Genomic DNA, 72089 nt, shown 5'->3' with positions numbered 1-72089 from the left:
CGCTATATAAAAAAAAAATTGATTGATTGATAGCAAAAACATTAGCTTTGATAATTATCTGCTATCGGATTAGCTGAACTGTGCCCACCACTGCAGAATACAATGATTTGCAAATCATCTTCAACCTATATTCAATTGAATACACCACAAAGACAAGATATTTAATGTTCAAACTGATAAACTTTGTGATTTTTGTGCAAATATTTGATTATTTTGATTCCTGCAACACAGTTCAAAATAGTTGAGATAGGGCAACAAAAGACTGGAAAAGTTGATGATTGCTCAAAGAACACCTAATTGGAAGGAAAACACTTGAGTGTCATGATTTATGCCTCATGGCATTCCAGAGAAAATATGAGGATATTATTATTATTATTATTATTATTATTATAAGGTGGTATTAAGTTAGCAAAGATTTATTAACAAAGACATCAAGTTATATTGTGATTTATATCATAAACAAATTAGCAATGAAACAGTGAAAGAGTCTCTCCTCACACTGTGTGTGCATGTGTGTGTGTGTAAATGTGTTCATGGAACCACCTTTTTTCATTAGTATTACAACAAAATGGGCCTCCCTCGTTGTGTGTGTGTGTGTGTGAATACTCAAACTGCAGTTTCATCTAAATAATTTACTACGAGAACAGCAAAATGGTTTCTTTTCTGTTTTCATAACATTGCATCCTTTAATCCAAATTGTTATTAAGCAAACCGGTGAATTGGTTTCTCCACATACTGTGTGTGTGTGCGTGTGTGTTTTCATGGAACCACCTTTTTTCATTAGTATAAGTAAAATGGTCCCCCCGTGTGTGTGCGTGTGAATACTCAAATTGCCGTTCATCCAATTAATTTCCAATGGGAACAGCAAAATGGTTCCATTTTTGTTTTAAATAACACGGCGTCCTTTGATCCAATTTCTTCATGAAGCAAACAATGAAGCTTTCTCCACATACTGTGTGTGTTTTCATGGAACCACATTTGTTCTTTAGTATAACAGCCAAATGGTTCCCCCTCTGTTTCTTTCTTTTTCTGTGTGTGTGTGTGTGTGTGTATATATATATATATATATACTCAAATTGCTGTTTCATCCAATTAATTTCCAATGAGAACAGAAAAATGGTTCCATTTCAGTTTTCGATAACATTGCGTTCTTTGATCCAACTTTTTTATGCTCTCTCTCTCTCGCTCTCTCTCTGTGTGCACGTGTGTTTTCATGGAACCACCTTTTTTCATTAGTATAACATCAAAATGCCCCCCGCCCCCCTCTGTCGGTGTGTGTGAATACTCAAATTGCCATTTCATCCAATTAATTTCCAATGAGAACAGTAAAATGGTTCTTTTTTTTTTCCCAATAACACTGCGTCCTTTGATCCAACTTTTTCATGAAGCTCTCTCTCTCTCTGTTGGTGTGTGTGTGTGAGAATGCTCAAATTGCAGTTTCATCGACATAATTTACTATGAGAACAGCAAAATGGTTTCTTTTATGTTTTGATAACACTTCATCCTTTGATCCAAAATTTCATGTAGCAAACCGTGAAATGGTTTCTCCACATACTGTGTGTATGTTAATGTATTAATGGAACCACCTTTTTTCATTGGTATAATAGCAAAATGGTTTCCCCTCTCCCTCTGTCTCTCTCTGTCAGTGTGTGTGTTTGTGTGTATTCCTATGAATACTCAAATTGCCGTTTCAACCAAATAATTTCCAAAGAGAACAGCAAAATGGTTTCTTTTCTGTTTTGATAAGACTGCGTCATTTGATCCAATTTTTTCATGATGCAAATGGTTTAAACCCCACCCCGTTGTGTGTGTGTGTGTGTGTGTGTGTGTGTGTGTGTGTGTGTGTGTGTGTGTGTGTGTGTGTGTGTGTGTGTGTGTGTGTGTGTGTGTGTGTGTGTGTGAATACTCAAATTGCCGTTTCAACCAAATAATTTTTATATTTAAATTTATATAATATTTCAATATATAGGAATTGTACCTATCACTATAAATGCAGCTGTATGGCCACTCAGAGCGAGTGGAACACCGGTGCGCTGTCAGATGCTTTTGTCCAAGGACTTGCCGATGAAGTTAAGGATCAGCCGATTGCTGTTGATCTCCTGGATGATCTCAACACATTAATCGCTCGCGCCATAATGATCGACAGACGGCTGACTGGCCGGCGCCGCGATTGGGCTCATCCTCACAATCAACGCACTCAAATCCCCGGCTGAACATCAGAATCATCGCTTCCAGCATGACCAAGTGATGCAGCTCCTTCCGGATCAAGAAAGAAGGAAAAAGAACCTATGCAGCTGGGACACACCCATCTGTCAGCAGAAAAGCGCCACCTACGTCAACTTGAGAGACGCTGTTTCTACTGCGGTCAACACAGGCATCAGATCACCTGTTGCCAGGTCAGGGGTGCTCCACAAAATAAGCCAGCAGTCCAGGTGAGTCAAAACCAGATTTTTTTTCTCCTTCAGAAAACTCTGTTCAAGCCACACTTTTTGGTAATGGTCATTCAGTTGTGTTCCCAGTTTTTGTGGATTCTGGTTCAGATGCTAATTTACTCCACACCTCTTTCGTCAGAGATCTGAACCTGGGAACACGCATTCTCTGGCCCTGCTAGAGTTCAAAGCAGTGGATGGCAGTATTTTGGGAAAAATCATTCACAGAACTCAGTTGGTGCAATTGACTTTTTCTGATGACCATAATGAAACCATCAGTTTTCATGTTTTCAATAATATGACTCACCAGACTATATTGGGGCACCCCTGGCTTATACAACACAGCCCCACATTTGACTGGGGCAATGACCATATCGTTTCTTGGAGTCCACATTGTAGCAAGACATCTTTAACAAACCGCCAATACCTGCCTGCCACTTCAGATCCAAATCTTATTGGAGTCCCACCGTGCTATCACGATTTGGCTAATGTGTTTAGCAAAGCTAAAGCTAAGTCTCTTCCACCGCATCGCAGGGGAAAATTGTTTTCCTTGTCAGACCTGGAGCATAAAGCTATGGAAGAATATATTCAAGAATCCCTCGCAGTGGCTCTGATCCGTTCTTCATCTTGTGGAATCATGGAATGAATTAGAATGAATTCGTGCTGCCGTGACGAAAATGAGGCACTTTTTGTCACAATATCACAAACCAATAGATTAATGTATATTTCGTGCTGCTAAATCACGACTTGCTGTGAGACTGGGTTAGATCTACATGACGTCTCCATGTCTGCTCTCCCACATCCACCTCGTACATCAGGGGTCCATTTCTTGTCACGATCCGTCCAGGTGTCCACTTGTTTTCTCGATAGTCATGTGTCAGAACTTGCTGTTCCACATCAAAGCTCCTTGCAGCTTCACTTGGTAATGTGTTGAACTGTTTGTTCTGCACTTCGCTCCACAGATTGGGTTATAGGAGATCAATGTGTGACCTCAAAGGCCTGCTCATAAACAGCATTGCTGGACTTTGATTTGTTGTCAAATGGACAGAGTTCCAATACACAAGGAGAAAATTGTCCACTTTATGCTAAAGGGTGATGTTTTTCCTTTCCCTTGGCTTTGATTGACTTCTTAAAGGTTTGAACAAACCGTTCCGCCAAGCCATTCGTTGCAGGATAGTGTGGAGCAGACTTGAAATGCTTGATGCCATTCTTCTTCATGAAAAGTGCAAACTCATCTGAAGTAAACTGTGGACCATTATCACTCACAATTTGTTCTGTTAGGCCATTTCTGGAAAAGATGTTCCTCAGTTCAGTCCTTTCTGACGTTGTGGATTTCATTTGAATCAGATCTGGCCATTTTGAGTGGGCGTCCACAGCTACTAAGAACATAGAGTTCATGAATGGCCCATTGAAATCAATATGTACTCTCTGCCATGGTGCAGATGACCACTCCCATGGGTGTAAGGGTGCCGGTGGGGATGCATTTTGGACATTGTGGCATCCTGTCCAGGTCTTGGTGATATCCTCAATCTGTTTATCAATTCCCGGCCACTATATGTAGCTACGGGCGAGGCTTTTCATTTTAACAGTGCCAAGGTGACCTTAATGTATATTTTCCAATACTCTGGTACGAAGTTTGGAAGGCACTATGACACGTGATCCACACATCAGAGTTCCCTGGCAAACAGAGAGATCACGTTTCCCACAAAATTCAGGAAACATGTCATTTCCATGTGCTGGCCAACCTTGTACTGTTATGGCATACACTTTTGATAGTGTAGGATCGTTTCTTGTTTCTCTTTGAATTTCAGCGTTTGTCACCGGCAGCTGTTCCACCAGTGTTGAATGGAACACTTCTGCTGGATCTTCAACTGTAGGCTTTTCCTCTTCAGTTGTCAACAATGGGAGGCGTGACAAGCCGCCAGCATTAATCAATCAATCAATCAATTTTTTTATATAGCGCCAAATCACAACAAACAGTTGCCCCAAGGCGCTTTATATTGTAAGGCAAGGCCATACAATAATTATGTAAAACCCCAACGGTCAAAACGACCCCCTGTGAGCAAGCACTTGGCTACAGTGGGAAGGAAAAACTCGCTTTTATCAGGAAGAAACCTCCAGCAGAACCAGGCTCAGGGAGGGGCAGTCTTCTGCTGGGACTGGTTGGGGCTGAGGGAGAGAACCAGGAAAAAGACATACTGTGGAGGGGAGCAGAGATCGATCACTAATGATTAAATGCAGAGTGGTGCATACAGAGCAAAAAGAGAAAGAAACAATGCATCATGGGAACCCCCCTGTTGTGTGGGCCGCTGAAGAGGAGGTACTGCTGGCTCACCACCACCGGATGGCGCCCTGCTTGGAGTGCGGGCTTCAAGCACAAGAGGGCGCCAGAACCACTGGGAGTGACAGCCGTCAATCATCCTCAACACCAGCTGTCACTCATCTCATCATCACCATCACCATAAAGGCCGGGTGGCGACTCCACCTCCTCGCCGAGAAATCTCCTACGATACAAGGTAATCTCTCTGCTGACTTATACGTCAAATAATAATCTGATCTGTTTTGCAGCTGTTTTTTCCTGGTGGTATTTCCTTGACTGGATTTTCGGAGCTGCACGTGTGTATGATTGGAGGTGGAGGCTCTCCCTCCACAAGAATCAATAATCAAGGTTGCTGGGTGTGAGGATTCACACTCACTACCTTCTGTTTTTTCTGCCAGCAGTACCAGGGCCGACAACGGAGGACAGAGACCACCTGGGGACTCGGGGCTTGGCGGCTTCAGTGTTCTTCAGGCCGTTGGTGGTAGAAGCGGTGTGGGTCCCGGCTCTTCGTTCATCTGAGGTCTCCTATCTTCGAGCCTGCCCGCAATCCTCTTGTGTGTGATTGGCAGTACCTTTGTTTATTTTACGTTGTGTTCTTGTGCAACATTAAATTGTTACTCCTTCCCTTATCCATTGTCCGTTCATTAGCGCCCCCTGTTGTGGGTCCGTGTTACGACACCTTCCCAACAGGATTTCTCGGCCATTCGTCATGGATCCCGAGGGGCGTCAACCACAGCTTGAACAGCCAATGGGAGAACAGGGAGCGCAGGCGTCAGCAGGAGGCGTGGTAAGTGATCTGCAGCAAATCCTTACCGCTTTCACTGCTCAGTTACAGCTGGTAACTGAGCAAAATGCAAGCCTCAATCAGAGGATGGAGGCTCTCACCGCCAGAGTGGAAGCACGCGAGTCAAGCGTCGCTGCAGTGTCTCCTCCTGCTGGTCCGGGGCCTAATGTAGATGTTCCACTGGCCGTTCAACTACCCCCCCCACCGTCCCCTGAAGCTTACATAAGTCCTCCTGAACCGTACGGAGGCTGTGTGGAGACGTGCGCAGACTTCTTGATGCAGTGTTCGCTCGTTTTTGCACAGCGTCCAGTCATGTACGCGGCAGACGCCACCCGGGTGGCTTATGTAATTAATCTGCTTCGAGGTGAGGCACGCGCTTGGGCTACAGCGCTCTGGGAACAGCAGTCATGGCTTCTGACGTCATACGCTGGGTTTATACGGGAATTCAAACAGGTGTTTGATCATCCCAACAGAGGCGAGACCGCCTCGACCGTGCTGCTGTCACTGAGACAGGGGCGTCGGAGCGCGGCCGATTACGCTGTCGACTTCCGCATCGCGGCTGCGAGGTCGGGTTGGAATGACGTCGCGCTCCGCGCCGCCTTCATAAGCGGACTGTCTCCAGTACTGAAGGAGCATTTACTGGCTAAGGACGAACCGCAGACTTTCGACGGGCTTGTCACTCTGGTTATACGCTTAGACAACCGTTTGAATGAACACCGTCGGGAGCAGGCCGGGGGGCGTGGCCGGGCACAAGCCGTCCCTCTCTCTTCCGGGTCTGACGGGGTGACGTCGTCCTCACGCTCCATTGCCGGTGGGCTCCGTGTGGCAACAGCTCCCCCTGCTGACGAAGATATGGACACGAGCAGGGCTAAAGTGAGATCAGATATTAAACAAAGGAGACTGGCCCGCGGGGAATGTTTTTACTGTGGCTCATGTGAGCACCTGTTAAAAGACTGCCCCAAACGGTCAAACACCAACGCCCGTCCTTAGACACTGGGCTAAGGGTGGGCCATAACATGTGCACGGGAAGTTCCCGCAAATCAGCACGAATCCCAGTGGTAATCCTGAGTGGGGATTTAACCCTTCACGCCCCAGCACTGGTGGACACGGGGTCCGAAGGGAATCTGTTGGATAGCAGATGGGCAAAGGAAGTGGGGCTCCCCCTAGTGGCTCTGCCTTCGCCCTTGAAGGTACGGGCACTAGATGGCACTCTACTCCCGCTAATCACACACCGGACCCAGCCTGTGACCTTGGTTGTGTCTGGGAATCACCGGGAGGAGATAGTGTTTTACGTGACATCTTCTACCTCCCGAGTGATTTTGGGTTTTCCTTGGATGGTGAAGCACAATCCCCGGATCGATTGGCCGTCTGGGGTCGTGGTGCAGTGGAGCGAAACCTGCCACCGGGAGTGTTTAGGATCCTCGGTTCCCCCCGGAATGACGGCTAAGGAGGAGGTTAAAACCCCTCCCAATCTGACGGCGGTGCCAGGGGAGTACCATGATCTGGCTGACGTCTTCAGCACAGATCTGGCGCTCGCCCTTCCACCACACCGACCGTACGATTGTGCCATCGATTTGGTTCCGGGCAGTGAGTTCCCGTCCAGTAGGCTGTACAATCTCTCACGTCCGGAACGCGAATCAATGGAAACCTACATCCGGGACTCCTTGGCCGCCGGGTTGATCCGGAACTCCACCTCCCCGATGGGTGCTGGTTTCTTTTTTGTGGGCAAGAAAGACGGCGGACTTCGTCCATGCATCGATTACAGGGGATTGAACGAGATCACGGTTCGCAATCGATACCCATTGCCCCTCTTGGATTCGGTGTTCACACCCCTGCATGGAGCCAAAATATTCACCAAACTCGATCTTAGGAATGCGTACCATCTAGTTCGGATCCGGAAGGGAGATGAATGGAAGACGGCATTTAACACCCCGTTGGGTCATTTTGAGTACCTGGTCATGCCGTTCGGTCTCACTAACGCCCCCGCGACGTTCCAAGCCTTGGTTAATGACGTCCTGCGGGACTTCCTGCACCGGTTTGTCTTCGTGTATCTGGATGATATACTCATCTTTTCCCCGGATCCTGAGACCCATGTCCGGCATGTACGTCAGGTCCTACAGCGGTTGTTAGAAAACCGGCTGTTTGTGAAGGGCGAGAAGTGTGAGTTTCACCGCACATCTCTGTCCTTCTTGGGGTTTATCATCTCCTCCAACTCCGTCGCCCCGGATCCGGCCAAGGTTGCGGCGGTGAGGGATTGGCCCCAACCAACGAGCCGTAGGAAGCTGCAACAGTTCCTCGGCTTCGCAAACTTCTACAGGAGGTTCATTAAGGGTTACAGTCAGGTCGTTAGCCCCCTGACCGCCCTGACCTCCACCAAAGTCCCCTTCACCTGGTCGGACCGGTGCGAGGCCGCGTTTAGGGAGTTGAAACGCCGGTTTTCATCTGCTCCAGTTCTGGTGCAGCCTGATCCTACTCGCCAGTTTGTAGTAGAGGTGGACGCCTCAGACTCAGGAATAGGAGCCGTGCTGTCCCAGAGCGGGGAGTCCGATAAGGTTCTCCATCCTTGTGCCTACTTTTCCCGCAGGTTGACCCCCGCTGAACGGAACTATGACGTGGGCAATCGAGAACTCCTCGCGGTGAAGGAGGCTCTAGAAGAGTGGAGACACCTGTTGGAGGGGGCTACGGGGCCTTTCACGGTTTTTACGGACCACCGGAACCTGGAGTACATCCGGACCGCCAAGCGGCTGAACCCTAGGCAAGCCCGCTGGTCCCTGTTCTTCGCACGCTTTGACTTCCGGATCACCTACCGCCCCGGGACCAAAAATCAACGATCTGATGCATTGTCCCGGGTGCACGAAGAGGAAGCCAAGGTCGGGTTGTCGGACCCCATCGACACCATCCTTCCCGAGTCCACTGTCGTGGCTACCCTCACCTGGGACGTGGAGGAGATCGTCCGGGAGGCCCAGACTAAGAACCCGGACCCGGGAAACGGTCCGAAGAATAGACTCTACGTTCCACCAGAGGCTAGGGCTGCCGTCTTGGACTTCTGCCACGGATCCAAGCTCTCCTGTCATCCTGGAGTGCGTAGGACCGTGGCAGTAGTCCAGCAGCGCTTCTGGTGGGCGTCACTGGAAGCCGACGTCCGGGACTACGTCCAGGCCTGCACCACCTGTGCCAGGGGCAAGGCGGACCATCGCAAGACCAGGGGTCTCCTCCAACCCCTGCCTGTGCCTCATCGCCCCTGGTCCCACATCGGTCTGGACTTCGTCACGGGCCTCCCGCCGTCCCAGGGCAACACCGCCATACTGACGATAGTGGACCGGTTCTCCAAGGCGGCCCACTTCGTGGCCCTCCCGAAGCTCCCAACGGCCCAGGAGACGGCAGACCTCCTGGTTCACCACGTCGTGCGTCTGCATGGGATACCGTCGGACATCGTCTCGGATCGTGGTCCCCAGTTTTCCTCGCAGGTCTGGAGGAGTTTTTGTAAGGAACTGGGGGCCACCGTGCGTCTCTCGTCCGGGTACCACCCACAGACGAACGGCCAGGCAGAGCGGGCGAACCAGGAACTTGAACAGGCTCTTCGTTGTGTCACCTCCGCTCACCCGGCGGCCTGGAGTAACCATCTGGCCTGGATCGAGTACGCTCACAACAGCCAAGTATCCTCTGCCACCGGCCTCTCCCCCTTTGAAGCGTGTCTGGGCTACCAGCCCCCGTTGTTCCCACTTGTGGAGGGAGAGGTCGGGGTACCCTCGGTCCAGGCCCACCTGCGGAGGTGCCGCCGGGTGTGGCGGGCCGCCCGCTCTGCCCTGTTGCAGGCCCGGACGAGGGCCAAGGCCCATGCAGACCGCCGGCGTTCCCCGGCCCCTACATACCAACCAGGGCAGGAGGTGTGGCTATCCACCAAAGATATCCCGCTCCAGGTGACCTCCCACAAACTCAAGGACCGCTTCATCGGGCCGTTCCCCATCGCCAAGATCCTCAGTCCGGCCGCAGTGAAGCTAACTCTCCCGGCTTCACTGCGGATCCATACGGTTTTTCATGTTTCCAAACTCAAGCCATACCACACCTCACCGCTCTGTTCCCCCGGACCCGACCCACCTCCTGCCCGGATCATCGACGGGGAGCCGGCATGGACCGTTCGTCGGCTCCTGGACGTCCGTCGGATGGGTCGGGGCTTTCAGTACTTGGTGGACTGGGAGGGTTACGGACCCGAGGAACGCTCCTGGGTGAAGAGGAGCTTCATCCTGGACCCGGCCCTTTTGGTCGATTTCTACCACCGACACCCAGACAAGCCTGGTCGGGCGCCAGGAGGCGCCCGTTGAGGGGGGGGTCCTGTTGTGTGGGCCGCTGAAGAGGAGGTACTGCTGGCTCACCACCACCGGATGGCGCCCTGCTTGGAGTGCGGGCTTCAAGCACAAGAGGGCGCCAGAACCACTGGGAGTGACAGCCGTCAATCATCCTCAACACCAGCTGTCACTCATCTCATCATCACCATCACCATAAAGGCCGGGTGGCGACTCCACCTCCTCGCCGAGAAATCTCCTACGATACAAGGTAATCTCTCTGCTGACTTATACGTCAAATAATAATCTGATCTGTTTTGCAGCTGTTTTTTCCTGGTGGTATTTCCTTGACTGGATTTTCGGAGCTGCACGTGTGTATGATTGGAGGTGGAGGCTCTCCCTCCACAAGAATCAATAATCAAGGTTGCTGGGTGTGAGGATTCACACTCACTACCTTCTGTTTTTTCTGCCAGCAGTACCAGGGCCGACAACGGAGGACAGAGACCACCTGGGGACTCGGGGCTTGGCGGCTTCAGTGTTCTTCAGGCCGTTGGTGGTAGAAGCGGTGTGGGTCCCGGCTCTTCGTTCATCTGAGGTCTCCTATCTTCGAGCCTGCCCGCAATCCTCTTGTGTGTGATTGGCAGTACCTTTGTTTATTTTACGTTGTGTTCTTGTGCAACATTAAATTGTTACTCCTTCCCTTATCCATTGTCCGTTCATTAGCGCCCCCTGTTGTGGGTCCGTGTTACGACACCTTCCCAACACCCCCAGCAGTCTACGTCTATAGCAGCATAACTAAGGGATGGTTCAGGGTCACCTGATCCAGCCCTAACTATAAGCTTTAGCAAAAAGGAAAGTTTTAAGCCTAATCTTAAAAGTAGAGAGGGTGTCTGTCTCCCTGATCTGAATTGGGAGCTGGTTCCACAGGAGAGGAGCCTGAAAGCTGAAGGCTCTGCCTCCCATTCTACTCTTACAAACCCTAGGAACTACAAGTAAGCCTGCAGTCTGAGAGCAAAGCGCTCTATTGGGGTGATATGGTACTACGAGGTCCCTAAGATAAGATGGGACCTGATTATTCAAAACCTTCTAAGTAAGAAGAAGAATTTTAAATTCTATTCTAGAATTAACAGGAAGCCAATGAAGAGAGGCCAATATGGGTGAGATATGCTCTCTCCTTGTAGTCCCCGCCAGTACTCTAGCTGCAGCATTTTGAATTAACTGAAGGCTTTTTAGGGAACTTTTAGGACAACCTGATAATAATGACTTACAATAGTCCAGCCTAGAGGAAATAAATGCATGAATTAGCTTTTCAGCATCACTCTGAGACAAGACCTTTCTGATTTTAGAGATATTGCGTAAATGCAAAAAAGCAGTCCTACATATTTGTTTAATATGCGCTTTGAATGACATATATCCTGATCAAAAATGACTCCAAGATTTCTCACAGTATTACTAGAGGTCAGGGTAATGCCATCCACAGTAAGGATCTGGTTAGACACCATGTTTCTAAGATTTGTGGGGCCAAGTACAATAACTTCAGTTTTATCTGAGTTTAAAAGCAGGAAATTAGAGGTCATCCATGTCCTTATGTCTGTAAGACAATCCTGCAGTTTAGCTAATTGGTGTGTGTCCTCTGGCTTCATGGATAGATAAAGCTGGGTATCATCTGCGTAACAATGAAAATTTAAGCAATACCGTCTAATAATACTGCCTAAGGGAAGCATGTATAAAGTGAATAAAATTGGTCCTAGCACAGAACCTTGTGGAACTCCATAATTAACTTTAGTCTGTGAAGAAGATTCCCCATTTACATGAACAAATTGTAATCTATTAGACAAATATGATTCAAACCACCGCAGCGCAGTGCCTTTAATACCTATGGCATGCTCTAATCTATCTATGGCATTACAGTGTTGCTTTGTCATCCAATTCAATCTTTGCTTTTAGGGGTCGAAATAGTATGTGCATGTGCTAGTTTATGCACATATTATTCAAGCAGTGCACATAATTTTATACTGCACTAGCACTGGTGCAAGTAACTTTATCCGTGTTTTATCAACTATAAGCACCAGTAGAATGAACCAATAAAGGAATAAATAAGGAAAAAATTTCCAGTGTGTTGTATGTCGTTCCTGCGTTTTATGACTCTCACACATGGAGCGAGTTGCTGCGCTCTATTTGTTGTGTTCGCGCGCGCACATGTAAACAAAGAAAAGAAAAAAAACTGGCTGTCGCTGCGGTTCCCCTCTCTCTCTGCCCTCAAACTCTTGTCATCATTGTGTTATAAACCAGTCACCATTTGTTTTATTATACATCTGTAGTTAATAAAATTATCTTCACTTACAAGTAGTTCGCGCACGCGCATGTTGAAAAAAAACTGGCTGCCACTGCGGTTCCTTTACGGAACCCAGAACAGGTCACTTAACCCTCTGGGGTCAACGCCGTTGTATACGATGGCTAAGACCAAGCTTTACTAAATTATAAATAACTTTTGAATGATGTGAGATAGAAACTTACTTTTTTGCTGAAAAGTTAACTCCGGGGACTTTCGAGCCATCTATCGGCTATCTTTTAACTCCTCATAGAAGCTGTGTGATGACGTGCGCAATGTGAGTGTCCAATCGGAATTGGTTCACCGTCACATGGTTTTCCAAAATCCAATCGTAGGGCAGATTTATGTCTCGTGAAAAGCCAAAGATCATTTTCAGGAGTGATATGTTACTAGTTGGCCCGTTTGAATAGGCCCCTGGGTGCTCCAATGAGTACATACTACAACCCCTGGCAAAAATTATGGAATCACCGGCCTCGGAGGATGTTCATTCAGTTGTTTAATTTTGTAGAAAAAAAGCAGATCACAGACATGACACAAAACTAAAGTCATTTCAAATGGCAACTTTCTGGCTTTAAGAAACACTATAAGAAATCAGGAAAAAAATTGTGGCAGTCAGTAACAGTTACTTTTTTAGACCAAGCAGAGGGGAAAAAATATGTAATCACTCAATTCTGAGGAATAAATTATGGAATCACCCTGTAAATTTTCATCCCCAAAACTAACACCTGCATCAAATCAGATCTGCTCATTAGTCTGCATCTAAAAAGGAGTGATCACACCTTGGAGAGCTGTTGCACCAAGTGGACTGACATGAATCATGGCTCCAACATGAGAGATGTCAACTGAAACAAAGGAGAGGATTATCAAACTCTTAAAAGAGGGTAAATCATCACGCAATGTTGCAAAAGATATTGGTTGTTCACAGTCAGCTGTGTCTAAACTCTGGACCAAATACAAACAACATGGGAAGGTTGTTAAAGGCAAACATACTGGTAGACCAAGGAAGACATCAAAGCGTCAAGACAGAAAACTTAAAGCAATAGGTCTCAAAAATCGAAAATGCACAACAAAACAAATGAGGAACGAATGGAAGGAAACTGGAGTCAACGTCTGTGACAAACTGTAAGAAACCGCCTAAAGGAAATTGGATTTACATACAGAAAAGCTAAACGAAAGCCATCATTAACACCTAAACAGAAAAACACAAGGTTACAATGGGCTAAGGAAAAGCAATCGTGGACTGTGGATGACTGGATGAAAGTCATATTCAGTGATGAATCTCGAATCTGCATTGGGCAAGGTGATGATGCTGGAACTTTTGTTTGGTGCCGTTCCAATGAGATTTATAAAGATGACTGCCTGAAGAGAACATGTAAATTTCCACAGTCATTGATGATATGGGGCTGCAAGTCAGGTAAAGGCACTGGGGAGATGGCTGTCATTACATCATCAATAAATGCACAAGTTTACGTTGATATTTTGGACACTTTTCTTATCCCATCAATTGAAAGGATGTTTGGGATGATGAATTCATTTTTCAAGATGATAATGCATCTTGCCATAGAGCAAAAACTGACTGTGAAAACATTCCTTGCAAAAAGACACATAGGGTCAATGTCATGGCCTGCACATAGTCCGGATCTTAATCCAATTGAAAATCTTTGGTGGAAGTTGAAGAAAATGGTCCATGACAAGGCTCCAACCTGCAAAGCTGATCTGGCAACAGCAATCAGAGAAAGTTGGAGCCAGATTGATGAAGAGTACTGTTTGTCACTCATTAAGTCCATGCCTCAAAGACTGCAAGCTGTTATAAAAGCCAGAGGTGGTGCAACAAAATACTACTGATGTGTTGGAGCGTTCTTTTGTTTTTCATGATTCCATAATTTTTTCCTCAGAATTGAGTGATTCCATATTTTTTTTCCTTCTGCTTGGTCTAAAAAAGTAACCGTTACTGACTGCCACAATTTTTTTTTCCTGATTTCTTATAGTGTTTCTTAAAGCCAGAAAGTTGCCATTTGAAATGACTTTAGTTTTGTGTCATGTCTGTGATCTGCTTTTCTTCTACAAAATTAAACAACTGACTGAACATCCTCCGAGGCCGGTGATTCCATCATTTTTGCCAGGGGTTGTATTAGTACATACTCAGTGCACCCTGCGCCATTACGCACAGCGATCAGTGAAAGCAGGAGCACACGGAGAACCTCTGATGACAATCTCATGTGCTCAAACAAAGAGTGTGTAACTATCAGGATTGCTCCACTAGTTATCATGTGAATGTTACTGGATAACTCTGTTGCTTTCTCTGCATAAAGCATTGTTTACCATATCAATGGACAACAAAATGCATAGACCATTTTGTATATATTGTTCAAAATGTGCATTTGTGTTTATTGTTTAAACCTTTTTGTTGTACAGACTTTCACATAAGACCTCAAGTTACCTTTATAAAGTGTCAAAACAGTTGTTTATTATAGTTTGCTGTGTGTTTTGGATAAGTGTGTGTGGAAAATTATTTTTCGCTTTATTTTTTCCTTGCCTATTTTGATTGTAAACCTTTATTACACTTATAAAACACAACAAAAACATATATATTCTGAAAGCACAGGTTGTCCTGAAAAAAAAGAGACATAAAACATGATTGTGGGATGCAGGGAGAGCTGTTAACAGCAATAATAAACCATTTATGCCAGGCGAGTGAACTGTCCAAAAAATGCCCTCGGACCCCAGAGGGTTAAAGTGATATTTTTTCTGGACATGATCATTTGTGCGCACGTTTTCCTTTCATTCAAAATTAACTCCATAATATGACCTAAATTGTCATCCTTACGACAGGGAGATGCTTCGCCCTCAGCATCCTTTTTAATGTGCTTAAACTCTAGATGATGTCATGCTGGGCAGCTGGAGTTCTTTATATGTCCTTGTGCACCCAAACCATGATGATATACCCTGACCAGATCCATTTCTAATGGGGAAATGTATTACACTGTCTCCTGGTTTGTTGGCTAATAGCCAACATTTATGTGTCAAGACAATATTGAGTGCACGTTTTACAAATTGTAGTCACGTTTAAGTAGATCGTGCCCTTGTTTTAACTCAAACGATGCTTAAAATGTGTGCACAATATCATAAAATGAGCGCACAATATAATAAAACATGCACATAATATGAGTGCACAATATAATAAACCGCGTGCACATTCTCTCCACATGCAAAACAATTTGCGATGACACTTCCAGGGCTCCATAGTTCCTCGCTCTCTCTCCCCTCAAACTCTGTCATAATTGTGTTATGAACCAGTCATCATTTGTTTTATTATACATCTCTGTAGTTAATAAATAAAATAATCTTCACGGATGATTCATTCGCACGCGCACATGAAAAAAAAAAAAAAACTGTCTGCCGCGGCTGTTGCTGCTCTCCTCTCAAATTCTCCCCAGAGAGGAAGAGTGTGACACATCAGAGGAGGAGTTTTAAGGTTGATATAAGACTGACTTTTGGTTGTGCAAATAACTTTTTCTTGGCGCAAGTAATTTTTTTGTTACCAGCACCAGTTTAAGTAGGTTAAAAAATGTATTTCGACCCCTGGCTTTTATGTGTTTCAGTTTGCCAATCCCTTTTTCAAAAACTTGTGCATGCTCTTCTAAGAGCTGAGCTAGACATTGCTTAGAGCTACACCCACCCAAAAAGGGTTAGGGTCAGCAGGAGAACACAGCTATTAGAAAAGTTATCCTGCAATGGGGAGAAGTTCTCCTGCAGCAGGAGAATGCGGTTATTAGAAAAGTTATCCTACAGTGGGGGACGTTTCCTAAGTTCTCCCGCAGCAGGAGAACATGACTATTCGAAAAGTTGTCCTGCAGCAGGAGAATGCGTATATTAGAAGTCACCCTGCAGCGAGGGGGGGGGGGGGGGGAGTTTTCCTAAGTTCTTTCGCAGCAAGAGAACACGGATATTAAAAAAGTTGTCCTGCAGCAGGGGGAAGTTCTCCTAAGTTCTCCTGCAGCAGGAGAATGCGGCAGATATTAGAAATGTTATCCTTGTACAGCAAGAGGAAGTTCTCCTAAGTTGTCCTGCAGCAGGAGAAAGTGGAAATTACAAAAGTTATCCTGCAGCAGGGGGAAGCTCTCCTGCAGCAGGAGAACGCGGCTATTAGAAAAGTTATCCTGCAGCAGTGGGAAGTTCTCCTCACTTCTCCTGCAGCAGGAGAATGCAGCTATTAAAAACTTATCTTGCAGCGGAGGTTCTCCTAAGTTCTCCCACAGCAGGAGAACACAGATATTTAAAAAGTTATCTTGCAGCTGGGGGAAGTTCTCCTAAGTTCTCCTGCAGTAGGAGAGCGCGGATATTAGAAAAGTTATCCTGCAGTGGGGGGAGGTTCTCTTAAGTTCTGCTGCAGCAGGAGAATGCAGCTCCCACAGTCCACACAATAGAATCTTTGTGTGTGTGTTCCACGGAATGAGGAATGGAAAAAAAACGACTGTGTGAATTAAACAGCGGACAATTGTCTTTTCTTGCCTGCAACAACAGTCCTGGTAGTCATGATTAACATCTTTAAATGGCTAATACGCACCCTCAGAAACAGTGCAATGGTCCAACTACAGCATAATTTTTTCAGACATGCTGTTATAACGCTGGCGAGAAGTGCATATATATTTATAAATTTTTTTTATTATTTTTGAAAAAATCCATGTTTGGACATATGAATCGATCTGTGGGAATTAAAATGAGAATTGATCTTTTCAACCCAGTACTAGTCTTAATGCCACAATAGATTAGAAAATGACAAAGTCTTGTTTAATTTCAAACACATAAGTCTCTCAAAGGTTATGTCCTTCAGAAATGTCTGGTCAAAAGATGCATCCAGCAATACTAAACAGGCGATAAACTGGAGCAGAGGTGGCTGGAATTTGCAAGTGTTGCCAAGACAGACTTGCAAGATGGGAAGTTTGAACTGGTGAGCCTAATAGACAAGAATTTCTGAAGACTAGGGCTCCAGAGGCTCACTGAGGTAAGTGTTGATCTCAGTAGAGACAGTCGAGGTACACACAGAAGGAGGGGAAGTGTCCGTACAATCCATCAAGGCCATCAGATCATTTCCATCAGTGGCAAGTCGGTCACATTTGTGTGGAGGCTCTGAACAAGCAGCCAAGATAGAGTCAGCCTTAAGCAATGGCTTCAGCTTGCTCTGTAAGTTTCTGTTTAATGTGCATCATGTCCTCTGCAGCACACCAATGCAGCTTTAATCTGGGGTCAAGGATAGCAGCAATAATAAATGTATTGTCCTTCTGGAAGGGAGAAAGCCTGGACTGGACTGAGTCCCTTAGAGTGGTCAGCATGGTGAAGTGGTATTTGGTCTTTAGAAGATCCAGCTTGGTCATGAAGCCACAAATCACCGGAAGCACAAGACTAGATGACACACACTTGTCTTTTAGGGTCATCTTGGTGGCACTCTCAAAGGGAGCAAGAAGACACACAAGGTCTTCCAGGTTCCTGTCATGTTTGGTGAGGGTGTAAGGTCCCACAGTTGAGTTGATAGTGCATGTCAGAGCACAAGTCAAGCATAAATTCAATGGAATTGCCTGTACTTAGATTGCAACCGATCTGATCCAGTATCTGTATCAGCTTCCGATACCAATGTAATTCAAGTATCAGAAAATACAGATACAACCTGTGGCATTTTCCAATATCGGAGAATGCCACACCCTGTAAACCTCTCAACTGCCACTGCTTGCTCTCTGCTCTGTTTACTGCTCACTGTTGGGGTGGGGGGTGGGTTGTCCCTCGGTGCACCGCAGCCGAGGGTTTTAAACCACGGGTAGTGACAATTATCTGTGCTGCCGAGCACGGGTTTATAGAAAAATGAACTGAATTGTTGCTGAAAGAAATCAGCCACTTCAGCGTCCCGAGGCTCTGAAACGTTACCAAACAGCAGCTCAGTTCGGAGCAGAGCTAAACAGAGCTTCACTTTCTCTCTGCTGAATGGCAAAAAACAAACCAAAAAAAAACTTCAATATTAAGCTAGAGTTCATCGCGTGAGCAACGCTAATGATACATTTAGAAATTTATGGTTTATTTTACAGTTGAAAGGCTTCATGTTTCCAAAAAGTTCGAAGTTTGGTTAGCAGGAAAATGCGAGCGAGAGAGCACAAGTGAGAGGGAGGGAGAGAAAGCGAGAGAGAGTGAGAGAGAGACAGCAAGAGAGAGAGGGAGGAAGCAAGAGAACTGACGAGAGAGGGAGAGAGAGGATTTCATTTTTAGTGGAACACTTGCTTTGACAATGTAAACATGTTTCCCATGTGAATAAAGCTCCAATGAAATTGAGAAGGAGAGAGAGACTAAGGGCCCCTTCACATATAACACGAAAGACTCTGAAAAAGGAACAAAATCCGCGAACAAAACACAAAACAGGGAACCACAAAACATTCCACCTGCTGTCATGAGGAACGCATGGTTGCACAGGCGTGCACTACACACTGGCATCAGTTTCGTGGACATGTGTGCACAAACAGTGCGAGAAGCAGGAACATGTTGCACCACATCACACCTCTGTTGTGGAAAAAAAAACAGCTGGAACATGTTGCACCACATCGCGCCTCTTGTGAAAAAAAAAATCAAATAAAGACCACACACCATAAAACACTGCATTTTATTGAATCCCTCTCATCAAATGGACAATACAAGTATGAACCGTCTGCTCCCCTGTAGATGACCCATGGTCAAAGATGTACACTCATGGAATGACATGAACAAACAGTGTACTCTTACTATGTTTTATTATGCCCAGCAGGTTATATAAATAATTAATACAATCACTGGACACTGATAGATGAGATATTGGTGTATAATTAGTGAAAAATCACTGGGTTGATATAGATTATAAATAAAAGGGACCCAATACAGAACCCTGTAGTTAAATAACCCTGGTTAATTAAAAAATAAATGCCACTCGCGGGATTCAAATCTGCAATTTACAAAAGCTCTGATTAACGGATGGAAACTTTACCACTGCGCTACAATCACTGTCTTATAACAGGAGTGCGAAATACTTAAAAACCAACAAAGAGATAAACGCATGTTTACAAAAAAGAGAAATTAGATGATGTATGGTCATGTGTGTCAGGCCGGCCTGTAGCCAGCTGAGGTGTGCTGTGTGTGGCTGCTGCAGCCCGACACAAAAGCAAAAGATGTTTTATGTATTTTCACGTGAGGACAGCAGGCAGAGATGTGCCTCATGGAGGAAAGGTGTAAGTTCGTGTCCTTCAAAACATGGTTCCCCAGCTGGGACATGCAGGAGCAGAGATCTCAACAGCAGCTGCTGTTGAGATCCACACCCCCTTGTCCTTCAGCACCCAGACCAACTCTCTGTTTCTGTTATGTGGTCATTCATTTTAGTTATTTATGTGTTATTTGTTAGATTTGCAACTGTTTGTTGTGATTTGGTGCTATATAAATAAATAAATATGTAATTGCATATGGAATTCCATTTATACGGAGAATGATGCTAATTTAGCATATGTTAAATTTGAAGATATTTCTTGATGTATATAACAAAAATTGTCCAGTTCTACATTGCAGTTTACATAGCAAGTATAATGACAATCCATGGATAACAAAGGGACTGCAAAGGGCATGTAAGAAGAAAAATATGTTATATAGAGAGTTCATCAGAAGTAAATCAAGAGAGGCTGAGATTAAATATAAGTGCTATAAAAATAAATTAACAACCATTATGCGGAATTGTAAAAAATCATACTATGGCAAAATTCTAAATGATAATCAAAATAATATAAAGGAAACATGGAAAATACTGAATAGTATTTTAAGAAATAAACCCAAATCAAAGAATTACCCATCTTATTTTACTTGTAACAATAAAGATGAATATGACATGAACCAAGTAGTGAACAGTTTTAATACATTTTTTGTTAAAGTTGGGCCAGATTTAGCAGCTGACATTCCACATACTACATGGGAAAACCAGCAATTAATTGAGAGAAATCCATATACTATGTTTCTTGGCCCAGTTGATGAGAGAGAAATTATAATAGTCAGCAGATGTAAAAGTAAAAAGTCAACTGATCATAATGATATACATATGGCTTTAGTAAAGCAGATAATTCCAGAAATTGTTAAACCATTAGCATATATATTGAATAAATCATTTCAAATGGGAATTGTTCCAAATGGTATGAAAGTGGCAAAGGTGATACCTTTATTTAAAGCAGACCTGCATTGAAATAAATGTGGTCAGATTTCAGAAAGAAATAGCTAATATGTATTTATAAGACCCTTGTGAATGCATTAAAGTAAATCTGTAAGCCCAAATTTGTAATTCAGCGGAGAAATCTTCGTTTAAAAATGACAAATTTGCAGCTAAAATTCAGCTGTATCATTTCCATGACGTCAGAGACAAGACGACGCACTCCCGCCTTCAGTCCGATCCCACATTGAAATTGATTTTATCTGTTAGTAATGTTACTTATACACGTCCTGGTTTCAACATCCAAAAGTAAGCTGCAATGAATGTGAGATACAGATCTGTGTGCTCAGATCAGCAACGACATCGACAGCGGGCGCCGTTCTTCCTCTCCCGCTCTCTGTCTCCGCTACGCTCGCTGTTTTAATGCAAAGCGGCCGGTACACCTGTTGCTGCAAGGACAAACGTCTTGCAGCAAAATCCACAGCACCGCACGTCTTGGCAATCGGAGCCCCAGAGCTCCATGGACGCTGAGAGAGGTTTATATATTTTTAATGACTGGGATTCTTTGCGGGTCTCACCTCCATATCCCGCGATGGTACCGGAGGCAAAAGACAGATTTTCATTGCGACACCACTCAATCAAACGGGCGTATGAAAAAGTCCCCCAAAATAATTTTCAAGCACAAATAAAAGAAATGTGTACTCACCAAATGTGCTGCAAGACAATATGAAGTTTAAAAAAAAAATAGATCCTTCCGTATAAGACAAGAAAAAGGTGCAGATGCAAATTGACGTAAATCCACAAATTACAACTGGCGCAATGCATGCTGGGAGAGGGTCTTGTCCGTAACGTCTCAGCAGCGTCCATGATGAGAGGGACAATTTGTGGAGGGCTAAATGTTAGCTGTAAATTTGTCATTTTCAAATGAAGATTTCTCCGTTGAATGACAGATCTGGGCTTGCAGATTTACTTTACTACATTCAGAAGGATCTCATGTGTAAATGTAAGTCATTTTTTGTTCAAAAAATCTGACTGCATTTTTTTCAATGCAGGTCTCCTTTAAATCTGGTGACAAACATGTTTTTACTAACTACAGGCCTGTGTCTATATTGTCACAATTCTCTAAGATACTGGAAAAAACTTTACAATAACAGACTGGATAGATTTAATGAACTTCACAACTTGCTTGATGACAGTCAGTATGGGTTCAGAGCGAAAAGGTCCACTGCTTTGGCTTTGTGCAATGCAATCGAAGAGATTAATAAACATGTGGACCAAAGGGAATTAGTAATAGGTTTATTTGTTGACTTAAAAAAGGCTTTTGATACAATCAATCATAACATATTATTTAAAAAGTTGGAACTTTATGGGATTAGAGGAGTGGCTCTGAACTGGATTAAAAGTTATTTGTAAAACCGGAAGCAGTTTGTTAAAATTGTGGACTGCAGTTCTACATATCTGGACATTGTTTGTGGGGTTCCCCAGGGCTGTGCTGGGACCTAAATTATTTATTTTATATATTAATGATTTATGTAAAGTTTCCAATGTGTTTAAAGCAGTTCTCTTTGCTGATGACACAAACCTGTTTTGTTCTGGAGAGAATTTGCAGCGATTATTGTCTGATTTGAGAGTCGAAATGATAAAGCTGAAGAGTTGGTTTGACATGAACAAATTGTCATTAAATTGGTCAAAAACCAAAATGATGTTATTTGGAAATTATAAATTGCATGTACAAATACAGTTAAATATACTTGGGGTAAATCTAGATTGTGTCAAGGAAAATAAGTTTTAGGTGTGATTATTGATGATAAAATTAACTGGAAATCTCATATTCATCATATTCAAAAGAAAGTTTCTAAAATTATTGCAATATTGAATAAGGCAAAGTACATTTTAGATGGTAAATCACTACATACTTTGTATTGTACATTGATTGCACCTTATTTGACATACTGTGCGGACGTTTGGGGTAGTAACTATAAAACTACTCTACAATCATTATTCATCCTTCAAAAAAGAGCATTAAGAATAATTCATAATTCAGGGTTTCGGGATCATACCAATCCGTTATTTATTAAATCAAAGATATTAAAACTTGATAAGATTACATTTAAGACTGTTCAGCTGATGCATAAAGCAAGAAATAAACAATTACCTCTCAGAATTCAAGAATATTTTACGCTGAGAGAAGGAATGTATAATTTAAGGGGTACGCTTTATTTTAAAAATGCGGGCGCTAGGACGACTAGGAGGTGCTTTTGTGTTTCCATTTGTGGCCCAAAAAAATTGAATAATTTACCAGAGAAACGTAAGCAATGTCCAGATATTAACCAAACATTTATACAAACAAATGGTATTTGGTAGATATGTCTTAGATTAATAGGGTTGAGGTGTGTTATATGTAGAGGATGTTGTACTGGAACCTTTGTTTTTTTTTTTCTTCTTCTTCTTCTTTTTTTGTGAGTTGTCTGGAGAAATATTTGACTTCTTTAATCTGTAACTAGGTGCTGCTGTGTTCAGGTTGTGTTGGGTATAAATGTCTATGTACAGGCATATATGCCTGATGATTTTATACAGGAGGGTAGGCGTGGATAAGCGTTGCTTCTGCCTACACCTTTAGGCACCATGTATGATTTTTCTGTTATGAGTTTGGTCATATGAGTGAATTTCTGCTATGCTTGGGTGTCTAATAAATTATTATTGTTATTATTATTATATGTCGTATTGGCGTAATTATTTATATACCTGTCCTGGCGGTGGTCTCTGTGTTTTTAAAGTGACACGTCATATGCACTGAGCCATCATTTTCAGCTGCCAGTGTGCTGCAATCAGCTGACAGCGCCTGTCCAGTCCCCATGTGATCATGTCTGTACACATACATATCAGCATTTTATGCAAGTTTTCAGTCCCCATGTGATCATGTCTGTACACATACATATCAGTATTTTATGCAAGTTTTCTAATAGCAACACACGCATTACGCCACGATTGTGGCATTGCAAAAAAAAAGAAAGCAACGCCACACTCGTGGGGTCACTTAGACAAAATTTCACATCCAGCTCAAAAGTGATTGTCTGCTTACTGTTTTTGTGCTGACAGCGTGAATGGCACCACATTTTCTAAGTGTCCAGAGAGCAGTGTTGGATGTTCGTGTGCGTCACCTGGAATTTGGCCAACACCTGCTGCAAGAGGGATCGAATCATGGAGCTGTATATGAGTACTAGAGAGCACAGTCCCAATGCTGCAGACTAAATGAAAACGTTCCTTCATGGACAGCGACATGACGTCTCCTAACCGGGCAAAATATTGATGAAGTACCCGGATGTTAATGCATTTTCAATGGAGATTCGCGACTAAATACACTCAGAAAAATGCTCACAAAATACTTGTTAAAATGCCATTTTTACCTGGATATCCAGCCAGTAAAATTAAATTACATTAAATTATGTCAGGAAAGTATTAAACTTACTCTGACACTCACACATTTACAAATATTAGTGTTGAAAGTTACATGGGTCTGCGCTGTTAAGCTACGCTGCTAGGTTGAGCTGCTGCTGTGTTCAATGCAGTGCGCCTCCTAAAACCATTACAATACATTTATATATATATATTTTTTTTTTACACAATTATCCTTTATTGACAGAGTTTCATTCATGAAGTCAGTGGTCTGGGTACACATCTTTGTGTGTGGGTGTGACTGTGAGCGGCACAGCGAGGGTCATTATAATCTCATTATTTTAAGGTGCAAATTTTAAAAAAAACGACAAGTATTTTAACTAGACATTGGTCTATTAGTGGAAAATATCAACTAGACATAAGTGAAGAGTTAATGGCCCGTGTCATCGGACTACACAGGTACAGCACGAGACATACAGCTGTTTATCATCCAAATATCACAGACAAAGTGACAAGAATAACCAAAACCACTTACTTATGGAAGGAAATATTGTCTCTTTTGTTCCAGCGTTTGTGGCTTTGCCAACATGCGCAGCTTTCCAGCATATTCCACCTGTTTCTTGACGAGACTAAGTGAACTTCTATGCACGCAAATCACTAACTTGCCCGGAATTAAAATGGCGATCACGCCTCCTTGTTGACACACGGCTCAGCATGACTGCGCTCTCTAGTTCTTATATACAGCTCCATGGATTGAATGGGGTCTCACAGGGCACTCTCTGTCTTTCGCCACTGGTGTGCGCGAATAATTGTAGCAACAGGTGTACGAGGCGTTGGAGGCAGCTCTGATTTTTCATGAATGGCATGCAATTCCTCCTTGGTGCACAAGTTGGCTTCAATCATGTTATGTGTGAAGGGGCCCTAAGAGAGATAGACAGAGAAGGCGAGATAGTGCTGTCTTTTCTCTTTTAAGTCTATAAAAATAAGTCTAAAAAGTACTTAATTCTTTCACAGAACATCAAACGTAGGCTTCCATCTTAGATGTACCTTCTGGCAAATTGTAGCTGAACTTTCAGGTGTTCTTTTTAAGAAAATACTCCTCTACACACTTCATCATGAAGCTGTATAACTGGGGATACAAAATATCCTCATAGAAAATCAGCAATAATGATAATATTAAAGCAAACAGAGCTCTAGTATCAGAATAGTATCGGTATTGGCAGATATCCAAATTCAGGTATCAGGATCGGATTGGAAGTGAAAAAAATGTAGATCAGTGCATCCCTAGTCTGTAGACCTCCAAGACAGGACTGTGTCATAGCACAAATCTGGGGAAGGGTACAGAAATATTTTTGCTGCTTTGAAGGTCCCAATGAACACACTGGTCTGCATCATCCATAAATGGAAGAAGTTCAGATCCAACAGGACTCTTCTTAGAGCTAGACACCCATCTAAACTGAGCGATTGGAGGTAGAAAGGCCTTAGTCAGGGAGGTGACCAAGAACCTGATGGTCACTCTGTCCAAGCTCCAGCATTCCTCTGTGGAGAGAAAAGAACCTTCCAGAAGGACAACCATCTCTGCAGCAATCCACTAATCAGGCCTGTATGGTAGAGTGGCCAGATAGAAGCCACTCCTTACTAAAAGGCACATGGCAGCCTGCCAGGAGTTTGCCAAAAGGCATCTGAAGGACTCTCAGAACATGAGAAACAAAATTCTCTGTTCTGATGAGGCAAAGATTGAACTCTTTGCAGTGAATGCCAGGCATCATGTTTGGAGGAAACCAGGCACCATCCCTACAGTGAAGCATGGTGGTGGCAGCAACATGCTATGGGGATGTTTTTCAGCAGCAGGGAGACTAGTCAGGATTGAGGAAAACATGAATACAGCAATGTACAGAGACATCCTGGATGAAAACCTGCTCCAGAGCGCTCTTGACCTCAGACTGGGACGACAGGTGAACTTTCAGAACAGTGACCCTAAGCACACAGCGAAGATATCAAAGGAGTGGCTTCAGGACAACTCTATGAATGTCCTTGAGTGGCCCAGACAGAGCCCAGACCTGAATCCAACTGAACATCTCTGGAGAGATCTGAAGATGTCTATGCACCGATGCTCCCCATTCAACCTGATGGAGCTTGAGAGATGCTGCAAAGTGGAATGGGCAAAACTGCCCAAAGATAGGTGCACCAAGCTTGTGGCATCATATTCAAGAAGACTTGAGGCTGTCACTGCTGCCAAAGGTGCTTCAACAAAGTATTGAGCAAAGGCTGTGAATACCTGGATTACATACTGTCCAAAAAGTAACGGACCTTTTTATTTTTTTCAAAAACTATATGGATTTGAATCACGTGTGATTGCATCAGCCAAGCTTGAACCTTCGTTCGCATGCGTGAGTTTTTTCACGCCTGTCGGTTGCGTCATTCGCCTGTGGGCAGGCTTTGAGTGAGCACTGGTCCAGCCCCCTCGTCGGATTTTTATTGTCAGGGAAATGGCAGAGCGACTGCCGCTTTGCTCCATGAAAGTTTTTTCAGAAACTGTTAGAGACAGCCAGTTGGAAACCATTCGAAAGATTCAGATGGCTTTCGGTGAAGATTCTGTCAGCGTCACATAGATTACGGAGTGTTAAAACCTTTTTAAAGACGGCCCACAGCGGTGAAGGGCGCGCGGTGCACCGAGCGGCCATCGACAGGCTGGAACGACCAGATCATTTCCAAACTGAACGCTGTGTTGATCCGGGACATCGTGTGACTACCACAGAAATGGCAAGAGAGCTGGACATAGCACTTTTGAGGCACATTCCACTATTACAGGAGATTTTGTAATGAAAGACGTGCAGAGGATTTTGTGCGTCGGCACGGAGCCGCTCATGGCGCACAACAAAAAAACACCTCCTTTTTGGAAACCATTCGGAAGATTCAGACGGCTTTCGATGGCTTTTCAGTCGAGTGAGTATCCGAGAAATTGTGTAACAGCTGGACATGCCACAACATGTCCTGTGAGACTTCCAACACAGAGGTGTTTTTTTTGTTGCGCGCCATGAGCAGCTCTGTGCTGATGCACGAAATCCTCCACACGTCTTTCATTACAAAATCTCCTGTAACAGTGGAATGTGCCGCAAAAGTGCTATGTCCAGCTCTCTTGCCATTTCTGTGGTAGTCACACGATGTCCCGGATCAACACAGCTTTCAGTTTGGAAATGATCTGGTCGTTCCATCCTGTCGATCGCCGCTCGGTGCGCCGCGCACCCTCCGCTGCTGTGGGCCGTCTTTAAAAAGGTTTTAACACTCCTTAATCCGTGTGATGCTGACAGAATCTTCACCGAAAGCCATCTGAATCTTTCGAATGGTTTCCAACTGGCTGTCTCTAACAGCTTCTGAAAAAAAATTCATGGAGCAAAGCGGCAGTCGCTCTGCCATTTTCCTGACAATAAAAATCAGATGAGGGGGTGGACCAGTGCTCACTCAAAGCCTGCCCACAGGCGAATGACGCAACCGACAGGCGTGAAAAAACTCACGCATGCACACGAAGGTTCAAGCTTGGCTGATGCAATCACACGATTCAAATCCATATAGTTTTTGAAAAAAATAAAAAGGTCCGTTACTTTTTGGACAGACCTATATTACTGTATTAGAAACTGTGTAAAGATGTATTGCCAAATCTAATCATTTAATTTACTTATCATGATTTCTAACCACCTTCAGCACTTACTATTTTCCCCTTATCACAGAATGCAGGACTGTCTAACAAAGAAATTGTGTTGGTGCATGTCTGCTCTTTGTCTTCTAGTGATAAGGAAATGTTCCATCAATTCATGGTCAAAGCTATCGTGGAGGATGCTTGGAAGGGCATTGTTACATAGTTCTGGAACAAGTGTTAAGCCCCTTTCACACCAGGCCTGCTTCACACAGCGCCATGAAGATACAGTTGCGTCAGTTGCTCGTAGCAGCAGGGGCAAAGCTTGAGGTAAGAGCCGAGGAGGTCACCTGCAGCCAGACGGTAAAATGAGCAGGTGTGCGCTCTGATTTCTGTTAATGTTTATCATTCTTTCTGTGGCCGGAGCTGCAGCCAGCTTTCTCTTCTTTAAATCCACTCGTTTCTTCTTGCTGCTCTGCAATGTGTTTCTACCAACTCAAATATCTCAGCATTAGCAGCAGTTAGCCGCTGTTTCAACAACCTTCTCAGCTGTTACACCTTTTTGTGCCAACTTCGCCTTTTCTTCTTCTTCCGGTTTACTGTGAACTAGTAAACCGGAATTAGAATTAAAACTTATTAGAAACTGGAGGAAAATAAGCATTTTGGGTGAATTTTATTATTTTCCAAACACATTTTTATATCAACATTCAAAACTTTGTGAAGAAGAATTGTGAACAATGTTAAGATTAAACAAAAAAAAAAAAAGTGAAAGAAAAAAAAAAAACATTTTGGGTGAATTTGTTTTCACACACCCCCACCAAAAGTTTACATCTTACCCAAAACGTACTATTTCTACATTCAGGCATTACAACATTTAGAGAATCAGAAAGTTTCCCAGAATGCAGCAGGACTCCTGACACAGACGCCATCTCACCCCTCAACTACTGCAAGACCTTGCTGACAAGTTAAACACCATGAACATCCAAACACATCACAAGTTCACACCACCTTTTAGTCCAAATCTTCTGACACACTGATGGACACTTTTTTTAATTTCTGTTGGATTTAATTTTAACAGAATGCAACAGGCCCCTGACCCGGGGTCTATAGTTTCACCCTAAACATTGCTGGCATTGTATCTGAGGGCTCGCTTCAAGATGGTGGCCTTAATTCAGAGGTCTCAAACTCACTCCAGAAAGGGTAGAGAGGGTGCAGGCTTTCTTTGCAACCACCCACTCCACCAGGTGATTCCACTGATTAACATCACTTTGAGCAGATGGAATCAGTTAAGCCTGCACCATCTCAGCCCTTTCTGGTACGAGTTTGAGACCTCTGCCTTAACTGCTGATAACTGCACCTTGTGGCCACTTGGGTGACCAGGGATTGCCTCAAGGGATTCCTTCAGGTTTTTCTTCATAAGGCCTGCTGCCCACAACTGGGATTATATCTCCATGGAATAAAATAATAATAATACTATCTACATGGATTAAAATAATAATAATAAATCCTTTAGATTTTTTTTTCTTAACAGCCAAATCATAATCTGTTCACCATATACCTATTTATAGAAACACTTTTGTGACTATGTCCAAGGTTTTAAGGTAAAACAAGGTGGACACAGTTAAAACAGCAAATTGTTCTACTGCTGAACAAGATTATATTTCACTCACTAACCATTGCTGCTCTTTTCTAATGCAGCATCATATTACAGAAAGACTTTAACCTCCACATCATCGAAATCCTTCAGGACAAACACATTTTAAGTGGACAGCTGTTACAGCATATATTGTCACCACGATATATGCTGACATTCGTGACCACATTGCAACCCATACTGTCGCCAGGGACAATATGTGCCAGGTGTGTCACTACATACAATCCACTACACCAGCAACAATATGTGATGTGAGCATTGGTACAGTAGTGTTCAGAATAATAGTAGTGCTATGTGACTAAAAAGATTAATCCAGGTTTTGAGTATATTTCTTATTGTTACAAGGGAAACAAGGTACCAGTAGATTCAGTAGATTCTCACAAATCCAACAAGACCAAGCATTCATGATATGCACACTCGTAAGGCTATGAAATTGGTCTATTAGTAAAAAAAAGTAGAAAAGGGGGTGTTCACAATAATGTTAGTGTGGCATTCAATCAGTGAGTTCGTCAATTTTGTGGAACATAATGTCCCAAGCGACAATATATACTGACAATCAAACAGGTCCTTTGTGTTGTGAAGTTCTATTAAGCGTGCATGATAATACATTGTTCTGTACATGCAGATGAGGATGATTCGAGCTGCTGCCAGTGGAACAATTGCACGTTGTGCACACAGTTCTTGCACTGATCCACAGATTTACGCGCAAATTCAACCAGCTTTTATGCACAAGGTGCACGGATCTAATTGGAGCAAGTCTCTCTTGCTCTCTTTGATTGATTTGGTAAAATACAGGATGTGAAATAACAATGACAATATACATATACTTGCAGAGGATGGCACGAAAAAACACACTTATTTCCATCATGGTCCCCATGGCAACACAGAAAAACAAACACCAAAAACAACAAACAAAAAAATACTTCAAAATGGCTACAAAGCCATCTATATATAAAATGCAAAATTATTATGACTTTCTCTCTCTCACTCACTCACACACAACTTGTGGCATATCATGACGCCTTTGAACATGGCATATATCATCGTGACGACAATACAACCCCTGGCAAAAATTATGGAATCACCAGCCTCGGAGGATGTTCATTCAGTTGTTTAATTTTGTAGAAAAAAAAGCAGATCACAGACATGACACAAAACTAAAGTCATTTCAAATGGCAACTTTCTGGCTTTAAGAAACACTATAAAAAAATCAGGAAAAAAAAATTGTGGCAGTCAGTAACAGTTACTTTTTTAGACCAAGCAGAGGGAAAAAAAAAAATATGGAATCACTCAATTGAGGAAAAAATTATGGAATCATGAAAAACAAAAGAACGCTCCAACACATCACTAGCATTTTGTTGCACCACCTCTGGCTTTTATAACAGCTTGCAGTCTCTGAGGCATGGACTTAATGAGTGACAAACAGTACTCTTCATCAATCTGGCTCCAACTTTCTCTGATTGCTGTTGCCAGATGAGCTTTGCAGGTTTGAGCCTTGTCATGGACCATTTTCTTCAACTTCCACCAAAGATTTTCAATTGGATTAAGATCCAGACTATTTGCAGGCCATGACATTGACCCTATGTGTCTTTTTGCAAGGAATGTTTTCACAGTTTTTGCTCTATGGCAAGATGCATTATCATCTTGAAAAACATCCTTTCAATTGATGGGATAAGAAAAGTGTCCAAAATATCAACGTAAACTTGGGCATTTATTGATGATGTAATGACAGCCATCTCCCCACTGCCTTTACCTGACATGCAGCCCCATATCATCAATGACTGGAAATTTACATGTTCTCTTCAGGCAGTCATCTTTAGAAATCTCATTGGAACGGCACCAAACAAACGTTCCAGCATCCTTGCCCAATGCAGATTCGAGATTCATCACTGAATATGACTTTCATCCAGTCATCCACAGTCCACGATTGTTTTTCCTTAGCCCATTGTAACCTTGTTTTTTTCTGTTTAGGTGTTAATGATAGCTTTCGTTTAACTTTTCTGTATGTAAAACCCATTTCCTTTAGGCGGTTTCTTACAGTTTGGTCACAGACGTTGACTCGTTTCCTCCCATTCGTTCCTCATTTGTTTTGTTGTGCATTTTCGATTTTTGCGACATATTACTTTAAGTTTTCTGTCTTGACGCTTTGATGTCTTCTTTGGTCTACCAGTATGTTTGCCTTTAACAACCTTCCCATCTTGTTTGTATTTGGTCCAGAGTTTAGACACAGCTGACTGTGAACAACCAACATCTTTTGCAACATTGCGTGATGATTTACCCTCTTTTAAGAGTTTGATAATCCTCTCCTTTGTTTCAATTGACATCTCTCCTGTTGGAGCCATGATTCATGTCAGTCCACTTGGTGCAACAGCTCTCCAAGGTGTGATCACTCCTTTTTAGATGCAGACTAACGAGCAGATCTGATTTGATGCAGGTGTTAGTTTTGGGGATGAAAATTTAAAGGGTGATTCCATAATTTATTCCTCAGAATTGAGTGAGTCCATATTTTTTTTCCCTCTGCTTGGTCTAAAAAAGTAACCGTTACTGACTGCCACAATTTTTTTTTCTTGATTTCTTATAGTGTATCTGAAAGCCAGAAAGTTGCCATTTGAAATGACTTTAGTTTTGTGTCATGTCTGTAATCTACTTTTTTTCTACAAAATTAAACAACTGAATGAACATCCTCCGAGGCCGGTGATTCCATAATTTTTGCCAGGGGTTGTATATGCACTGGGACAATACAGTAGTGTTCAGGATAATAGTAGTGCTATGTGACTAAAACGATTAATCCAGGTTTTGAGTATATTTCTTATTGTTACATGGGAAACAAGATACCAGTAGATTCTCACAAATCTAACAAGACCAAGCATTCATGATATGCACACTCTTAAGGCTATGAAATTGGGCTATTAGTAAAAAAAAAGTAGAAAAGAGGGTGTTCACAGTAATAGTAGCATCTGCTGTTGACGCTACAAACTCAAAACTATTATGTTCATACTGCTTTTTTAGCAATCCTGTGAATCACTAAACTAGTATTTAGTTGTATAACCACAGTTTTTCATGATTTCTTCACATCTGCGAGGCATTAATTTTGTTGGTTTGGAACCAAGATTTTGCTCATTTACTAGTGTGCTTGGGGTCATTGTCTTGTTGAAACACCCAGTTCAAGGGCATGTCCTCTTCAGCATAAGGCAACATGACCTCTTCAAGTATTTTGACATATCCAAACTGATCCATGATACCTGGTATGCGATATATAGGCCCAACACCATAGTAGGAGGAACATGCCCATATCATGATGCTTGCACCACCATGCTTCACTGTCTTCACTGTGAACTGTGGCTTGAATTCAGAGTTTGGGGGTCGTCTCACAAACTGTCTGCGGCCCTTGGACCCAAAAAGAACAATTTTACTCTCATCAGTCCACAAAATATTCCTCCATTTTTCTTTAGGCCAGTTGATGTGTTCTTTGGCAAATTATAACCTCTTCTGCATGTGTCTTTTATTTAACAGAGGGACTTTGCGGGGGATTCTTACAAATAAATTAGCTTCACACAGACATCTTCTGTCACAGCACTTACTTTACAGGTAACTCCAGACTGTCTTTGATCATCCTGGAGCTGATCAATGGGTGAGCCTTTGCTATTCTGGTTATTCTTCTATCCATTTTGATGGTTGTTTTCCATTTTCTTCCACGCATATCTGTTTTTTTTTTTGTCCATTTTAAAGCATTGGAGATCATTGTAGATGAACAGCCTATAATTTTTTGCACCTGCGTATAAGTTTTCCCCTCTCCAATCAACTTTTTAATCAAACTACGCTGTTCTTCTGAACAATGTCTTGAACGTCCCATTTTCCTCAGGCTTTCAAAGAGAAAAGCATGTTCAACAGGTGCTGGCTTCATCCTTAAATAGGGGACACCTGATTCACACCTGTGTGTTCCACAAAATTGATGAACTCACTGACTGAATGCCACACTACTATTATTGTGAACACCCCCTTTTCTACTTTTTTTTTACTAATAGCCCAATTTCATAGCCTTAAGAGTGTGCATATCATGAATGCTTGGTCTTGTTGGATTTGTGAGAATCTACTGAATCTACTGGTACCTTGTTTACCATGTAACAAGAAATATACTCAAAACCTGGATTTATCTTTTTAGTCACATAGCACTACTATTATTCTGAACACTACTGTATATGCCATAACAGTTACTCTCTTGTCTCATTTTCTTATGCTTAATTGTAGTCTTTTCTTCAGTTCCAAGTATTCGTATGTGGAGTCTACAGCCAAATCTTCAATGTAGTTCCCTTCATCCATCTGTATGTTTTCTGTTGTTTCCTTTTGACCTCCTCTGATTGTACATTGAGAACATTTATCCAATCCAAATTCCATACCAATGTCCTTGGACAAGTCATGACTGCCTCCACGAGCTGACTGAGTCCCTGCTCCAAGTCGGCAAAGATCTTCAAGTCGTACATAAATAGGAGATGGTTCACAACTTCCCGATGTTTCCTTCCTCTGCCTCCATCCAAATCATACCCGATGTCATGCTCCTTCAGGATCTTGCTCAGTGGGTCAATGTGGAGACAAAATAAAAGTGGCGAGAGGCTGTCTCCCTGGAATATCCCTCTCTGCACTTGTATGTCTTCAATTATAATCTGTCCCTCTGTGTGGTTTAGGGTGATGATGGTGTTCCACTTATTCATTTGTCTCCTCAGGAAAGATCTTATTTCCTCAATGTTGTAGAGTTCTAAGCACCTCATGATCCAGGAGTGTGGTAAGTAAGTCCCTTCGGCTGCTCCCTTGTTTTGCACTTGGGGTCGCCACAGCAAATCCAACGTGAATCTACATGTTGAATTGGCACAAGTTTTACGCCGAATGCCCTTCCTAATGCAACTCCACATTACATGGAGAAAGGTGGCAGGGGTGGGATTTGAACGGGTAAACTTCTGCACTGAAACCAAGTCCATTAACCACTTGGGTTAGGGTTTTGTAATCAATCCAAGCCATGCTGAGGTTTCTCCTATTTTTGCAGGCCGCCATGATAGATTTGTTTATCAGTAACTGGTCTTTAGCTCCTAATCTTTTTCTGAAACAACCTTTCTGTTCATTTTCCAGGTAGCCACCAGTGTCAAGATGTTCAGAAATGGCATCAGCTATGATTCCTGTCAGCCATTTGTATGTTGCTGTATTTACTGTATGTTGCTGTATTACTCTTTTTCTGTATTGTTCTCCGGCCTGTCTTGCTGGTTTTGTTGCAGGTGTCAGATTATTACTTTCTCTCTCTTGTAAGAGATCTCCTCCAAACCTTTCTGCCAATTTAATAATGGAGGTTTGTTATGACAAGGTCTTCATGTGATGTTGCGTTACCTTTTTCAAGACTTCTTCTTGAGAACTCTTAAGTACTGCCCGATACGTATTATAGATGCTCAATAAGCCTGAATAATTTCTGTAAGACCAAGGCCGCCTTCTCGACAGGGGAGATATATTCTGTCCATGCATTGATTTCTATATGTATCTTTATGTAAAGTGAGCATCTTATAACTTATAATCATATAACTTATGAAGCTCACCCTGTGGCCAGTCTACTATGCCAAACCCATAGGTCACCACGCACTGGCTTCTGTATGTAATTTTATGTAGAGTGAGCATCTTCCTAGTTTTAGTATATAACTTATTAAGCTCACCCTGTGGCCAGTCTACTATGCCAAACCCATAGCTCACAACAGGCAATGCAAACTGGTTTATGGCTGTGATCTTGTTCTTTGATGTCAATTCTGATTTGAAGATCTTCTTTAAGTGGTTTAAGTATTCTTGTGTTACTTTCTCATTTTTTTGTGTTCTATTGTAGTATTTTCTTGAATTCCCAAGTATCTGTACGTGGAATCCTCAGCCAAATCTTCAATAGTGCTCCCCTCATTCAACTGTATATTTTCTGTGACCTGCTTCTTACCACCTCTGATTGTACATTTAGAGCATTTATCCAGCCCAAATTCCATACCGATTTCTTTAGAAAACGTATGAACTGCCTCCACTAGCCTCCTGAGTCCCCTCTCTGAATCTGCAAATATCTTCAAGTCATCCAAGAATAGAAGGTGGCTCACCACCTGTCTATGTTTTCTTCCTCTACCTCCATCTAAATCATACCCGATGTCAAATTCCTTGAGAATCTTGCTTAGTGGGTCAATGCTAAGACAAAAAAGGAGTGGAGAGAGACTATCTCCCTGGAATATCCCTCGCTTCACTTTTATGTCTGGGATTATTATCTGTCCCTCTGTATGGCTTAGGGTGATGGTGGTGTTCCACTTATTCATTTGTGTTTTCAGGAGAGATCTTACTTCCTTATTGATGTTGTAAAGTTCTAAGCATCTCATGATCCATGAGTGTGGGACATTATCAAATGCCTTTTTGTAGTCAATCCAAGCCATGCTGAGGTTTCTCCTCCTTTTTCTGCAGTCCTCCAGGATAGCTTTGTCTATTAGTAACTGGTCTTTAGCTCCTAATCTTTTTCTGAAACAACCTTTCTGTTCCTTCTCCAGGTAGCCACCAGTGTCCAGATGTTCATAAACGGTATCAGCTATAACTCCTGTCAGCCATTTGTAAGTTGTTGTTAAGCAGCAGACGGGTCTATACTTGTTGAGAAGTTGTGTTTCCTTGGTGTTTGGGAGTAGGGGTGTGTTCCCAGTCGTTGGCCAGTCTGGTGTGTCCTCTTCTCCGTTCAATATTTTTGTGAAAGCCGTGGCATAGTGGTGGTGCAATGCTGTCAGTCTTTTCAACCAAAAATTTGGGACTTTATCAATGGCAGGTGCCTTAAAGTTACTATATTCATGAATTTTATTTCTTATCAATTCTTCAGTTATGATCATTGCTGGCATTTGCTGTTTGTCTTTGTTTTTCTATTTTATTATTTCAGTCCACTCAGCCTCTTGGTGCTGTTTAGGGTCTTCAAACAGTGGTCTCCAGAATCTCTCAACTTCTTCTCTCTCAGGTGGCTGTTGTACTTCTACTGTATCCTTTGCCATATTTCTGTAGACTAGCCTAGGATTATTTGTAAACTGCTTGTTTATCTGTTTGGCCTTTATTTTCTTATCTTTATTTCTAATTTGAGCGGCTAATGCTTTCACTATGGCTTGGTGCTCAGCCAGCCTCGCAGCCAGTTGTTTATCTTCAATATTGTATTTTCTTTTAATGTGATAGACTTTTTGAAGGAGGTTCCTTTTGTGGCTTTGACCTCCCAGAAATATCGACATCTGGAAGATCTCTGCTCTGAGGTGACTAATTTTCTGTTGTAATGTCTTTTTCCATCGCGGCACGGTATTCCTTTTCCTGATTTTGGTTCTTCTGTCCGAATAATGGGGGACTAATTTGCTTTGTATGAGCGGCATGGTACATACAAAGCAATGGTTCATAAGTTTCATTTTATCTTCCTCTGCCCTGTATGAATTATCATGTGTCTGTTCAGATCACCCTTTTGCCTAAATCTTTTACCACATTCAAAACAGACATATGCTTTTTGCCCTGTATGAATTATCATGTGTGTGTTCAGGGTGTTCTTTCGTCCAAATCTTTTACTACACTTGGGACAGACAAATGCTTTTTGCCCTGTATGAATTATCATGTGTGTGTTCAGGTTGCTCTTTCGCCCAAATCTTTGACCACATTCAGAACAGACAAATGCTTTTTGCCCTGTATGAATTATCATGTGTGTGTTCAGAGTGCTCTTTTGCCCAAATCTTTTACCACATTCAGAACAGACAAATGCTTTTTGCCCTGTATGACTTATCATGTGTGTGTTCAGAGTGCTCTTTAGTCCAAATCTTTTACCACACTGAGAACAGACAAATGCTTTTTGCCCTGTATGAATTATCATGTGTCTATTCAGATCACTCTTTTGCCCAAATCTTTTACCACATTCAGAACAGACAAATGCTTTTTGCCCTGTATGAATTGTCATGTGTGTGTTCAGAGTGCTCTTTTGTCCAAATCTTTGACCACACTCAGAACAGACAAATGGTTTTTGCCCTGTATGAATTATCATGTGTGTGTTCAGGTGGTTCCTTTGCCCAAATCTGTTACCACATTCAGAACAGACAAATGGTTTTTGCCCTGTATGAATTATCATGTGTGTGTTCAGGTTGCGCTTCTGCCCAAATCTTTTACCACATTCAGAACAGACAAATGCTTTTTGCCCTGTATGAATTATCATATGTTTCTTCAGGTTGCTCTTTAGTCCATATCTTTTACCACACTGAGAACAGACAAATGCTTTTTGCCCTGTATGAATTATCATGTGTCTGTTCAGATCACCCTTTTGTCCAAATCTTTGACCACACTCAGAACAGACAAATGGTTTTTCTCCGGTCTGAATTCTAATGTTTTTGTTCAAAGAGCCCTTCTGTTTCTGTCTTGTACTCTGATCAGAACAGCTAAATGGTTTTCGGCTTGCTTGCCTCTCCTTGTGTTGCTCTGAGTTGTTAACGTGACCAGATGCTTTTCCATATTTACAGCCTTTAAATGGTTTCTCATCAGTGTTGCCTGAACAAACAATATTGGAATTTTTTCGAGAGTTAAAACTTGACTGAAGTTTTCTGATCAGTTTCCAGTCATCACTGTCATCAGTCTCAGTTCCAGAACTGTCTGACCTCCTGTCACTGGTATCTGGTTGTAAATGATTGTTTGGACCTGAGTTGCTGGCTGGTTGTGGTCCTCCATCATCCTCTCCATCAGCTTCTGCTGTCAGTGTTCTGTGTACAGATGAGCTGCTGGCTACAGGCTCAGCCTCTGTGCTCTCATCACTTTGGCTTTGATGAAGCTGTGATGACTGTGGTTTTTCATCATCATTTTCACTCTTCACAGGGACGGCAGTGAAACCAAACTTGGTGAGATCTGCCTCCTCCAGCTGCTGAAGCTGCTCTCCCTGCTGACTTATCCACAGCTTCTCTTCTTCTTTAATGTCCTCCTGGTCAACACTCAGATTCCATTCCTGGTGTTCAGGGAGAGTTTCTTCTTTAATCACCAACAACGGCTGCATGTCTGCAAAGAAAGAAATTAACAATACACTTCAATCAATTTCAATCACTTTTATTTATATAGTGCCAAATCACAACAAACAGTTGCCCCAAGGCGCTTTATATTGTAAGGCAAGGCCATACAATAATTACGGAAAAACCCCAACGGTCAAAACGACCCCCTGTGAGAAAGCACTTGGCAACAGTGGGAAGGAAAAACTCCCTTTTAACAGGAAGAAACCTCCAGCAGAACCAGGCTCAGGGAGGGGCAGTCTTCTGCTGGGACTGGTTGGGGCTGAGGGAGAGAACCAGGAAAAAGACATGCTGTGGAGGGGAGCAGAGATCAATCACTAATGATTAAATGCAGAGTGGTGCATACAGAGCAAAAAGAGAAAGAAACACTCAGTGCATCATGGGAACCCCCCAGCAGTCTAAGTCTATAGCAGCATAACTAAGGGATGGTTCAGGGTCACCTGATCCAGCCCTAACTATAAGCTTTAGCAAAAAGGAAAGTTTTAAGCCTAATCTTAAAAGTAGAGAGGGTGTCTGTCTCCCTGATCTGAATTGGGAGCTGGTTCCACAGGAGAGGAGCCTGAAAGCTGATGGCTGCCTCCCATTCTACTCTTACAAACCCTAGGAACTACAAGTAAGCCTGCAGTCTGAGAGCGAAGCGCTCTATTGGGGTGATATGGTACTATGAGGTCCCTAAGATAAGATGGGACCTGATTATTCAAAACCTTATAAGTAAGAAGAAGAATTTTAAATTCTATTCTAGAATTAACAGGAAGCCAATGCAGAGAGGCCAATATGGGTGAGATATGCTCTCTCCTTCTAGTCCCTGTCAGTACTCTAGCTGCAGCATTTTGAATTAACTGAAGGCTTTTCAGGGAACTTTTAGGACAACCTGATAATAATGAATTACAATAGTCCAGCCTAGAGGAAATAAATGCATGAATTAGTTTTTCAGCATCACTCTGAGACAAGACCTTTCTAATTTTAGAGATATTGCGTAAATGCAAAAAAGCAGTCCTACATATTTGTTTAATATGTGCTTTGAATGACATATCCTGATCAAAAATTACTCCAAGATTTCTCACAGTATTACTAGAGGTCAGGGTAATGCCATCCAGAGTAAGGATCTGGTTAGACACCATGTTTCTAAGATTTGTGGGGCCAAGTACAATAACTTCAGTTTTATCTGAGTTTAAAAGCAGGAAATTAGAGGTCATCCATGTCTTTGTCTGTAAGACAATCCTGCAGTTTAGCTAATTGGTGTGTGTCCTCTGGCTTCATGGATAGATAAAGCTGGGTATCATCTGCATAACAATGAAAATTTAAGCAATGCCATCTAATAATACTGCCTAAGGGAAGCATGTATAAAGTGAATAAAATTGGTCCTAGCACAGAACCTTGTGGAACTCCATAATTAACCTTAGTCTGTGAAGAAGATTCCCCATTTACATGAACAAATTGTAATCTATTAGATAAATATGATTCAAACCACCGCAGCGCAGTGCCTTTAATACCTATGGCATGCTCTAATCTCTGTAATAAAATTTTATGGTCAACAGTATCAAAAGCAGCACTGAGGTCTAACAGAACAAGCACAGAGATGAGTGCTCTGTCTGAGGCCATAAGAAGATCATTTGTAACCTTCACTAATGCTGTTTCTGTACTATGATGAATTCTAAAACCTGACTGAAACTCTTCAAATAGACCATTCCTCTGCAGATGATCAGTTAGCTGTTTTACAACTACCCTTTCAAGAATTTTTGAGAGAAAAGGAAGGTTGGAGATTGGCCTATAATTAGCTAAGATAGCTGGGTCAAGTGATGGCTTTTTAAGTAATGGTTTAATTACTGCCACCTTAAAAGCCTGTGGTACATAGCCAACTAATAAAGATAGATTGATCATATTTAAGATCGAAGCATTAAATAATGGTAGGGCTTCCTTGAGCAGCCTGGTAGGAATGGGGTCTAATAGACATGTTGATGGTTTGGATGAAGTAACTAATGAAAATAACTCAGACAGAACAATCTGAGAGAGAGTCTAACCAAATACCGGCATCACTGAAAGCAGCCAAAGATAACGATATGTCTTTGGGATGGTTATGAGTAATTTTTTCTCTAATAGTTAAAATTTTATTAGCAAAGAAAGTCATGAAGTCATTACTAGTTAAAGTTAAAGGAATACTCGGCTCAACAGAGCTCTGACTCTTTGTCAGCCTGGCTACAGTGCTGAAAAGAAACCTGGGGTTGTTCTTATTTTCTTCAATTAGTGATGAGTAGTAAGATGTCCTAGCTTTATGGAGGGCTTTTTTATAGAGCAACAGACTTTTTCCAGGCTAAGTGAAGATCTAAATTAGTGAGACGCCATTTCCTCTCCAACTTACGGGTTATCTGCTTTAAGCTACGAGTTTGTGAGTTATACCACGGAGTCAGGCACTTCTGATTTAAAGCTCTCTTTTTCAGAGGAGCCACAGCATCCAAAGTTGTCTTCAATGAGGATGTAAAACTATAGTCCATCAGAGTAAATGTAAATGTTATTAAGAAATGATCAGACAGAAGGGAGTTTTCAGGGAATACTGTTAAGTCTTCAATTTCCATACCATAAGTCAGAACAAGATCTAAGATATGATTCAAGTGGTGGGTGGACTCATTTACATTTTGAGCAAAGCCAATTGAGTCTAATAATAGATTAAATGCAGTGTTGAGGCTGTCATTCTCAGCATCTGTGTGGATGTTAAAATCGCCCACTATAATTATCTTATCTGAGTTAAGCACTAAGTCAGACAAAAGGTCTGAAAATTCACAGAGAAACTCACAGTAACGACCAGGTGGACGATAGATAATAACAAATAAAACTGGTTTTTGGGACTTCCAATTTGGATGGACAAGACTAAGAGTCAAGCTTTCAAATGAATTAAAGCGCTGTCTGGGTTTTTGATTAATTAATAAGCTGGAATGGAAGATTGCTGCTAATCCTCCGCCTCGGCTCGTGCTACGAGCATTCTGGCAGTTAGTGTGACTCGGGGGAGTTGACTCATTTAAACTAACATATTCATCCTGCTGTAACCAGGTTTCTGTAAGGCAGAATAAATCAATATGTTGATCAATTATTATATCATTTACTAACAGGGACTTAGAAGAGAGAGACCTAATGTTTAATAGACCACATTTAACTGTTTTAGTCTGTGGTGCAGTTGAAGGTGCTATATTATTTTTTCTTTTTGAATTTTTATCCCCACTCAGCTACTTAAAATAAAGTACTCAGCTACTTAAAATAAAGTAGCTGAGTGGTGAGTTTGACCTGATAACAGTAATACCCCCTTCACACTAGAGGCCAAATGAGGCGTAATGGGAACCCTGCCCCCTGTCTTCACCATCTCAGCATGCATGGTGATGACCATGCAGCCAGGCTGGCCCATCTGTGATTACCCATGTGATCTTTGTGACCAGCCAGCTGGTGAGGCAAATGTCAAGTCCACCCCATTATAGTAATAGTTATAGTCCACCTGATCCAGTGTCATTCCGCACACTGCACGCCAAGCGGCCAGGGACAGCTGGACGTGCGGACCCTCTGTATGGCCAGCCACTTCCACCTCCGTGTGGCTGGCTGATGTGTTCATGATGTGAGCGCATGATGATGTGAGCGACACTTCACATCTGTGCGGATCAGAGCTGCTCCAGGCAAGTGTTCTGCAGCAGCTGTGAACTTCGCTGGCCTGAGCTCTGGTCAGTGCACATGCAAGGGAGGGATGTTTGGATTTTTATAGCCTCTCTTTCTCCTCCTCTCCTCTTTTGCAAACCCCACATTTCTGCAAAGTTCCACATTTACACTATTCAGGTCGACATGTCACACTTGGTAGCAAACCCGGCTATTAATGTTCCCAAGTTACCAAGGAAAAGATCCGTAGTTTGGGTTGTTGATGGGAGCTTTACAAAATAATGTATTTTATTCATTGAATTCATGTTAATTTGAATTAATACTGCAGTGATGAATACTTTCTGGGAGTAAAGATAATTATTCTTCATCTGCTCATAACCAGAGCTGCTCTTACCCGTGTACAACAGGTTACTGATGTTGATCTTTTTCGTGCCAAGTGTTGGATCAAAATAAACCAAACCTCTATGTGCCAGAATAGACAAATCACTGCCACCAGAATCCTTTTGGTTACCTTGAATTCAAAGTCCTTGCTGATCTTGGACAAAGGGAGCCGAAACATTGAAGGTGGTGACGTCACTTTCCTTCAGGAATAAATAAACTGGACACTCCACATAATTTGGGGAAATTTTTTCATGTATCTTCATCAAAATCCTCCTCATCGTGTTGTGCAAGAATTCATAGAATCACTGGAGGAATACCAGGTGAAGAAAATATTTGACCATTACAATATGGCATAAACCAGTGGTTCTCAATCTTTTTACAATGAGTACCGCCTTATATACTCAACAAAAATATAAACGCAACACTTTTGGTTTTGCTCCCATTTTGTATGAGATGAACTCAAAGATCTAAAACTTTTTCCACATACACAATATCACCATTTCCCTCAAATATTGTTCACAAACCAGCCTAAATCTGTGATAGTGAGCACTTCTCCTTTGCTGAGATAATCCATCCCACCTCACAGGTGTGCCATATCAAGATGCTGATTAGACACCATGATTAGTGCACAGGTGTGCCTTAGACTGCCCACAATAAAAGGCCACTCTGAAAGGTGCAGTTTTGTTTTATTGGGGGGGGGGGGGGGGGTACCACTCAATATCTGGTGTGACCACCATTTGCCTCATGCAGTGCAACACATCTCCTTCGCATCATCCGTGAAGAGAACACCTCTCCAACGTGCCAAACGTCAGCAAATGTGAGCATTTGCCCACTCAAGTCGGTTACGACGACGAACTGGAGTCAGGTCGAGACCCCGATGAGGATGACGAGCATGCAGATGAGCTTCCCTGAGACGGTTTCTGACAGTTTGTGCAGAAATTCTTTGGTTATGCAAACCGATTGTTTCAGCAGCTGTCCGAGTGGCTGGTCTCAGACGATCTTGGAGGTGAACATGCTGGATGTGGAGGTCATGGGCTGGTGTGGTTACACATGGTCTGCGGTTGTGAGGCTGGTTGGATGTACTGCCAAATTCTCTGAAACGCCTTTGGAGACGGTTTATGGTAGAGACATGAACATTCAATACACGAGCAACAGCTCTGGTTGACATTCCTGCTGTCAGCATGCCAACTGCACGCTCCCTCAAATCTTGCAACATCTGTGGCATTGTGCTGTGTGATAAAACTGCACCTTTCAGAGTGGCCTTTTATTGTGGGCAGTCTAAGGCACACCTGTGCAATAATCATGGTGTCTAATCAGCATCTTGGTATGGCACACCTGTGAGGTGGGATGGATTATCTCAGCAAAGGAGAAGTGCTCACTATCACAGATTTAGACTGGTTTGTGAACAATATTTGAGAGAAATGGTGATATTGTGTATGTGGAAAAAGATTTAGGTCTTTGAGTTCATCTCATACAAAATGGGAGCAAAACCAAAAGTGTTGCATTTATATTTTTGTTGAGTGTAGAATATTTGGTTAGCCAAGTACCACCATTACAACTAGAATGAAAATAATTCACTCATCACTCACTCATCTTCAACCGCTTATCCAGAATCGGGTCACGGGGGCAACAGCTCCAGCAGAGGACCCCATATTTCCCTTTCCCAGGCCATGATGACCACCTCCGACTGGGGGATCCCGAGGTGTTCCCAGACAAGTGTGCAGATATAATTTCTCCACCTTGTCCTCGGTCTTCCCCAGGGTCTCCTCCCAGATGGACATGCTTGGAACACCTCCCTAGGGTGGCACCCAGGGGCATCCTTACCAGATGCCCAAACCACTTCAGCTGGCTCCTTTCAATGCGAAGGAGCAGCGGCTCTACTCCCAGCTCCCCACGGATGACTGAGCTTCTCACCCTATGTCTAAAGGAGATGCCAGCCACCCTCCTAAGGAAGCCCATTTCAGCCGCTTGTACCCGCGATCTTGTTCTTTCGGTAATGAGCCAACCCTCATGACCATAGCTGGGAGTAGGAATGAAGACTGACCAGCAGATCGAGAGCTTCACCTTTTGGCTCAGCTCCCTTTTCATCACAACAGTACGGTAGAGCGAATGCAATACCACCCCTGCTGTGCTGATTCTCCAGCCAATCTCACGGTCATTGTCCCTTCACTTGTGAACAAGACCCTGAGGTACTTGAACTCCTATACTTGGGGCAAGACCTCATTCCCTACCCAGAGTACGCAATCCATCAGTTTCCTGCTGAGAACCATGGCCTCAGATTTAGAGGTGCTGATCCTCATCCCAGCTGTTTTACGCTCAGCTGTAAACCAATCCACTGAGTGTTGGAGGTCATGGGCTGATGAAGCCAACAGGACCACATCATCTGCAAAAAGCAGCAATGAGACCCTGAGCCCACCAAACTGGAAACCCTCCTCCCCCTGACTACACATCGATATCCTGTCCATATAATAATATCACAAACAGGATTGGTGACAAGGCGCAGCCCTGGCGGAGGCAAACCCTCACTAGAAACAAATCCAACTTACTGCCAAGCACCTGAACACAGGTCTCGCTTTGTGAGTACAGAGATTGGATGGCCCCGAGAAGGGACCCCCTCACTCCATTCTCCCGCAGCATCTCCCACAGTACCTCCCGGGGTACCCGATCATACACCTTCTCCAAGTCCACAAAACACATGTTCCCAGGCACCCTCCAGGATCCTTGTGAAAGTAAAGAGCTGGTCGGTTGTTCCACAACCAGGACTGAACCCACATTGTTCCTCTTCAATCAGAGGTTCAACTCTTGGTCGAACCCTCCTTTCTAGAACTCTGGAGTACACTTTATCAGGGAGGCTGAGTAGTGTGATGCCCATGTAATTGGCACACACTCTCTGGTCCCCTTTTTTATATATGGGGACCACCACCCGAGTTTGCCACTTCTTAGGCAATGTCCCAGACCTCAACACAATGTTTAAGAAACTGGGGCTACAGTTATCGATTTAGTAATCTATTCTGTTGATTAATCAAGTAAAATAATTCAATTAAACTCAATTTATTTATAAATACTAATATAGCGCCAAATCACAACAAAGTCACCCCAAGGAACAGCTCACAATAACAGAACCTCCTCAACATGGGCGGGGTTGTCAGAGCAAACTGCTGTGATGTCAATTTACACACAACACAAACAAACAATGGAGGATTCTGTGTTTGCTGCTCTGTGAGTTTTTAAGAGAAAGCTGCAGGCGGCAAGACGAAACATGCTTGAAAAGTACAACAGGCTTTGGGAAGTCATACAAGAATATGAAGCCGAAGATGAGAAGATACAACCTGCTAGAGACAAAGCATGAGGGTAAGCTAATCACTAGCTTCCTAACTAGGTCGTAAATAATAAGTAATAACTGCAGGCTGCCGCTATTGAGTATTAAAATTGTGGCTGTCAAAATAATCAGTCACACTTTGCTCCATTCTGTTTAGACGTCAGTGACTTGATGAAATAAAGAGTTGTTTCTGAGAGCAATAACTGGGTTAGATGTCAATACTTTTATACCAAACTAACTTGCTCTGATAATTTATTGTTAAATCTCAAATGTGGGAGTTTGTGCGTTTACTGACGTTCATTCACAAAATGTTGGTTTGGTTTTAATGACCGTGAATTAACGTTGTTACTGAACTCGAACAGGCTTAAAACCCATTAACAAGTTTGATTTATGTTTTTCATTCAGATTTGAATGTTCAATGGACAGATTTAAATATTCATTATTAAAAGGAGTCATATTGTGCAGAATCAGCCTCCAAACTCCCAAAATTCTGTTTTTACAGACAGTCTAAATATTACAGCCTTTTATTGTCATTGTACATATACATATAATTAGGGAATAACCCCCTTGTGTCTGATGATTTGCGGACGTTTATGCTGATTATATGGGTATGTGAGTTTAACGGATATTTCATCATCAGACACAAGGGGGTTTATTCCCATTCTAATCCAATTCTATCATTTGCACGGTTTATTGTTCTGTAGGTAATTCGGTTGGCGAGGCTTACCATGAGGCAGCGAGCATCACTCTAACAGAGGTCAGGGCGCAGAGTAATCCATCAAATGTGAAAATCCATTAAATGGTAAATTTGCATCAGAATCCACATCAATACTTTTGTATGGTAGCTTAAATTCACCCATTTTGGCGGTGGCGGTACGTGCCTTTTTCTTGCTTTCAGAGCTAATAGCTAGCAGCCGGTGTTCTGTCGAATTGTGCGTCCCGTGAGTTCCACGTCCTGACAGTACTGCGCATGCGCAGTTGCACGTGGAGGACAGGTATGACATTCGACAGTAATGACATCTCTTTAGAACACCGGTCAGGGCGTGGTGTAAAGAGGGCCTTTCACACCAGATGCTTTGGAAGCGTCAGAGAACGCCTCCCTATGTGTCGTGACGTCAGTCGCATGACATCAACGCCTCCCAACGCCCCCATCGCGTCGTGACATCACATCGGATGTGGCAAGGGGGCAGAGATTTTCACTCTGATTTTTTTCCCCCCAGAGGAAAGCTGAGCGATCACCATGTTAGATTTCTGTCGATGAACCACGAAAAAGCTTTAAAAAAAAACACAACAGTAGAACGATTCTCCCATCACTCTGCTGGGAGAAGCTTTTTTTCCAGCTACTTTTCAAAATGATGTGAGCCGAGGGAGGTCTGACAACTTGGTGGGATATCCATTGAACCGCAGCAGCAGGCCGACCCACACGAAGCAGCCGGGGTTCAAGCCTCATTCCTGGGGAGAGTGAGGCAGGCAGCAGGGGTGATGGAACAAACCCACTCAGTCTGAAATTCCTCACTTTTGGATATTTTAAAATGCAGAGTTTAAGCAACGGAGCTTACTTCAGCAAATTTTCCGAGATGAGAATAATTTAAAAATAAATTGTGACGTGCACTTCTGATGGTTTAATGTTTGACTATCTTTAGCTTAGCCTTTTAGCTGCAGAGTCACAGTCCAGCTGAGTCCACCACAGACATCGAAGCTGCAGAGACTTTGGTTAAATGCCCTGAGAGACCAGCAAAACAACACCTGTTTCTATGATTCTTAAAAAAAAGCAACTATTTTATTTTTAAAAAGCTGTTTTATTTTATATTTTAACATTAAGTGAATGGATCATTAAACATGTCCGTGAAGTCCAAAGTTCAGTCAAAAGACATTTGCACAGGTAGAAGAAGCCCTGCCCTGGTTGTGCATAATTTTAAAACATTCACAAATCACTAGAATAGTCAGATTCAAATTTTAGAAAGTGCTCTGTCCTGACTGCAATATTAAAATCAATCACATAGCCAATGAGGACATAATTAAATGTTGAAATGACTAAATTAAAAAGTGATGGCATCATGAGGTTTATCTTGCATTAACAATCACACTGCAGTCATTGTTAAAATATTTCCAGTTGCATTTATAATAAGCATTTGTATTTATTGACATTGTCTGTTTTTCTGGTTGAAATTAGATATGAATAATCTAAGAGACAAAAAATGAACAAATTTCCATGCTATTTTATTTGTCTAAAAAGTTCTCCCACGTAGAAATCATGGAGGAGTCTGAAATTTTCATCTTAGGTGCATGTCCACTGTGAGAGACATAATAAAAATAAAAAAAATCCAGAAATCACAATGTACTCGTATGATTTTTTTTTTTTATTTTTTTTTTTTAAACTGTTGCAAATAAGTATTTCAACACCTGTGAAAATCAATGTTAGTATTTGGTACAGTAGCCTTTGTTTGCAATTACAGAGGTCAAACGTTTCCTGTAGTTTTTCACCAGGTTTGCACACACTGCAGCAGGGATTTTGGCCCATTCCTCCACACAGATCTTCTCTAGATCAGCCAGGTTACTGGTCTGTCACTGAGAAACACAGGGTTTGAGCTCTCTCCAAAGATTTTCTATTGGGTTTAGGTCTGGAGACTGGCTAGGCCACTCTAGAACCTTGATATAATTCTTACAAAGCCACTTGGTTATCCTGACTGTGTGCTTCAGGTCACTGTCATGTTCGAAGACCCATCCACCACAACCCATCTTCAATGCTCTAACAGAGGGAAGGAGGTTGTTCCCCAAACTCTCGCAATACATGGCCCCGGTCATCCTCTCCTTAATACAGTGGAGTCGTCCTGTCCCCCAAAGCATGATGCTTCCACCCCCATGCTTCACAGTAGGGATGGTGTTTCTGGGATGGTACTCAGCATTCTTCTTCCTCCAAACACAGCGAGTGGAATTAAGACCAAAACGTTTTATTTTGGTCTCATCTGACCACTTAACTTTCTCCCATGACTCCTCTGGATCATCCAAATGGTCATGGGCAAACTTAAGACGGGCCAGGACGTGTGCTGATTTAAGCAGGGGAACCTTCCGTGCCATGCACGATTTAGTCTTAGTGTTTTACCCACAGTAACCTTGGAAACAGTGGTGCCAGCTCTCTTCAGGTCATTGACCAGCTCCTCCCGTGCAGTTCTGGGCTGATTCCTCACCTTTCTTAGGATCACTGGTACGCCACGAGGTGGGATCTTGCATGGAGCCCCAGTCCGAGGGAGACTGACAGTCATGTTTAGCTTCTTCCATTTTCTAATAATTGCTCCAACAGTTGACCTTTTTTCATCAAGCTGCCTGGCAATTGCGCCGTAGCCCTTTCCAGCCTTGTGGAGGTCTACAATTTTGTATCTAGTGTCTTTGGTCTTAGCCATGTTACTAGTTGGAGTCTTACTGATTGTGTGGGGTGGACAGGTGTCTTTATTCAGCTAACGACCTCAAATAGGTGCTTCTAATTTGGAATAATAAGTGGAGTGGAGGTGGACTTTTGGGAGGCAGACTAACAGGTCTTTGAGGGCCAGAATTTCTGCTGATTGGCAGGTGATGAAATACTTATTTGCAGCAGTAACATGCAAATAAATTAAAAAAAAAAAAAAAAAAAAAAAAAAAAACATACATTGTGACTTCCGGATTTTTTTTTTTTTTTTTTTTTTTTTTGGATTATGTCTCTCACAGTGGACATGTACCTAAGATGAAAATTTCAGACACCCTACATGATTTCTAAGTGGGAGAACTTCAAATACCTATTTTCCTCACTGTATATATATATATATATATATATATATATATATATAAATTTTAATTACAAGTGTTCTAAACTTTTTTTATAGTAATCAAATTAATTTTGAGGTTGAAAAAACATTTGCAAGGATTTTTCTTCAGAAAACTGCTCTGTATAAATGAGCAGTCCTGTGACACGTTTCTGTTTTGTAGAGCTCAGTGGTTTCTGCCACTAGTCTTCCATGTTGATGAATGCTCAAAGAACACCTGTTTGGAACATTCCACAAGTGAACAGGTTAATTAGAAACAGGTGAGTGTCATGATTGGGTATAAAAGGAGCATTCCCAAAGGCTCAGCTGTTCACAAGCAAAGATGGGGCGAGGATCACCACTTTGTGAACAACTGCATGAAAAAAAAAGTTTAAGAACATTGTTTCTCAATGTTCAATTGCAAGGAATTTAGGGATTCCATCATCTACAGTCCATAATATAATCAGATATAATCACCATAGTTTCATCTGCCTCCAGCTGCAGGTCCTTGATTTTGTTCACAAAATCTTGTGTGTTCTCCACATGGTGGTCTTAGTTACCCACTAGAGGAGCCAAAATCCACTTGAGGTGCTTGGCCAAATTGTATGTGATGGAATCTGTGCTACATACAATAGGCCTGAGTGGCACGTCCTGTTTGTGGATTTTGGGCAGTCCATAGATGCATGGAGTGGCATCCCCCGGGTACAGTCTGTAGTATGTTTGCCTGTCAATGAGTCCCTCTTCCTCCAGGTTCTGGAGGCAGCTAATGATTTTCTTCTTATAGCCACTCGTGGGGTCTCTCTTCAGACGTTCGTATGTACTGGAGTCATTGAGCAAGTTGTTGATCTTGGCCTCGTAGTCCGATGTGTTCAGGACCACCGTGCATCTGCCTTTATCTGCTGGCAGGCTAAGGATGCTTTGGTCCTTCTGCAGTGCTGCCAAAGCTTTCTGTTTTTCTCCTGTGATGTTGGACGGAGGAGGCTTAGCACTGTTAAGCGCTGCTGTGACTCTTAGTCTGAGGTCCCCAGCGTCTGACTCTGACAAACTGTTGTGTTTAATGGATGACTCTACTGCAGTGATGTAATCTACTGTCGGTATATGTTTAGGGGTCACTGAGAAATTTAGTCCTTTGGTGAGCACATCCTTTTCTGTCTGTGTAAGAACCCTGTCGGACAGATTCTTTACCCAATTTTCCCTGTTGTCACTAATTTGTCTGGGTGTATCTTTAAAACTACTCCCACTGAAAGTACGCCTTTTCTGCACTAAAAGGTTGTGAAACTTCCTGATTTGCCACTCCTTACTTTTTAAATGCTCAGCCATTTGAATTTTAACTATGAACTTTGTGATCTTATTATGGGCCTCTTCCCCCACTAAGGTTTCTTAATACTTATTTCATGCAATAAAATGGAAATTAATAATTCAAAAATCATACAATGTGATTTCTGGATTTTTTTGTTTAGATTCTGTCTCTCACAGTTGAAGTGTACCTACGATAAAAATGACAGACCTCTCCATTCTTTGTAGGTGGGAAAACCTGCAAGACTGACAGGGGATCAAATAACTTATTTTCCCCACTGTATATATCGTATCTGGGAAATACTTTTTGGAACTAAAAATGGGATTCCACCAATGGGATAAGTAACGCTAAATGTGCTTTCCAACAGACTACGCATTATGTCAGAAAAAAACTTACCATCGTCACCTCCCGCAGTCATCCTGCCTCCTGTTGCTCGCCAGTCTGTGTCACTAAACGGTGTCCCTGTGGTTGAACCGTTTCCAGCCCTTACGGTCCAGCCTACTCGGGCCGTTGTGGTCCTGTAATCACTTTTAAGCTTTTTCAGATTTTCTCTGTGTTGCTGTAACGTCTGGTACCCATGCGTGGCCAAAAACTGGGAGATCATATTTCGGATCGCTTCATCCAGCTCTCTCTTCTGCCACCAAACACAGAAACGTCCGCAACTCATCCACGGACCACAGTGTGGTTTTGTGTGAGAAGAAAATAAAGAAAACTCTGCGTGAAATGAAAGAAAAGCATAGTCACTGTAACACCGCTGCGAGTACTGAAAATGGCGGGTTTGTGTCAGACGTCGCACTCATGACTCCTCCAGTGATGACATTCCTTGACCAATCAGTGGCGTTGACGTACATTTTAGTATCGGCTCGGCTCACTTGGAACCTCTCCTGAGCAGATACCAAAAGAAGCACCAGGTACGATCCTTAATGGAAAAGCCAAAAAAAAAACAAAAAACCCAACAACAACAACAAAAAAACAAACAAACAAGTAGAGTCGAGCCAAGTAGTGCTAGTTCTGCGTACTGGAAAAGGGCCATTATTAGTTACATTACTTATTAGTTCCAAGATGTCGGCAGCTTCTAATAAAGTATAAACTGTATAAAGCAACCAAAAAAGTAACTAATAAAGTAACTTTTCAATGTTAATTTGGCAACACTGTGATGGGGTGCCTGTAACTATAGTTACGTGCATCAGTTCTAAACCATCAGCTCTAAGCCTGTCATGCTTCCTGGCCTGACCTGAAGACAGCTGCTAGCACCACTCATGCTAACAGGCTAAGTGGACTGCTATCACAGAACCAAAGATTGTTCTGTTAAAGACTGTTTCTGGAACCAGACCTACATCACAGCCTCTCTTTTGCAAACCCACAATTCCACATTTACACTATTCAGGTCGACATGTCACACCTGGTAGCAAAGCCGGTGTCGCAGACCGAATGGTCCCCCCTAAAAATTGATCTGCCCTGCCTTCACTGCGTATGCATCATTAGCTGCAGTTCAAGGATTATCACCTAGTTTCTGCTTAAAACTGCACTCCAGTCATTATTTATCTCAGTGACAGATATCTGAAGCTTTTGCACAACAATCATTACCACATAAATTCAGCATTATTTCACCATAAAAGACAGAGGAAGCCATCAGAGGGCCGCGGCTACACGATGCGTTCACTGCACATCAGTCAATTCAAAGCATCACAGAGTTTTTCCTCGTTTCTGCTTAAAATGGCCTTGTTTCTGCGTAAAACTGACTTTAGAATGATTCAAGATGTTTTACCTTGTCATCTGATGGTTAATTACCACATTAATCCATTTGAACACTTTGGGTGAAGAGACTGTGTTAAACGAGTGGCTGAGCTCCAAATTGACGCATGCGCAGTGGAGGCAGGGCGGACCGATTTTTATGGGGAGGACCGTTCGGTCTGCAACACTGGCTATTAATGCTACCAAGTTACCAAGGACCAAGGAAAAGGAGGAATACCCAAAGAGCAATATAAAGTCTCAGTAACACAAACAAAGCTGAGTGAACAAACCTATTCTTTCGAAGAGATTTGGAGGATTAAAAACAGCATCCAGCCCTTTACCTCTTTTGTTCTCTTCTTTTAAATGACACATTTCTTCTTCCTGGTCTGTGATCATTCCTTCATCAGCAGGTGTGTGCTGTAGTTTCAATATGTACGTCAGCTGCTGGACTCCAGACATGTTTGTAGAAAGACTTTAAAACACAGAAATGAAAGAAAGTCAACGACCAAGTGGAGAAAAGACTAAGGCTGATTTAATCATCTGCTGCTGTTCTGCTGCCCAATCACAAGTGTGAGACAACACCGAAATGTCCCTGTGCTAGGACAGACATCCTAAAACAGGAGACACCAACACTGATCCCAGAGATCACCTGATGTGCACGTTTTCCTTATGTACAGTGGGGCAAAAAAGTATTTAGTCAGCCCGATTGTGCAAGTTCTTCTACTAAGAAAGATGAGAGAGGTCTGTAATTTTCAACATAGGTATACTTCAATTATGAGAGACAAAATGAGAAAAAAAAAAAATCCAGAAAATCACACTGTAGGATTTTTAAAGAATTTATTTGTAAATTATGGTGGAAAATAAGTATTTGGTCACCCACAAACAAGCAAGATTTCTGGCTCTCACAGACCTGTAACAACTTCTTTAAGAAGCTCTTCTGTCCTCCACCTGTTACCTGTATTAATGGCATCTGTTAGAACTAGTTATCTGTATAAGAGACCTGTCCACAGCCTCAAACAGTCAGACTCCAAACTCAATCATGGCCAAGACCAAAGCGCTGTCGAAGGACACCAGGAAGAAAATTGTAGATGTGCGCCAGGCTGGGAACAGTGAATCTACAATAGTCAAGCAGGTTGGTGTGAATAAATCAACTGTGGGAGCAATTGTAAGAAAATGGAAAACATACAAGGCCATTGATAATCTCCCTCGATCTGGGGCTCCACGCAAGATGTCATCCCGTGAGGTCAAAATGATCATGAAAACGGTGAGCAAAAATCCCAGAACTACACGGAGGGACCTGACGAATGACCTACAGAGAGCTGGGACCAAAGTAATAAAGGCTACACACTACACAGAGAGGGACTCAGATCTTTGCCAGAGAGCATATGGATGACCCAGAAGAGGATTAGGAGAATATCATGTGATCGGATGAAACCAAAATAGAACATTTTGGTAAAAACTCAACTCGTAATGTTTGGAGGAATAACAATGCCGAGATGCATTCCAAGACCATATCTACTGTGAAGTATGGGGGTGGAAACAACATGCTTTGGGGCTCTTTTTCTGCAAAGGGGACAGGGCGACAAATCCGTGTTAAGGGAAGAATGAATGTGGCCATGTATCATGAGATTTTGTTGAGGGAGTTGAAAGTCTATGTTGCCCAGCAACAGCTCTAGAGGAGATCTGCATGGAGGAATGGACCAAAATACCAGCTATAGTGTGTACAAACCTTTTGAAGACTTACAGGAAATGTTTGACCTCTGTCATTGCCAACAAAGATTATGTTGCAAAGTACTGAGTTGAACTTTTGTTATTGACCAAAATCAAACTGAGATGGTGCTAAAATGAAGTGTTCTGAACTTATACTGTCAGTTATCAGGGAGAGAAATGAAGACAATGAGAGATTGTCCCCATTTTGTGGCAAACTAACGGGACAATTTCATTTACAATACGACATTGTAAATGTCTGCAAATTCAAATGTTTCATAAGATGTCAAAAATTTTGAGTTTCCAGGGATGAAAGTGGTGAAAAACAAAAAAAGCTGAAGCCGAAAATTATGAGGGGGCATGGCACCCCCCAGAAATTTTTGAATTCGAGAAGCTCTAAGATGCAATCTGAGGCTATTCCAGAGAATAAATTTCAGTGAGTGCAGCACCTATTTTGGTGAGAAAAAAAAACTCAATTTTCCTTGTTCAAAGTCACTCTTCTTTTTCTCACAAGAATTTATAAATATATCTTTTCAACATAAAGTAACAACTTTACTTCACCTGTACTACATAAATATACTTCAACCTACTTCTAAATTTTTTGACCTGCCATCGAAAGATACAATCGGTTTGACCACCTCTGGTCTTGTCTTTACATCTTTGAAAAGTGGATGGACACTAGGGCTGCAGCTAGCGAATATTTTTGGAATTGAGCATTCTATCGATTAATCGGATAAAAAGTACTTTTGTGTTTTTAAACAATATTGGTAGTGGCAGTGTTCTCTCTAAGCAATGGCACAGTATTGCTGTGCCATCATGCAGATTTTTAAGTTTAAGGTGTTCACTCTCTCTCTGTGTGTGTTTTCCCAGGTAATTATTATTTTTTCACATTATTAAGTTTTGGAGCTTTGCCAAACCATAAGCCCAGGCGGTGTGTGAACTCTTCAGTCTGTGGACAGGACATTCTTTTTTTTTCTTGTTGCACATTTCAGTTGCACTTTTTATTATTGTGATTTATTCAGTGTATATTTATACATGCTGTACAGAGAGCAGCTCAAACCAAAGTCAAATTCCTTGTTTTCTGTAGATACTTGGCAAATAACAAAGCCTAATGAAAAAACAGCTGTGGAGTGCAATGTTTCCACAACAGCTGCACTGATAAATTAACCCTACAGCCTGTTGATAAAAACTCTCATCAAATCTGAATATAGGCTTCTTTTTTTGGAATAGTTAACTGCCGAAATCTGTAACTTTCAAATTGGTGGTGATATATCATGTTTCAGTAGGCCGCTGAAGTTTTTTTAAGGGGAAGATGTATTGTCCAAACGGACAAAAATTACATTTATTTTTAATCCAAAAATCCCTTCGGGAGGAAAATTATGGCCCTTTTAAGGGTAGGGGTTAAAGGGGCCAAAACAGTGACATAGTCAAAATAGGTGGCGCTTGAAGTCACAACTTTTGGCATTTTGGGCTACATTTGGGACCCTCCCAAGGCCTGCTCCCTGAATAAGCCTTGCTCATTTATGCATATTTGGATACACTGGGACAACTTCTTTCCAAATTTGGATAAATGGTGGTGGCTTAGTTAGCGGGATTTTGCATAGGTGGCGCTCTTTATGTTAAGAACGCGATATTTGGCAATTTTCATTTGGCCGTATCTCAGTGCGCCCCCTATGGATTTCAGTGAAACTTGTTTTATTATGTTCCTCTATATCGCTGCTATTCAGAATAAAGATATCAGGAAGGCATTTTGCCTCATTAACCCTCCTTGTGCTAAAATGTTCACACCAGATCACACTCCAGTTAATCAAGAAAGACAAAATGTTGGTTCTCTGACACTTCCTGTTAGCGATTAATATCACCTTGAGCAGATGGAATCAGTTAATCAGTGAAAATCACCTGGTGGAGTCAGTGGCTGCAAAGAAAACCTGCACCCTCTTGACCCTTTCTGGAACAAGTTGCCCACCCCTGTACTACAGCTTTAAACAAAGCTTCGAGGCAAAGAATTTGTAATCAAATTACTCAATCATTTCAGCCCTAATGGACACCATACGTGTCAGACTCGCAACACTCAGCTGTGTTGTGAATGTGATACATGGAGAATTGTTGTTGATCTACTTCATCCAACACAGAACTCTGGTGGGAGGAGCTCAGCACTCCCCTTTCACTGCGCATGTGTCACTTCGGAGTATCAACAATGATTCACCAATTATCACCTCGTTTCTGCTTAAAACTGCACTCCAGTCATCCAGTCTATCTTTATTAGTTTGCTATGTACCACAGGCTTTTAAGGTGGCAGTAATTAAACCATTACTTAAAAAGCCATCACTTGACCCAGCTATCTTAGCTAATTATAGGCCAATCTCCAACCTTCCTTTTCTCTCAAAAATTCTTGAAAGGGTAGTTGTAAAACAGCTAACTGATCATCTGCAGAGGAATGGTCTATTTGAAGAGTTTCAGTCAGGTTTTAGAATTCATCATAGTACAGAAACAGCATTAGTGAAGGTTACAAATGATCTTCTTATGGCCTCAGACAGTGGACTCATCTCTGTGCTTGTTCTGTTAGACCTCAGTGCTGCTTTTGATACTGTTGACCATAAAATTTTATTACAGAGATTAGAGCATGCCATAGGTATTAAAGGCACTGCGCTGTGGTAGTTTGAATCATATTTATCTAATAGATTACAATTTGTTCATGTAAATGGGGAATCTTCTTCACAGACTAAGGTTAATTATGGAGTTCCACAAGGTTCTGTGCTAGGACCAATTTTATTCACTTTATACATGCTTCCCTTAGGCAGTATTATTAGACGGCATTGCTTAAATTTTCATTTTTACGCAGATGATACCCAGCTTTATCTATCCATGAAGCCAGAGGACACACACCAATTAGCTAAACTGCAGGATTGTCTTACAGACATAAAGACATGGATGACCTCTAATTTCCTGCTTTTAAACTCGGATAAAACTGAAGTTATTGTACTTGGCCCCACAAATCTTAGAAACATGGTGTCTAACCAGATCCTTACTCTGGATGGCATTACCCTGACCTCTAGTAATACTGTGAGAAATCTTGGAGTCATTTTTGATGAGGATATGTCATTCGATGCGCATATTAAACAAATATGTAGGACTGCTTTTTTGCATTTGCGCAATATCTCTAAAATTAGAAAGGTCTTGTCTCAGAGTGATGCTGAAAAACTAATTCATGCATTTATTTCCTCTAGGCTGGACTATTGTAATTCATTATTATCAGGTTGTCCTAAAAGTTCCCTGAAAAGCCTTCAGTTAATTCAAAATGCTGCAGCCAGAGTACTAACGGGGACTAGAAGGAGAGAGCATATCTCACCCATATTGGCCTCTCTTCATTGGCTTCCTGTTAATTCTAGAATAGAATTTAAAATGCTTCTTCTTACTTATAAGGTTTTGAATAATCAGGTCCCATCTTATCTTAGGGACCTCATAGTACCATATCACCCCAATAGAGCGCTTCGCTCTCAGACTGCAGGCTTACTTGTAGTTCCTAGGCTTTGTAAGAGTAGAATGGGAGGCAGAGCCTTCAGCTTTCAGGCTCCTCTCCTCTGGAACCAGCTCCCAATTCAGATCAGGGAGACAGGCACCCTCTCTACTTTTAAGATTAGGCTTAAAACTTTCCTTTTTGCTAAAGCTTATAGTTAGGGCTGGATCAGGTGACCCTGAACCATCCCTTAGTTATGCTGCTATAGACATAGACTGCTGGGGGGTTCCCATGATGCACTGAGTGTTTCTTTCTCTTTTTGCTCTGTATGCACCACTCTGCATTTAATCATTAGTGATTGATCTCTGCTCCCCTCCACAGCATGTCTTTTTCCTGGTTCTCTCCCTCAGCCCCAACCAGTCCCAGCAGAAGACTGCCCCTCCCTGAGCCTGGTTCTGCTGGAGGTTTCTTCCTGTTAAAAGGGAGTTTTTCCTTCCCATTGTCGCCAAGTGCTTGCTCACAGGGGATCGTTTTGACCGTTGGGGTTTTTACGTAATTATTGTATGGCCTTGCCTTACAATATAAAGCGCCTTGGGGCAACTGTTTGTTGTGATTTGGCGCTATATAAATAAAATTGATTGATTGATTGATTGATCTACGAGGTCTGTTAGAAAACTATCCGACCTTTTTATTTTTTTAAAAAACTATATGGATTTGAATCGTGCGCTTGCATCAGCCAAGCTTGAACCTTCGTGCGCATGCGTAAGTTTTTTCACGCCTGTCGGTTGCGTCATTCGCCTGTGGGCAGGCTTTGAGTGAGCACTGGTCCACCCCCCTCGTCGGATTTTCATTGTCACGGAAATGGCTGCGCGATTGGAGCAGTGCTGAATCAAATTTTTCCAGAAACTGTGAGAGACAGCCAGGTGGAAACCATTCGGAACATTCAGACGGCTTTCGGTGAGGATACTCTCGGCGTCACACAGATTAAGGAGCATTACAACCGAATTAAAGACGGCCCACAGCGATGGAGGGCGCGCCGCGCTCCGATCGGCCATCGACAGGCTGAAATGACCAGATCATTTCCAAAGTGAAGGCTGTGTTGATCCGGGACGTCGTCTGACTACCTGAGAAATTGCAGAAGAGGTGTACATCACCACTTTTGCGGCACATTCCACTGTTACAGGAGATTTTGTAATGAAAGACGTGCGGAGGAATTCGCGCGTCGGCACGGAGCCGCAATGGCGCACAACAAAGAGCACGTCCGTGTTGGAAACCATTTCCACATAATGTACGGGACAGCGATCATAGCATGACAGCAGCACGTCTCACACTCGCTCTCTCAGTCTGACTCTCTACACCCAAAGCGATCAAATGGAATAATGCGATTATTAACCATCAGATGACAATGTCAAACCTCTTTAACATTTTAAAGTCAGTTTTAATTAAAAAGAGGCAGTTTACGCAGAAACGGGCCAGTCTTAAGGAGAAATGAGGAGATAAGCTGCTAACGCTCCGCCATGCCGCAGGGGGAGTGCCGAGTCCCTGATATCGGTCAGAGAGTAGAGGTGGGCGATACCGGGAATTTTGGTATTGATCCGACAGCAAGTAAATACAGGCCCAGTATCGCCGATATCGATACCGATAATTTTCATATTTCAGCTTCATAGATCCAAAGGATCCAAAAGAGCTAGGATAGAATTTCGGCAAACATTGTACGCGACAACAAAATACTTTATTATCACAATCAACATTTTTGTTTAAAAAAATATCACTCAATACAACTTAAAATCTCCTGAGGTAGAGGTCTGACAAACCACAATACAAGGGTGCGCTGCTCTGTGTTGTGTGACGCAACGCAGCGCTGCTCTTACAGAGAGTAAACTTTGATGAATCTGAGGGCGCAGCAGTCAGTGCGTGCGGGAGAGAACAAGGCTTGAGTATCGAGCTTTTTACATAAGGATCGTTCATACCAGCATTGGTGTCGATATTAGGATCGATCCGCCCACTTCTATCAGAGAGTAGACATGGACACGCAGGAACAGTTCAGAGCCTTTATATGCAGATTTGTTGCCTAACAGATGAACTTGAATGGCTCAGCAGGGTGCAAAGTATTTGGAATGAAACATCCATAAACCACTGAATGGTCTGAATTAATAGTTTGGATGAATGGAGGAATTAATGGTTTTTGCAAGACAGAAACACGAATAAAACAATGTGATTTTCGTTACAAATCCTAAACACACGGTTCTTATTAACACAGTAACATCAGATAAACAACAATAACTGCAGTACTATGTAAGTATAATACGCGTAACAGTAGTTTGCTGAACTTATTTAACATAAAAAATAGAAATCGTTAAAGAGCACATAGCGGCTAGTTAGCGTAGCCCTTAGTCAATAATACCAAATAACTTAAAACATCCCCACGCAACATCCATCCAAGCTAGATAAAACAGAAAACCCTCTGCAAATAGGTAACTCACCCTGTTCACGAAGGAATTATACTTTAAAAGCAGCGTTGTTGACGTCAAAAAATAACTCTGGTCCACCGCTAACCCGACCGAAGCTAACAGGGCATTGGGGCTGCCCGAATCGATGCCTGACCAAAATAACATAACAGATACAACAAGTAAAGGAAATTTACACTGATCTCAAAAATAACACAGGTGCCTATACATACATTTGGATTACTTGTAATCGGATTACTTGGCAATTTTATTTATTTATTTATTTATTGGTATGAATGACATCAAGTGTCTGGACTGGAGTGGACAGAAATTTACACGGATATTTGCAATTTCAGTCCGATTTCCGATATTATGCATCTCTGTGGATGCATTGGCTGTCATTCATACCAAAATAAATTTTAAAAACTGTAGAATAAGTGTCTGAATAAGTAACTGAATAAGTTTCTGGACTGGATTGGACACATCATCACAGTTTCTGCCAGATTTACAGTTGTAACCCAATTTTTTCAGTTAAAACCTATATTTATCATCTCCTTGGACCAAATGAATGCCATTCTGACCAAAAAAGAAACAAAATATTTTTCAGCCTAATAAGTGTCTGGACTGGGCAGATATTCAGACAGATATGAACAATTTCTTACCAATTTCCTACATTATGCATCTCTGTGGATCCACTGGATGTCGTTCATCCAATGTATCCAATCGATTCATCCACAGGGGTCCGTCTTCCACAGGGGTCCGTCATTACAAAGGGCCGTCTGAGGCCCCCTACTTTTCTTCCTTTATATAGTACCCCTTGGGCACATATTGCGGCATTTTGGGATTACCTTTCATTGCTATGCTGATGATACTCAGTTATACATGCCAATAACTGCTGGGAATCTCATCCACATAAAATCCTTAGAAGATTGCCTTGCATCAGTGAGAAGCTGGATGTCTAGCAATTTCCTACTTTTAGACTCTGATAACACTGAAATGATGGTTCTTGGTCCAGTGAGACATCGCTATCAATTTGATCAGTTAACGCTTAGCCTAGGCTCATGTGTCATACAACACACTGACAAAGTGAAGAACCTTGGGGTAATTTTTGATCCTACGTTGTCCTTTGACCTCCACATCAGAGATATTATGAGGATTGCTTTCTTCCACCTGCGAAATATAGCAAAGATTCATCCCATCCTGTCAGTGGCTGATGCTGAGACCTGATTCATGCATTTGTCTCTTCTAGATTGGACTACTACAATGTTCTATTTTCTGGTTTACTGCAGTCCAGCATCAGGGGTCTCCAACTGGTTCAAAATGCTACTGCCAGACTTTTTACATGAAGCAGAAAGTTTGACCACATTACACCCATTTTGACATCTCTTTACTGGCTTCCTGTCCCTGTGAGATCAGATTTTAAAGGTTCTGCTACTAGTAAGTCCCTTCGGCTGCTCCCTTGTTTGCACTCGGGGTCACCACAGCAAATTCACTAGATCCGCTCACATTGCTCCCCAGACAAGGGCAGTTTCCCGTAACTGGAACTTTAGATCCATCTGTAAATATTTGAGTCATATCTGTATATTTCATATCAAGGTCCTGCTGAACTAGACCATCCCACTGTACTTATTAGTTTTGTTTGAAACTTTCTCCATCTCAAAGTCACCTAATAACAATGATGCTACTGACGATTTAAACAATGAAAAATTCTTCAAAAATATGCAAAAGACATTGTTCCAAACTGATTGCTGTCGTTTAACCAGCAGGAGACCACTGATATGTGCTGTAGATTTTGTGTCACCACACCTGATAACATTGATTGAAAATTTTAACAATTCAAAATTCTCCAAAATTCGAAACTGAGTGCAGTCGTACAACCAGAGGGAGCTCACTGATGTGTGATGTGAATTTGGTTGCACTACAAGCTTTAAATAAACTGTTATTGAGATTTCATTCAAATTTATTACTGTAAAAAATCTTCAAAATTATATAATCATACATCTTTCCAATATAAGTGTTGCAGTACAACCAGAGGGAGTTCACTGATGTGAGTTTGGTGGCACTACAAGCGTTAAATAAAAAGTTATTGAAATTTTATTCAAATTTATTGGAATGAAAAAATCTCAAAAATTATACAAGTTTATTTTTCCCAACCATGTCTAATAGTACACTCAGAGGGAGCTCACTGATGTGAGTTTAGTTGCAGTACAAGCTATAAATAAATAGTTATTGAGATTGTATTCAAGTTTCTTACAATAAAAAATTTCAAAAAGTATATAATCATACATTTTTCCAATCTTTGTTGTAGTTCAACCAGAGGGAAGCTCATTGGTATGTGTTGTGAGTTTAGCTGCACTACAAGCTACAAATCAAAAGTTACTGAGATTTTTTTTTCAAGTTCATTGGAATAAAAAAATCGCTGAAATTATATATTTTTCCAATCTCAGTGCTGTAGTAACAGAATGACTTTAAGTCTGCCTCAAAGCGGTTTTGTCAAACAGTCAGATGAGTCAGAAACTGAGGCAGATCAGACTGTTTCAGTGAGGGTACACAGCCGCTTACCTCGAGTGGACATATCATAAAAACATCATCAAATCAGACTGAGAAGTGGCCAAATTCATCACTAAACACGACAAACCTTGGTTGGTCAAAATAATTTAGATATTCAAATGTGAATCTTTACATTCTGTTACAATACTACAGCATCTTCAATGGAATAATTTTGCTGACCTGTTACTGAACTCTCTGAAGAGGTGGCAGTGGTAGTGGGGTCAAAGGTTAAAACAGGAACGTTTGGTCATTTACAGAAAAAAGTTTAGCTGGAGCAAAAAGAAACTTGTAGTTTCAGTAATTTAAACCCCAAATGTACTTTGCAGCCCGTGTGGCCTCTCAGGAGAGTTTGCAGCTCCCCCACTACAGGCTGCTCACAACAGCAACCCCCACTGCTTCTCTGACTATGACTCCCCCTTCCCCTTGACCACAACAGATCTAAGGAGCTTCACATGAGGATGTTTTAAATGTAATTTCGATGTGGTTGCACAAATGAGTTTGATCATTTCTATAGTCAAAATCACTGAAATCCCATATTTCCTGTTGAAATACAACAGAGAGACAAGAGATGAGACAGAGACGAGACGAGCCTCAGATTGTGCAACCCCTCACAAAGTGGACTGAGCGTGTGCTTGCCATTTCTCACAATGTTTCCAATATCATGTTTGAAGACATTTATATCTTAATTTCCACAGTGTTCTGTAATGTATTTCACATATGTGTGTAATATTTATGTCTTGTTGATCTGATATAAATCCACAAGGAAAAAGCCTTGAGGCAGCCAGGATTTTCTGTTAAAAAAAAAAAAGCCATGAAAGTTCAGCTACAGTTTGGCAGAAGGTACATCTGAGATGAAGCCTAGATTTGATGAATTGGTGAAAGAAAATCCTCCTCTGTATCATTTCATCATGAAACTGTATAACTGGGGACACAAAATGCAAAACATGCACTCTGCACAATTTCTCCAATCACAACCACAGAAGCCTATACAGTAACTTCTTCTGGGTTGTCACAGTGTCTTGGTGGCTTACCTCACTCTTCTCCTTGCACAGTCACTCAGTTTTTGAGAACTGTCTACTCCACACAGATTTACCAGAGTACCATATTGTTTATATTTCTTAATAATTGATGTAAATATAGTCAAAGACATATTCGGTGACTTGGAAATGTTCATGTATCCATCCTCTGACTTGTCTGAAAAAAAAAAACTGCCCCCCCCCCCCAAAAAAAAAACAAAAAACAAAACAAAAAAAAAAACGATTATTTACAGGTATTATACCAAAGTGTTCCATCATCTTGGTTTTTATACTTTTAATTAATTTATATCAAGTTGTAGAGATTTGCTTTCAGTTTTAGTTTAAGGAAGATAATTTTAGAAATTCATTTTTTGTATTAGAAATGGCATAAACAAATTCAAATATGTGAAATACCAAGTGTTCCAATACTTTTGGAGGGCCGCTCTTCTGTGACATTCATGTCATCATCAGAGCCTCAAAAAAAAACAAAACAAAAACAAATCAGTAACTGATTGGTGTCAGAAGTGTTGGGAAGGTGTCATAGCACTGACCCACAACAGGGGGCGCAAATGAACGGACAATGAATAAGCCAAAAAGTAACAATTTAATGTTGTGACAACACACAACTAAATACACAAAATTTGCAAAGTTAATTAACACCAGGTGACGTGTGGGCAGGCTCGAAGATAGGAGACCCCCGATGAGAGAGAAGCCGCGTCCCACACGGCTTCCACCACCAACGGTCTGAAGAACACCGGAGCCGCCAAGTCCCGAGTCCCCAGGTGGCCTCCGTCTTCAGCTGTCGACCCTGGTACTGCTGGCAGAAAGTAAAGACAAGTTGAATGAGTGTGAGTCCGCACACTCAGTAATCCACAGTCTGCACACAGTTAGGAGGGAGCACCTCCACCTCCAATCACACACTCGTGCAGCTCCTGTTTAAACCACTTATCTGGTTTGGGGTGTGAGGCGAAGCCGTCGCTGTCACACCAAACGCCAATTCCACAGATAAGGACGAACACCACAGGATAACGGCTGCAAAAGAAGTTCAGATTATCACTTAACGATATGAGTCGGCAGAGAAATTACCTCTTCGGTAGTCGATTTCTCGGTGGGGAGGTGGAGTTGCAGTCCGGCTTATATAGTGGTGTAGATGAGTGACAGCTGGTGCGATGAGTGACAGCTGTCACTTCTTATGGGTCTGGCGCCCTCTCGTGCTTGGAGCCCGCACTCCAAGCAGGGCACCCTCTGGTGGTGGTGGGCCAGCAGTACCTCCTCTTCAGCGACCCACATAACAGGACCCCCCCCTCAACGGGCGCCTCCTGGGGCCCGACCTGGCTTGTCCAGGTGTCTTTTGTAGAAATCGGCCAGGAGGGCCGGGTCCAGGATGAAGCTCCTCTTCACCCAGGAGCGTTCTTCAGGTTCATACCCCTCCCAGTCCACCAGATATTGGAACCCCCGGCCCTTACGACGGACATCCAGGAGTCTGCGGACTGTCCAAGCAGGCTCCCCATCGATGAGCCGGGCAGGAGGCGGCGTAGGTCCAGGTGCACAGAGGGGCGAGGTGTGGTGTGGCTTGATGCGGGACACATGGAATACAGGGTGGATCCGCAGTGAAGCTGGGAGTTGGAGCTTCACTGCGGCCGGGTTGATGATTTTGAGGATTTTAAATAGTCCAGTGTATCTGTCTTTCAACTTGGGGGAGTCCACACAGAGAGGGATGTCCTTTGTTGAAAGCCACACCTCCTGCCCGGGCTGGTATGTGGGGGCCGGGGAACGCCGGCGGTCCGCATGGGTCTTGGCCCTCGTCCGGGCCTTCAAGAGGGCAGAGCGGGCGGTCCGCCACACCCGGCGGCACCTCCTGAGGTGGGCCTGGACCGAGGGCACACCGACCTCTCCCTCCACCAGTGGGAACAATGGGGGCTGGTACCCCAAACATGCCTCAAAAGGGGAGAGGCCGGTAGCAGACGAGACTTGGTTGTTATGGGCATACTTGATCCAGGCCAGATGGTGACTCCAGTCCGCTGGGCGCGCAGAGGGGATGCAGCAAAGGGCCTGCTCCAACTCCTGGTTAGCCCGCTCTGCCTGGCCGTTTGTCTGGGGGTGGTACCCGGACGAGAGGCTCACGGTGGCCCCCAGCTCCTTACAGAAGCTCCTCCAAACTTGCGAAGAGAACTGGGGACCACGATCTGATACAATCTCCGATGGTATCCCATGCAGCTGCATGACGTGGTGGACCAAGAGGTCTGCCGTCTCCTGGGCCGTCGGGAGCTTCGGGAGGGCCACGAAGTGGGCCGCCTTGGAGAACCGGTCCACTATCGTGAGAATGATGGTGTTGCCCTGGGACGGCGGGAGGCCCGTGATGAAGTCCAGGCCGATGTGAGACCAGGGGCGGTGAGGCACCGGCAGGGGTTGGAGGAGTCCCGAGGTCCTCCGATGGTCTGCCTTGCCCCTGGCGCAGATGGCACAGGCCTGGACGTAGTCCCGAACGTCGGTTTCCAGGGACGCCCACCAGAAGCGCTGCTGGACCATTGCCACGGTCCTACGCACTCCCGGATGACAGGAGAGCTTGGATCCATGACAGAAGTCCAATACGGCAACTCTGGCCTCTGGTGGGATGTACAGTCTGTTCTTGGGGCCGGTCCCCGGGTCCGGGCTCCTTGCCAGGGCCTCCCGGACGGTCTTCTCCATGTCCTAGGTAAGGGAGGCCACGACAGTGGACTCGGGGATGATGGTCTTGGTGGGGTTCGACAGCCCCGCCTTGGCTTCCTCTTCGTGCACCCGGGACAACGCATCTGATTTTTGGTTCTTGGTCCCGGGGCGGTACGTGATCCGGAAGTCAAAGTGCCAGAAGAACAGAGACCAGCGGGCTTGCCTGGAGTTCAGCCGCTTGGCGGTCCGGATGTACTCCAGGTTCCGATGGTCCGTGAAAACCATGAAAGGCAACGACGCCCCCTCCAGTAGGTGTCTCCACTCTTCAAGAGCCTCCTTCACCGCAAGGAGCTCCCGATTGCCGACGTCATAGTTCCGTTCAGCTGGGGTCAACCTGCGGGAAAAATAGGCACAAGGATGGAGAACCTTATCAGCCTCCACGCTCTGGGACAGTACGGCTCCTATCCCTGAGTCAGAGGCGTCCACTTCCACTATGTACTGGCGATCAGGATCAGGCTGCACCAGAACTGGTGCAGTCGAGAACCGGCGTTTCAACTCCTTGAACGCGGCTTCGCACCGATCCGACCAGGTGAAGGGGACCTTGGTGGAGGTCAGGGCAGTCAGGGGGCTAACTACCTGACTGTAGCCTTTAATGAACCTCCTGTAGAAATTTGCAAAGCTGAGGAACTGCTGCAGTTTCCTGCAGCTTGTTGGTTGGGGCCAATCTCTCACCGCCGCAACCTTGGCCGAATCAGGGGCGACGGAGTTGGAGGAGGTGATGAACCCCAAGAAGGACAAAGAAGTGCGGTGGAACTCGCACTTCTCGCCCTTCACAAACAGCCGGTTCTCCAACAACCGCTATAGGACCTGACGTACATGCTGGACATGGGTCTCAGGGTCCGGGGAAAAGATGAGTATATCGTCCAGATATACGAAGACGAACCGATGCAGGAAGTCCCGCAAGACGTCATTTACCAAAGCTTGGAACGTCGCGGGGGCGTTAGTGAGGCCGAACGGCATGACCAGGTACTCAAAGTGACCTAACGGGGTGTTAAATGCCGTCTTCCATTCGTCTCCCTTCCGGATCCGAACTAGGTGGTACGCGTTTCTAAGATCCAATTTTGTGAAAATTTGGGCTCCATGCAGGGGCGTGAACACTGAATCCAACAGAGGTAACGGGTATCGGTTGCGAACCGTGATCTCGTTCAGCCCTCTGTAATCAATGCATGGACGGAGTCCGCCGTCCTTTTTGCCCACAAAAAAGAAACCAGCACCCATCGGGGAGGTGGAGTTCCGGATCAGCCCGGGAGCTAAAGAGTCCCGGATGTAGGTCTCCACTGATTCGCGTTCCGGACGTGAGAGGTTGTACAACCTACTGGACGGGTACTCAGCGCCCGGGACCAAATCGATGGCACAATCGTACAGTCGGTGCGGGGGAAGAGTGAGCGCCAGATCTTTGCTGAAGACGTCAGCAAGATCATGGTACTCCTTTGGCACCGCCGATAGATTGGGGGGGACTTTGACCTCCTCATTAGCCGTCGTGCTGGGAGGAACCGAGGATCCTAAACACTCCCGGTGGCAGGTTTCGCTCCACTGCGTCACAACCCCGGACGGCCAATCTATCCGGGGATTGTGCTTCACCATCCATGGAAATCCCAAAATCACTCAGGAGGTAGAAGGTGTTACATGGAACACTATCTCCTCCCTGTGATTTCCGGAACACAACCAAGGTCACTGGCTGTGTCTGATGTGTGATTAATGGAAGCAGGGTGCCATCTAGTGCTCGCACCTGCAATGGTGCCGGCAGAGCCACCAGGGGGAGCCCTACTTCCTTTGCCCATCTGCTATCCAGCAGATTCCCTTCCGACCCCGTGTCTACCAGTGCTGGGGCGTGAAGGGTTAGATCCCCACAAAGGATTGTCACTGGGATTCGTGCAGATTTGCGGGATTTCCCCGCGTGCCTGTTATGGCCCACCCTTAGCCCAGTTTCTAAGGACGGGCATTGTAGTTTCACCGTTTTGGGGCAGTCCTTCTGCATATGCTCACAAGAGCCGCAGACAAAACACTCCCAGTGGGCCAGCCTCCTTTGTCTGACATTTGTTTTTACTTTGGCCCTGCTCGTGTCCATAGCCTCCTCAGCAGGGGGAGCTGTAGCCACACGGAGCTCTCTGGCAGTGAAGCGTGGGGACGACGTCACCTTTTCGGAACCGGAAGGGGGAGGGACGGCTCGTGCCCAGTCACGCCCTCCGGCCTGCTCCCGACGATGCTCATTTAAACGGTTGTCTAAGCGTATAACCAAATCGACAAGCCCGTCAAAATCCCGCGGTTCCTCCTTAGCCAGCAGGTGCTCCTTCAGGACCGGAGACAGTCCATTTACGAAGGCGGCGCGGAGCGCAACGTTGTTCCAGCTGGACCTCGCTGCCGCGATGCGGAAGTCGACTGCATACTCGGCTGCGCTGCGACGCCCCTGTCTCATTGACAGCAGCACGCTCGAAGCGGTCTCGCCTCTGTTGGGATGGTCAAACACTTGTTTGAACTCCCATATAAACCCAGCATAAGACGTTAGGAGCCGTGAATTCTGCTCCCAAAGCACCATAGCCCAGGCGCGTGCCTCTCCTCGAAGCAGATTAATAAGATAAGCCACCCGGCTGGCGTCTGACTCGTACATGACAGGACGCTGTGAAAAGACGAGCGACCACTGCATGAGGAAGTCTGCGCACGTCTCAACACAGCCCCCATACGGTTCCGGAGGGCTTATGTATGCTTCAGGGGACGGTGGGGGGGGGTCGTTGAACGACCAGTGGAACGTCTGTTACGGGCCCAGGACCAGCAAGAGGAGTGGCTGCAGCAGTGCCCTGATCGTGCGCTTCCACCCTGGCTGTGAGAGCCTCCACCCTCCGGTTAAGGAGAACATTCTGCTCAGTCACTAAATCTAGCCGAGCCGTGAAGGCGGTTAAGATCTGCTGCAGCTCACTCAACACGCCTCCCGCTGACGCCTGCGCTCCTGGCTCTTCCATTGGCCGTTCAAGCTCGGGTTGACGCCCCTCGGAATCCATGACGAATGGCCGAGAAATCCTGTTGGGAAGGTGTCGTAGCACGGACCCACAACAGGGGGCGCAAATGAACGGACAATGAATAAGCCAAAAAGTAACAATTCAATGTTGTGACAACACACAACTAAATACACAAAATTTGCAAAGTCAATTAACACCAGGTGACGTGTGGGCAGGCTCGAAGATAGGAGACCCCCGATGAGAGAGAAGCCGCGTCCCACACGGCTTCCACCACCAACGGTCTGAAGAACACCGGAGCCGCCAAGTCCCGAGTCCCCAGGTGGCCTCCGTCTTCGGCTGTCGACCCTGGTACTGCTGGCAGAAAGCAAAGACAAGATGAATGAGTGTGAGTCCGCACACTCAGTAATCCACAGTCTGCACACAGTTAGGAGGGAGCACCTCCACCTCCAATCACACACTCGTGCAGCTCCTGTTTAAACCACTTATCTGGTTTGGGGTGTGAGGCGAAGCCGTCGCTGTCACACCAAGTGCCAATTCCACAGATAAGGACGAACACCACAGGATAACGGCTGCAAAAGAAGTTCAGATTATCACTCAACGATATGAGTCAGCAGAGAAATTACCTCTTCGGTAGTCGATTTCTCGGCGGGGAGGTGGAGTTGCAGTCCAGCTTATATAGTGGTGTAGATGAGTGACAGCTGGTGCGATGAGTGACAGCTGTCACTTCTTCTGGGTCTGGCGCCCTCTCGTGCTTGGAGCCCGCACTCCAAGCAGGGCGCCCTCTGGTGGTGGTGGGCCAGCAGTACCTCCTCTTCAGCGGCCCACATAACAAGAAGAATCTGTGCTTTAAATTCTCCTCCGTCCCCCAGTTGTCTTTTTAATATCAAATGATGTGTCTTCAATCGTCTGTGTCACAGTGTTATGAATCAAATAAATATCAGAAATTTGTTGCTGCTTCTCAGGACAAATGTTCTCCATCAGTGGTGTGGCACAGTTTTTGTTAAACTCTGCCTCTGTCAAAGATTTGTCATGTTTATTGATGAACTTGGCCACTTCTCAGTCTGATTTGATGATGTTTTCATGATATGTCCACTTGAGGTAAGCAGCTCTACACCCACACTGAAAACAGTCTGATCTAAGAACTGCCTCCGTTTCCTGACTCGTCTGACTGTTTGACAAAACCGCTTTGAGGCTGACTGAAAGTCATTCTGTTACTACAGCACTGAGATTGGAAAAAGATACTGTTATATAATTTCAGGGATGTTTTTTATTCCAATGAATTTGAAAAAAATTCTCAATAAGTTTTTATTCATAGCTTGTAGTGTCACCAAAACATTACACATCAATGAGCTCCCTCTGGTTGTACTACAACCCTTAGACTGGAAAAATGTACGATTATATAATTTTGAAGATTTTTTTTAATTGTAAAAAGAGTAAATAAAATCTCAGTAACTTTTGATTTCTACCTTGTATTGCAACCAAACTCATAACATATCAATGAATGCCCTCTGATTATACTATAACACATAAGTGGGAAAAATAAACTTTTGTATAATTTTAGGGATTTTTTTTTCATTCGATTAAATTTGAATAAAATCTCAATAACTTTTTATTTATAGCTTGTAGTGCAACCAAACTCACATCAGGCGTCACTGAGCTTCTCCAGGTGTACTACAACACTTCGATCTGGAGAAATGTATGATTATATAATTTTTTTATTGTAAGAAATTTGAATACAATATCAATTTTTTATTTATAGCTTGTAGTGCACCTAAACTCACATCACACATCAATGAGCTCCCTCTGGTTGTACTACAACCCTTAGATTGTAAAGGTATATAATTATATAATCTTTAAGATTTTTTTTTTATTTATTGTAATACGTGTAAATAAAATCTCAGTAACTTTTGATTTATAGCTTGTATTGCAACCAAACTCACATCACACATCAATGAATGCCCTTGGACTGTTTTATAAGACATAGGTAGGAAAAGTAATCTTTTGTATAATTTGAGGGATTCTTTTTATTTGAATAAATTTGAATAAAATCTCAATAGCTTTTTATTTCTATCTTAAAGTGCAACCAAACTCAAACAACAACACTTCCATTTGGAGAAATGTATGATTATATCATTTTTTTTTACAATTTTTATTCCAATAAATTTGAATAATGAATGAATGAATTTTTATTTGGAGTGCACACACACTTACTTAACAAATGAATCTCTCATAAAACAAAACAAAAGAAAACAAATACAAAGAGGCAAGAGGCAGTTTTATTTATATAGCGCCAAATCACAACAAACAGTCGCCCCAAGGCGACTTATATTGTAAGGCAAGGCCATACAATAATTACGGAAAAACCCCAACGGTCAAAACGACCCCCTGTGAGCAAGCACTTGGCAACAGTGGGAAGGAAAAACTCCCTTTTAACAGGAAGAAACCTCCAGCAGAACCAGGCTCAGGGAGGGGCAGTCTTCTGCTGGGACTGGTTGGGGCTGAGGGAGAGAACCAGGAAAAAGACATGCTGTGGAGGGGAGCAGAGATCAATCACTAATGATTAAATGCAGAGTGGTGCATACAGAGCAAAAAGAGAAAGAAACACTCAGTGCATCATGGGAACCCCCCAGCAGTCTAAGTCTATAGCAGCATAACTAAGGGATGGTTCAGGGTCACCTGATCCAGCCCTAACTATAAGCTTTAGCAAAAAGGAAAGTTTTAAGCCCAATCTTAAAAGTAGAGAGGGTGTCTGTCTCCCTGATCTGAATTGGGAGCTGGTTCCACAGGAGAGGAGCCTGAAAGCTGAAGGCTCTGCCTCCCATTCTACTCTTACAAACCCTAGGAACTACAAGTAAGCCTGCAGTCTGGGAGCGAAGCGCTCTATTGGGGTGATATGGTACTATGAGGTCCCTAAGATAAGATGGGACCTGATTATTCAAAACCTTATAAGTAAGAAGAAGAATTTTAAATTCTATTCTAGAATTAACAGGAAGCCAATGAAGAGAGGCCAATATGGGTGAGATATGCTCTCTCCTT

The 72089-nt window shown here is 43.2% G+C and overlaps 1 protein-coding gene and 2 long non-coding RNA genes across 3 annotated transcripts; all 3 read right to left on the bottom strand.

Moving 5' to 3' along the window:
• Positions 1 to 33173: 33173 nt before the first annotated feature.
• Positions 33174 to 34171, bottom strand: LOC117530331. The gene is made up of 3 exons (XR_004566321.1): positions 34159 to 34171; positions 33972 to 33981; positions 33174 to 33585 (listed from the first exon to the last, which is right to left on the bottom strand). It is a non-coding gene; the product is annotated as an uncharacterized LOC117530331 (long non-coding RNA).
• Positions 34172 to 34246: 75 nt separating this feature from the next.
• LOC117530304 (gastrula zinc finger protein XlCGF57.1-like) lies at positions 34247 to 37031 on the bottom strand (the record flags this gene model as incomplete). Its single annotated transcript, XM_034193198.1, has 1 exon — positions 34247 to 37031. A coding segment is annotated over one exon (585 nt), but the record flags the coding sequence as incomplete, so codon positions are not given.
• A 996-nt stretch (positions 37032 to 38027) lies between these two features.
• LOC117530347 lies at positions 38028 to 59953 on the bottom strand. The gene is made up of 3 exons (XR_004566336.1): positions 59861 to 59953; positions 52555 to 52685; positions 38028 to 38065 (listed from the first exon to the last, which is right to left on the bottom strand). It is a non-coding gene; the product is annotated as an uncharacterized LOC117530347 (long non-coding RNA).
• Between the last annotated feature and the right edge of the window lie 12136 nt (positions 59954 to 72089).

Source organism: Thalassophryne amazonica, chromosome 18, assembly GCF_902500255.1.
Source record: "Thalassophryne amazonica chromosome 18, fThaAma1.1, whole genome shotgun sequence".
Taxonomy (NCBI): domain Eukaryota; kingdom Metazoa; phylum Chordata; class Actinopteri; order Batrachoidiformes; family Batrachoididae; genus Thalassophryne; species Thalassophryne amazonica.
The sequence above is the reverse complement of the archived record's forward strand: the minus strand, read 5'-3'. Positions and strand labels throughout refer to the sequence as shown.